Source organism: Platalea leucorodia (assembly GCF_965183815.1).
Source record: "Platalea leucorodia genome assembly, chromosome: 20".
NCBI classification, from domain to species: Eukaryota; Metazoa; Chordata; class Aves; order Pelecaniformes; family Threskiornithidae; genus Platalea; species Platalea leucorodia.
In genome coordinates, this window is record NC_138842.1 from 4,627,898 (window position 1) to 4,698,986 (window position 71,089).

General features: G+C 44.4%; 2 protein-coding genes across 2 annotated transcripts; both read left to right on the top strand.

Annotated features, from left to right (window-relative positions):
* Nucleotides 1–2,725: 2,725 nt before the first annotated feature.
* Nucleotides 2,726–43,191, top strand: CLMP (CXADR like cell adhesion molecule; the record flags this gene model as incomplete). The annotated part of the gene is given in 8 exon segments (XM_082330856.1): nt 2,726–2,832; nt 2,834–2,871; nt 37,172–37,329; nt 38,037–38,238; nt 39,064–39,231; nt 39,609–39,731; nt 41,336–41,477; nt 42,897–43,191. Coding segments are annotated over 8 exon segments (1,233 nt in total).
* A 6,638-nt stretch (nt 43,192–49,829) lies between these two features.
* Nucleotides 49,830–55,208, top strand: HSPA8 (heat shock protein family A (Hsp70) member 8). Its single transcript, XM_082330549.1, has 9 exons — nt 49,830–49,952; nt 50,738–50,947; nt 51,477–51,682; nt 51,776–51,928; nt 52,031–52,586; nt 52,912–53,114; nt 53,428–53,626; nt 53,952–54,184; nt 54,719–55,208. The coding sequence occupies exons 2-9, from the start codon at nt 50,743–50,745 to the stop codon at nt 54,914–54,916; spliced, it is 1,953 nt and encodes a 650-aa protein (XP_082186675.1). The 5' UTR covers nt 49,830–49,952; nt 50,738–50,742; the 3' UTR covers nt 54,917–55,208.
* The last annotated feature ends 15,881 nt before the right edge of the window (nt 55,209–71,089 follow it).

Sequence of the window (71,089 nt, forward strand, 5' to 3'; positions counted from 1 at the left end):
TCCTTATATGTACTTACACCAGCCTTTAACTAGCCTCTCAGTGAAACTGTTACGCAAACAAGTGAGATACCCTTGCCATAATAGGTATGAACAGCAGAGGGAGAATCCCCACTGAACCCCAAAGCAAACTTGCTCTTGAGGAGCTTCCTGAAGGGCTGAATGCAATGTGAGAACAGGCTGTGGAATGGCTTCTCTGAGATGACAGAGGAGATTTTGCATGCATGGCCTCCTCTTTCATTCTCCACATCCTCCTCCGTGTACATCCCTCAAACATCCCAGCTCTCTAGATTTCAGTGGAAGCTGGGCAGCGAGTGCAGGGTGACAACACTTCTCTCTGTCTTGGTTTCTGATGCATTGATTCTATTAAAGCAAAGCAGCATGCTGGGTATTTACAGCATAGCTTGGGATGTCTTCTGTCAGATTCATAATGCAGAGAGACAAGCTCAGGGCTGCTTGGCTTCTAGAGAGCGGGGGAAGGGATTAAATGCACTTTTCTCCATTGATTTATGTCCTGCACTGAAAATCAATGATGTTCTCTCAGATCCACTCAGCTGTTTGAAAACTAGCAGCCTGTTTGGTTAAGTGTGTGGGGAAAAGTTCTGAAGGAATCAGCTCTTATGGTATGGGTAGATGGGACAGATACAGCTGCTCTGTAGGAACTGTTATATTCACCTGATAATGATTGCTTTTGTATTATCAGGCTATATTAGTTGAATATGCTGTGTAAAACACATTGTCTCTGTTACAAAGAGAACAGCTGTTTTGGAGAGGAGGAGCCAAATGCTGCTTTTGTTTCCATCTGAGGCTTGGAGGGGCAAATGGAACTTTAATGAAACAGGATGCAGAAGGATAATTATCTGTGTTATTTCTCTCTGATGGGATCTACCTGAATCTAGGGTCTGATTTTGTCCAGGGTAGCAGTGTTTCCTGTCCTCCAGTAAATGCTTGAAAAGCTTGTACTATAACAAAGAGCTAAGGTACTGAATTCCTGTAGAGCTTCTAAGCATAGTGCCCCTCATTGTGGACTTCACAAAGATTGCTGTATTTGTTTCCATCCCTGAAGAGGGAGAGCAGCATACTATCCCTGATTTTACAAGGGAGGTATAGAGAAACTACATGTAGATGGGGTTACACAGGGAGCTAATGAGAGAGCTTGAAACTGAAGTCTGAGGTCTCAAACCACAGGCTGGCAGCCTTGCATGTGGCCTTCTCTTTCTCTTAGGTCTTAGAAATACTTTCATAAGTGTTCCTAAGGGAAAAGACTTTTGTTCTGTCTTCCAAAGCTTTCCTTCAGCCCCAAGCTGCACAAGATGTGTAATCAGCTGTGTAGGGTGGACATATATGTGTGAGTATGCCTATTTTTTAGAAAAAATGCAGTTGCTGCTTATGTAGATGCACATTAGTAGATTTAAATGAATTGGGGTTCTGGTACATGTATAGCTGTGGCAGCACCCAGATCAGCACAGGATAGCCACCCAAATGCTTGCTCAGCTTCTTGAATGGTTCTACAGCCACTGTAGAGTTTCAGGTAGCCAGTGTTACTCTTCTGTTAATACCCACCCAGGCTAGCTGAAAGCGCTTTGCTTTTTTGAAAAGCCCATGTATCCTAGGCCATATGGATGTAAAGGTGCAAGCATGACCTGTATGTGTGTAAAGTGCAATAGATCAGAACAGTTGTGTATATGCACACTGTTTCCATGGCCTTGCTGTGAGCACCGAGATTTATACATGTTTTACAAAAGAAAGTTCTGTTCTGGCTGGTTCAGGTTAGATGGTCGAAGCCATCTTCTGTGAACTCTACTCCCTGCCACATTTGATCCTTCTTACTGAAGCAAAGAGGTTTGCCTTCACTGCTGTGATGGCAGAAATGGAATAGAGTATCTGAGCTAGTTTTTAAAACTTGCTAACTGGACTGGGGTGAAGCTGAAGATGGGCTGTAAAGGTCTCTCGGGCTGGCTTAAAATGGCCTTTGGAAGCGAGTTATAAGTTGCAGTGCACAGCAGTCACTAAATGTAGACAACTGATGTCTGCTTGATTTGGCTTCTCCTCTTGTCAGTGAAGCACAGATAAAATGCATAATTAAATAGTTAGGAATTTTCTCTCCTAGACACTCAAAGAAAACAATGAGGCAAATGGAGAGTCTTCCAGTAAGACTAAAAACTCTAATTCTGCAATTTACTAGCTACAAAAGAGAATAAAGATAATGTATACATGTGAGTGTGTTTATCATTCTGAAGAGCATGTGTGCTTTTTTTCTGGGAGTCTCTCTCTAGCCCTTGAGTGATGAATCTGATTTTTTTCCGTGCTGGATTTTTACTGCTTCCAAACTTAACTGTTTTGACACTAGAGAAATCCTTGTGTTTCTCCTCCAAATGTAAATATATATATATTATTTCTAGAAATTATCTCTACCTCACCCACATGACTGGTCTTTACTATTAATCCCAGCTGATGGCAGGGAGGGGCTCTTCTGGGAGGCAGCCATGTGGTGAACATTGAGCACAGTGTTTTCCCCTGCTTCTCTCCTTTTCAGACAAGCAGAATTGTTCTATGCTGCTGTAGACGTGAACTCCTTGCTGCACTGCCTCTGTCTCCTCTCTTCCAGAAACTCAAGGGCCTGAATTACCAGCTGCAGAGATCTCGCTGAATCTGGGTGGAATATGGACAAGGAGATGAATAGCAGAAGGGAAGAAAGAGTGAAGTTGGTTATTTTTCTGGCACATGGATGCAATTACACTCAGTGCATTCCAGAGGCGTTCCTTTGAATCCTGTGCAGGTCTGCCTGCGGTTCCTGGGAGAAAGGAAGAAAAAGGGAGGAAAAGTCCCTCTTGCTTGGAGACGGAATGTCTGCACTTTCAATTCTCTTTTTAGGTAGGTTGGCTGTTTGGTTTTGTTAAGTGTTTTTAATCAAACTTCGATGTGCCCTCACTACATGACTGAGATTCATTTCTGATGAGCTAGAGAAAGGCATTTGTAAAGAAAAAACTTTTATGAAAAACTCCAATTTCAGTGTTGTTGGGGTTCTGATGCTTTTCTTGTTGCTTTATTAGCAGATTGAGAGAGATCTCTTAATATCTGGATTCATTTTTTAGAAGTGGTGGTTAAACGGACTCCTTTTGGAATGTATGTTTCTTGTTTAAAGAGAGCAGTGATTTTAAGCGATGAACTAGCGAGGGGCTTGAACCTCTTTGGCAAAACAAGGTGAACAAAATGTCTTTGTTTCGGGCAGAGTGTCAAATTTGTTTAACTCTCTTTTGATTTGCTTAGGCATTTAACATTCAGATTTTAAAATAAAAAGGCATTATTGTTTCTAATTGATGCCTAAGATTAGAAACAGATGTGTTGAAGTGCAAGAGGGAGGAGTTGGGGGGGGGAAGAGGATGGGAGAAGGGAGATAAAGGGGGAAGGCAAGAAATGGGAAGAAAAAAGGCTGTTGAAAGAAGGGAAAGAAAAGAGGTAGAGGTTGACTGTTGAATAGGAGAGGAGCTGAGAATGGGAAAGGAGACATTAAAGGAAGGCGAGAGTGAAGGCAGAACGGCTGAAGAGAACTGTTTGTTAAAGCCATAGCCTATGGAGAAAAAGAGTTTGCAGCCCTGAGGTCTTTGAGGGGGCTTGCCTACAAGACTGCCTCAGAAGCAGCCTGGGTTTCTGCATCTCCAGAGGCTCTGTAATGTGATGAGTGAGCTCCTGTCTCCATTCTGCTCACCAGATTGTGCTGACAAGCAGATAGCTTAGAAACCTGTTGTGGTGAGCAAAGGCTGTGATTCCTGGGTCCTCCTGTCCCCTGGGAACCTGGGTACAGGTGTGAAAAAGTGAGTTGGTCTTTGATTCCCTGGCAAGAGTTGAGCCCCACAGGGTGGTGGACCGATGTGGCTGGGCACAGGTAGAATAGTTTTTGGACAACTATAAAGAAATGTTGCAGGGGACAGCCCTGTCCTTAAGTCTCACAGGTGTGCAACATAGACTAGCTGGATTTCTAGATATTTGAAAGACAGGCAGCACTTGTAGAGCTGCTGAATAAATTGTAGAAAAGGTTTTTGCTCTAGGGATTGCTGTCAGCAAAGGCTTTCTCTGTAGGAGTGTGACAGGGGGCTTGAACATGCTGCAGAGTCTGCATGGGAGTGCAGGCAGCAGTTTGTCCCCCCCCTGCACATCTGCCTTGGCTGTTTGTCTCAATATGGTGGAGATAGTGTTTAAAGAAGACTCCAGGAGATGAGGTAGCAAGGTTAGGATGAACAGCTAGGCTTCTGCCAGAGGTGTCTGGGCTAGGTCAGCCCTGCAGAAATGGCCAGGAAAGTTGTTCTGTGGAAATTAGGAGACAAAGGTAGGTTGCTTACCTCACTGATGGAGACAAATGGAACTGCAGTCTTTGATCCACCAACCCTATTCAGCTGATGAATATTCCTCTCTGTTGAAGGCTTGGAGCAAAAAGAATAAGCTGTTGGCAGAGAATAGGTGCTTTTGGCTGTAATGTAATGACAATTTACCTTTGCATGACTAGTGCTGCTTTTATCTATAAAACACAATGGGCTTTATCATTGTTACTATGTCTTTGGCATCTAGGTATCTCCACTATGCTAGTAACACAAAAAAAAAGACAGTCTGCCCTCAACATCTTATGCCTTCACCCCATGAGTTGAGTTTCTCAGCCTCTCTCAAATTGTCCAGGCACTGGTGAGGGGAGGATAAGTGACTTTCCAGGTTTTGCTGTGAGCTTTGGGATGTTTTGTTTCCTGGTACTACAGTAGGCATTGCCCCTTGTCTTGCCCATGCTTTACCTGTCTTGTCAACAGATAACTTGGTGTTTCTGCTATGTGTCCAGCTTCATTCACCGATATTAGCAGTGTGCTCCAGGGAAAAGTAAGGAAGTATTGTGGTTCCCTGTTCCTAGATTGTCCTGAAAACAAGGAGGCTGGGAAGTCTTATTTCCTAGCCAAAGTCTAATTAGATTTTCTGCAGTAAAAATGTATAGAAGTGCCAATGATGGCTTAGTTTTCTTGGTAATAATGTGAAAGACTAATGTGGAAAAAAGGGTTTAGAGAAGCTAAGCAAACTTGAAAGGAAGGTTGCCTGGTTTGGGTTTTCATTATGTTGCCTTGTTTGGGTTTTCATTAAATATACTAATAGAATGGCTAATATATACAGTCCTTGTCTTTTATGCTGTTTACCTCTCTGGGGCAGTGAACAGCTGTGTGAGGAGACAGGAAACAGGAGCCAATTAGTTTTAAGCAGACTTTTAAAACAAGGCAAGATGAAAAACTTAAGTGTGGGCAAGAGCATGACCATGCTTATTTCCCTAATAAAGGCTAGGTAAATGAAGCAGGAACGAGTGAGGAGCGGAAGATGATGCATGCTAATGTGTGTGCCTACATGTATGTGTATGGAACATCTGAATCTCATCTCAGTCCACAGCTGGTAAAAATTGTTTCAAACTGTGTAACACACTGCACTCTTAATCAAAATGGAAATTTCCAAGGGAAATATCTGTGATTCTTTATTTCTGAGTGTAAAAATTTCATAATAGAATGTTGCATTTCTCAGTTGGTAAAAAAACTAGCAAATGCTTTCATTTAGATGTTTTACTGAATTGGTTTAAATTTTCTCGTGCTGGAAGTCTCCTTTGCCTTCTTTCAGCCCCTCCAAGTCAATTTTGAATATTTTTAATATTCACTGCTATTGGCAGTGAACCTTTACATTAGTGTTAGGTGTTGTTTATCACAATGCACGTTTAGTCTGGCTTACAGTTGTCTGACAAAGATGTGTTCAGTGTGTTATATAGGGGTGGTGTTGCTAGAGGGGCTGCAGCCATAATAGCCAAAGTACCTGACGTAGCTGAGCCTGCCCTCTAAGCTCCGAGGTCCATGACTCTCTTACAGCCCTGTCCCGGGGGTATACTGTTGCTGCATTGAACACCAAGACTCCGATTGTCTCACTGCACTGGGAAAAAGGTTATGGTGCAGATCCTTCCAGTGCCTGTTGGCATGAGCAATTGGGTCTGACAGCATGCATTTGCCTAGGTATTCACCAGACTTCTAGCTTGAAAATCTGTGATGATACGGAAGCAGCTCTGCAGCATTCAGCAGTGGTAGGTCAGCCTGGGGCTGTGCTCTAGTGTGCTGACTCTGGCCTTCTCTCCTGCTTTAAGAGCACAGGCAACCTGCAGTGTGCCCTATCGTATCTCCTTGAGATCCTTCTCCTGAAACCCTTGCAATACTACACTCCAGCAAAGCCAAGAACCACTGCAATGTTATTTAAAAGAAAAAGCACTCCTGCTCCCAGTGAGGTTACTGGCAAGTTTTACATTTTAATGGAATGCTTCTGCCTGGAACTAGTAAAAAGCAAGGGGGACTGTTTTAAGCAACCTGAAAACGTAAGCTGATGGATCTTACGTTTACACTGATTTTTTCCAGGTATTTCCCAAATTTCTCAGTGGCAACTAACAGTATATAATACATTTGCTATTTCCTAGTTTTCTTATGGCTCTTTGCCGCCTTTGCCTGTTTCATGGTGTAATTAAAAGCTTGGTGGAACAAGGATTTTGCCCCATGTTTTTACAGCACTTAAAAACAAAGCCTTGGCTCATGAGTGGAGTACAAAAAAAAAAATCTGTAGCTGTGAAAAGGGGTTTTGTGTGTGATTTTTGCTGTGTGGATTTCACCTTTTCTTTGTGTCATTGGATTCTGAAGGAGTACAGGTAACTTCTTGGTGTTACTTCTTGGTGTAACTTCTTAGCTTGAAAGACTATTCTCCCAAGGACAGCTTCATATAATCAATAAATGACAGCTCATTTCTGTCATGAAAACTCCAAAAGCAGTCAACAAAACATCAACTGTATGCAGGATTCAGCCTGTTACAGTAGTGTGAATTTAGTTCTAGGACAGGGCAGAGGGCTCTTTAATAGAACACTATAGGAGTACCTGAGGAAATGGAGCAGTGTATCCATTTGGCACTCCAGGGGGAACTGAAAGGAGCTAGACATAATCGAGTTGCTATCTGGCAGGGTATCAGGGTTAACACTCCTTGTGAGACACTAAAATATTTCTAAAGCCAGGGATTACTTGCATCAAATGCTTTCTGTCAAGAAACTTGATGAGAAATGGCCTATTTTTATGTAGTAGTGCTTTGTTTTATATTAAATAGTTTGGATTTTTAGCATCTACAAAAAAAAGTTTATTTTGGGGGTTATTTTTATCCTTTGTTTCTTCCATTTTACTGTGAGGAAGAAAAGGGGGGGGAAAGGTAACCTTCCAGAGTGAGGAAAAGCAGCATGCCAAAGTTCAGTTGAAATTCTGAAGATGAATTTACTTTATGGGAAACAGGGCTGGGGCGTGGAGGCAACTTTCTGAATTTCCCATGGAAAACTGGTGTTTTGCCTTTGTGCCCACCCTGGACCTCGTCTCCTCCATGTAGAATTAGTGGTCTGTTTCTGTGGGGTACTCTGGCCCACTTCAGAAGGACACTTTGTGTAAGAGCAGCACAAGCTTCCCAGAAATGTCATTGCACAACTGGCTTGGAGACATCCTGATGTTTATCCTCAGGATCACAACAAACACCCCTGTTTTCCTCAAGGCAAATACAGGGCTTTGTAGGGAACTGAGCAGGTTTGCAATCTGGGATTTGTTTGAGTTTTCAGGAACTGCCTGCAAAGAAATGTAAACAGTCACTCTGACAAAGCCTTGTGTGTATTTGAAAAATGTTCTGTGTTTAAGTGTGCCTGCTACACCATAGTAAATGATTGCAGGTATGTGTCTAGTACCAATGAAGTGGGGTGCTGCAAGCTGCTTTCTATACCTTTTTTCTTCAGAAATAGTCCTCACAGCCTTAGCCAAACTATACCTTAGATTTCTAGCTAAATCAGTCCCCTGTGTTAGCCAAGGCACTAATCATTGCTTGTGTATCTGTAAGGTATTTTATACACTTGCAGAGAAAGCTTGGCTCATGCACACACAATATTGTGCCTATCTCGCATGCACTTGTGTGTTACAAAAGAGGCTACTTTGGGTGCAGTGGGAACTCGGCAGTGCCCTGTCTAAAAGATGAATGGGTCTATTTTTTTCCCCAAAGCTGTTTCTTCATCTGTTTTTAGAAATGGTTAGTTTACAGAAGCAGCCCAGCAAAAAGCCAAGGGTGAAGTCAGGTCATTGAGGTCTGTGAATAGATACTCAAATGACAGGATAGTGGAGGATGCAGAAATGGCTGTGCAGGAAACACAACAATGGAAAATGTGTGAAGTGATGGAAAGTAAAGTCAACAGAAGTGAGGAGGGTGAATTTCTGTCTTGTTTGTCTCTTAGACTCTCAATCTGCTTCTTCAGTATTACTGAGTAGAATAACAACAGCCTACCTCTGCCAGCCAGGGGTTCAAACCTTGCCTAAAACATGCTTTTCCCTGGACAGAATACAGAGAAGGTGTATGCAAGAGTGACTGGGAGCTCTAGCAGTGGGTTAGCAACCCAGAATAAAGCTGGTCTTTTTTCCCCAGAAGCTCACTAAGTAATACAAAAAGCCACTGGCCAATGTGAGGAGGATGGGTACTGCCCTGCCTCAGCAAAGGACTATTGCTAGGCTTTTCTTAATCCACTTTTTTGGTACCTTGGTTTCTTTGTGTGACTCATTAGGTAGCTCTATCTTCGCAACAGGTTGTAAAGAGGACTGAGCAATTGTAAGATCCTTGGAAGGTGGTGAATGTGATAGAAGATCATGAAACAAGTCCCGTCCTCATCTGCTCCATCTCTAGGAAAGCATTTGGCAGTTTAAAAAGGCAAATGTTGTAACTTGGAATTTCTCTTAATGGGCCAGACCCAGATTCATGATGTCAGAACTGCTGTTCTACAAGAATCAATATACATTACAGTGTATTTTCAGCCTGTCTCCTCTTCTGTGTAGCTGACATCCATTTTTGTGGCTGGAAAATGAGTATGAAGCCTTAGTGTATGTGACTTGTTCTGAACTGATGAGGTAGAAAGGTTGAAGTTCAGCTTAGTGCCTGCAGTTTAATTGCCTTTGGTAGGAAAAGGTCAGTGAAAATTTTGTTGTGCTTATAATATGCATTGGCAGAAGAGAGGCTGCTCTGCTGGAAACAGTCTTTTGAAATGGAGCGTGCACAGTTAGAGGCAACTGATGACCATGACTAGGCTGCATTTGCTCTACCGAAATACTGCACTGCTGCTACTTTTGTAGCATGCTTTGTGATAAGTGTCACACTTGTATGAAGTTTTGGGCAACTTATTTAGTGCTGCAGGGCCATATTGGATAGAGAAGTATGTAAAGCCCATCTAACAGAGGAGGAAGCTAAGGCATGCGTGGGTGCATGCTGCCTAAAGGTAAGGTTGCAGTTACATTACATGTCTAGACCACTTGCAGGTCTGACTTAAAGCCATTTTTCTTTTAATGTGTCCTCAAACATGGGTAGAAGTAGTGATGGGCAGATCACTGACAAGCAGCTACAATTTATGAAGCTGAGGTCTGAGCTGCCATTTGGAAGGATGACTTATCTTTGCTTTGTAATAAGATACTTGATAAAATAGTAATAGCTTTTTAGTACCAATGTGCTGAGAAACTCCACTCATGGTGTGAATGACTGCTGTGTTACCAGAAGAACCATCACAGAAAGGAAATTCTGGACTGTGTGTGTCTAGTCTCTGAATTAATTTGTTCTGCCTATGAAAGAGGAAAATCTAGTCTTTCTAGCTAGCATATACGTGTGGAATAATCACTTGTAGTTATGGTGTCCATTGTGCTGAGCTGCTTGGCAGAGCAGAACCTGGAAGCCAGCTATAGTTAATGGTAGGTGAGAGTCCCCTGTCCTTCCCTGTGGCTTTTGATAAAGGCGAATACATGTTGGTCTCAAAGCATGTGCACCAGCATTCACTCAGAATTGAACTGCTCCTTATAATCTCTTAACTAGCAGCAGTTGTATAGTAACTCTAACAATGTTGTGCTGTCAGTGGACATGCCTCTCAAAGGCTGCTTTGTAGAGGAAACAGAATGCTTTGCTGGAGTGTCTGGAGGTAAAACAAAAAGTAACAGCTCAGGAAAGCATTAGGGAGTGGTCAATGCATGGGCTGGGAATCTGGATGCAGTTTCCTGCTCTGCTCTAGATCTTGGCAAGTCTTGTTGGTCCCTCTGTAGCTTTCCCCCCTGTGTTGTTCCTTTTACTCTTCAGCTATTTATGCTGTAAGTTCTTTTGAGCAGAGACTGTCTTTCCCTCTGTGCCTCAATGGCATTTAGTACAAACTGGGCTAGTAATAGAGGCCTTTCCAGAACTGGACTGTGGAAAAAAGAGTGGTTCCATTCCCTTCCCCTCTTTGTGCCTCAGCAAAATATTGGAATTAGGTGGTTTTCCAGTATTTGGAATATTTGAGATGTGTGCTGGCTGAGTCTCATAGCTCAGACTGCTTAGGCTATTTTTTGTTTATTAAAGGCTTGATAAAATTTTAAAGGCCATAGAAATGTTTAATATAGATATGAACCTTTGTCTGTAGGGTAGGGCTGCAGAGTGCCAGGAAATGGTGGGGTGTTTTTGTGTGTGCAGGGGAAAGTCTTACATGTAACACAGCAAGCCTTGAATATTGAACTAAAACAGTCAGGCACTTGTAAAAAAAAAAAAAGTACTGCAGGGTTTTCAACCTTGGAGCAAATCACTTTATGACTTCATTGTTTAAATTTAGGTTTTGTTTTGCGGGGGGATCGTTAGACTTGAAGCAAAAGCCTTATAGCCCAGTGACTGTCACTTCTGATTACTTCCAGTGACACTTCCAATTATTTCCAATCACAATTCCAGGGACAAGAGGAAAAAGGAGCCATGTTCTCCAACATCAGGGCTTTTTTCTGAACAAAGGACCATTTATCAAACCTCTGCAGAAAAAAAGGTACAGAGTCAGATTTGGAACTCTGCTGTGGTAGGGTAATTCCAGAGCAAATCTGCTGAAGTGAGACTTGAGGCCAGTGTCTGGTGGGGTGCTGGGAATCCTGCTGTGGATCCTGCCTTGTTGAGTAATATTAAGGAAATTGCTTCATTTTCCCCAGGCATTAACTGGCACTAGGACTCATTTCAGTGCAGCAACATGCTGCTTAAGCAAGCATCTGCTAAATGCTCTGTGGGTCTTGTAAGATGTGAGCATGTAAAAGTACTGCTCATAGAAAGCAAACAGCTTAGTGTGCTCAAAATGGGAAATGAGTCTGCTGAGGCTACTTGACTGACTTCTAGGTACATGAAGTGAAGAATTTGGTGCAGTCTTTTATCCAGTGGTGAGCCTATGAGCTATTGCATCCTTCAAAAAATGAGGCAACACATGATTGCCAGTGGAAGCCAGAGCACTACCTAACTTTCAGATGTCTCTGGCAGCATTACTTCAGACTGCTCAAGTGTAAAAAGTCTTAAAATGGTGTCACAGCTTTCAATCACACTTAGTGAAGCCTTTCATTTCTTTAGTCATACTGCACTAGGCTGAGTGAAGTTGGGCCTGCTGAGTGTAGGGGTTATTATTAGCAACTGTTTGCTTTATTTGCTTTATAGTAGTTTTTAAAGGCCCCAGCAGTGATCAGGGCTCTGCAAACACTGGGATGACTTTTATATTGGACTAATAGATGATGAGCATCAGACCTGGTCTGACATTAGGAGCCAGCTATTAAGGAACCTGAGTCAATTTACAGTGGGAGTTGCATACTGGACCTGAGCAGATTTTGAAAGCAGAATCAAATGAATGCTGAGCTTCGTGTGGTGACTGAGGATTCATGGCCCTCTACTTTAAAAGTGGGAGTGATGTGTATCAGTGATTTGGCCCAATGAAGTTCTGGTGATTACTTACTAGTGCCATAAAACCCCTGTTGTTGTTCCTCAAGTGGTGGTAGTACTCCTCATTTTCATGTGTTTATTTTGGTCTGCCTGGGGTTGGATGTCACTGAGAGCCACCTGTGTGCCAGCTTCATCTGTTTTCCTGTAATGGAAGACTAGTGTGTCTTTGTAGAATGGATGCTGCTGTAACATATGAACACTGGGCATTATTTGCCACTTGGGCACAAAGCAGACCATATACGTTTTTGTCAGGAAAGTTCAGAAATTCAATTCCAGATGAGCAATTTGGTATTATTCTTGTTTTGAGACCTTCAAAGTATCCCTGGTCATAAGCTCCGTTTTTGGTGCATTTGCTGTTTCGATGACTGGAGTAGGTTGATTCCATTGCAGGCACCCATCACAGAATGTAACTGAGGTGGCACTTGCAGAGAGCTTGGTGCTAATCCCCTAGGAGTCTCAGCATTTCACATAAGGAACTGTTTTACTGAATCCATCCGCTCTGGATGGATGTTTCCACAGTACAGCTTTGTCTTGTTCAAATGTGGTCTGTTGTGGGCAAAACCTCTCTTCATTTCCATTATTTCAAGCTCTTGCTTGGAGACAAAGGGAATTGCAACCAGACAAAGCATAGCTTTTGTGTTGACAAATGCTGTAATTTTTAATTTCTTTTCCAAAGGGGATTTTTAAGCAATTGTGAGTGCTTTCTGGTCAAAGCAGTGTTCAGGATGTCTAGATTCCATCCTTGGTTTGGCCAGTGACTCAGTGATTTAATAATTCAGGCTCCATTTTTAAGTGCCTGTTAGTTTTGAGTGTCTCCATTTCAAGTGTTTTAAAGGGTCAGTCCTTCTGAAGATGCAAGTCTAGGGACGTATGAGCTTGGTCACACCAACTAAGTGCTATCAAGTGTCCTTTAAGCATTCAAAGTTTTTGGGGTGCATTTGGTTTCAACTGCTTTGTGCCTCAGCTGCTGTTGTGCAGAGTAAGTCTAAGAGCACTCACAAATGGAGCAACCTTTCCCTCATGAGCTGTAAAGTGCTTTGAAACCACTGTAGAAACGGAGCTGCAAAAGTCCGAAGTGACAGTCTGTTAAGACATGTCAGGCACTAGTTTAATGGGTGAAGATAGTGTTGCAGTTTAGGAGTGTTCCCATCAGTGCCACTCAGTGTGCCAAATGGATCCCAGCTTATCTGGCTTTGTCAGAGCTCCTTCCATTTAGCCCAAGGCTACTCCTGGAGTAAACAGAAGAGACAATTCTGCAGCTGTTGGTTAATTCAGACCCAGTATGACCTGGTACAAGAAAAGTTCAAAACTCTGAGCTCCTCTGCTCTGGAGCTAATGATCCTGCATTGCACAATACTTTTCCCTCTAATTACTTGAGCCTGCATCTTTTTCCTATTTAGTAATGCCCTGGGCATGTTGCTTCCATTGTGGGGTAGCAATGAATACATGCCCATTAGTAAAAGGCATTGAATGCAGTGGAGGCTGTTGTGTTTCTCTTTCAAGTTGTCAGCAAGCATCTTCCCCTGACCCATATCCTCTTCTCTGAAAGCACCAGAAGCAAGAAGGAAAGCCGAAACCAGAATGTGAGTGGAACAAACTGGGCTGTATTGCACCAGATGGAAGTATTTAGGATAATATTTTCTGAGTTGTAAGTGCTCTGAGGCAGGGACTGTTTCTTTGCCTGTTTGCACTGTTCCATACAACACTGCAGACATGAAGGCTTGCATAGCAATCCAGAATGTCTTAAACCTAGTTTTCTTTCTGCTTGCTGTTTAAACAAGCCAGGCACCAGGTTAGCATCTATTCATGTAATTCTAGAGCATAAATGCATGCAGTGAGAAGGCAGAAAAGTTGGGAACCCAAGAGATTCAGACATCTGAACAATGATTCAGATGGGATGCTGAGGGTGCTCACTTATTGTGGGCTTATGTAAATTGGGCTTGTTCTGGCCAGATCACAAAGCAGTATCTGCTAGCAAGTTTATTGTACTTTGCTAATGGTCCTAACTACTGAGCAGCCCTGTAGTGTGCAGTTAGGGCTATTGGACTTCTCAGCATCTCTGGATTTTAGCACATTAAAGCCACAGAAGAATACGTAACAGAAATCTATCTTACAGGCATATCTGAGAAATCTTTGAGATATCCTAATATACACACAGTGACAGGGATTTTCAAGCAGTCTTGGAGAAGGAACTCTGCCCCTCTTCAAAGGTAAAGTTAGAAGGAAATTGAGGGCAGTGTTGAAGATTGCTAGAGTATATTGGAGGATTTCATCATTGTTATCCTTGCATTCATCTTAATCACCTGAGTAAAATGTCTCTTCCAGAAAGACAGTTAGGCTTGGTTTGAAGGCCTCAGGTGGTAAAAATCTCCCATCAGTTTGTCACCAAGATTATACATCCTCTGAATAACTTCAATATTTCTGGTTTTAGTTCTTATGTCTCTTATTTATCTTTGCCTGAGCTCCTTGTGCTTCTGCTTTTTATTTAATGCTGCTTGACTACCAAGAGATTTACTGTAGCATGGAGCAGACTTGTCATACCTTAGGTGCTGTGCACCACACATTTCTGCCAAGTACTGTGGACTAAATTAGAGTTTTATATGTTAGGCCTTGAACACAGATCCTTCAGAAGCCTTCTGCTACCTGGGCATTTTCAAAAATATCTTTAATCAGTCCTCTCTCATAGAAAGACATCATAAATACTGTTCTTCAGGTATGTTGTTACATTGGTTTTCTCAGCTCCCAGAGCAACTTGTACACTAGTTTTAAAGGTAACAAAAATGCTGCTTAGATTCATTCTCTCCTTATTTGCCCCTCACCTTCTCCTTAGAAACATCTTCAAGCAGAAAGATGGGAAGAGGAGTTGATTATTCATGCATGTAGAAGGAATTTTTTTTACTAGCCAGTTAGACAATATTGGCATTTTGTCATTTGTTTCTCTTATTAGTGGTTGTCTGAGGGCTACTGAAGATGTGGACTGTTCCCTATTCCATTTGTTGTTTCCAGAAACTAATGCACTGATAATTCACACATGCTTAGTTTTATAGAATGTAATCCTGGTGTATGGCACACCCTCCCCCAGCTCAGAAATATGTTAAGTGAACAGTAAAAAAACCCCAAATTTTGCTATAAGTGATTTACTACTGCTGAAACACCTATACTGGGCACTTTCCATATACTTTAAAACTGTCACTTAATGGAGGCTCTGCTGGGCAGAGGCATGTCCTTTATTTTGACAAAGGTTGCCTTCTCGGAGGAGAATCCTTTGAATGCAAATGTGTTTTTTCACTTTGCAATGGCATATGACATGTAAGAACCTTGCCCCTTTGTGTACTGCTCCTGCCTGTCTTCCCTACTTATAGAGCAGAGTTGCAGCCTCTCCCATGGTATGTGGTACAACACTGCGCGCAGCATGCTTTGCTTCTGGCTATAGCTTTCCTTTTAGTTCCTGTCCTCAGGGTTGTCCTCTCAGTATTTCCTTTTCTGCAACCATGTGCATGGAAAACTTAGCTTACCCAGAAAAATAGTAACTTCAATAGCTGCTGGCATCCTTCATTACAATGAGACATGCTTTGGGTATGCTGAAGCTCTTTTAACTCTATATGCATATCTTCTCTTGTGGTTTTGGGCTTCATAAGCCTTTGATGGGGTCTGGGATGTTTGCTGTAAATCTCCAGATTCTGGCAGTGTCCTAGCAGTGGGGTGGAAATTCTCTCCACTGAAAGCACCTGATGTAATCAGTCTGGCACATGAACATCTTTAGCCCTTGGAAGGGAAATTAATTTCCTGGTCCTTCAAGGGAGGAGCTTATTCAGGGAGGAACTGGCACAGCTTTTCCATCCTTGCTGCTGATTTAAATGCTTCATTTTTTATGATGATTTTGTATAAGCAGAATGGAGGAAAAATCCACTAAAAAAGCAAATTCTGTTTTTCTGAAGCATACGTATTGGAACTGAGCTCACTCAATACTCTCTTGAAAAGATCTAGCACCCTTTCAGTGTGGATTTGCCTGGCAGTATGATCTAATTGCCCTCGATTTAGGAGGTTTGTGACATTCTTGGCTTTTATTAAGTATATCCAAGTCTCTTCATACCTTCATGCCTTAATGTCCCTGTCCCAGTTAGTATCATTTCTGTTGTGACACTGGGCCATAAATGCTTTAGTTCATGGAGGGGAGACAGCGTGTGGTCTCCTTGGTACTAAAAATTGATAATCTTATCAACAAGTGAAGAGTGCATGATGGGGTGGAGGCTGTCAAAGGGTCTGTGACTTGCTCTCTCTGGATTTGGTCTATAAGTAGCCAGGTTTAGACTGAGTCTGAGTTATAAGAGGAAAGGACAGTAGCAGCTGTATATTCCTGATCTTGAAGGAACAGCCCTGCTCATTGCTTTAAATCATTCTGGGGTTTTATTTTTCTGTGTCAGCACTGTCAGAGCCTATAATCCTCAACCAAAAGAGGCCATCCTACCCTACCAAGAGAAGGACTTCAAGTGAGGAATCCCCTTTAGCAAGGATGTTGCAAGCAGGCTGACAATGTAAAAGAAAGGGAAAATATCCTGAGCCAATATACATAAAATTAGGGCCTGATTATGATGCAGAATTAAAAACAAAACATGAATTCCCTTAGTACAGGGGCAGCACTTAGTGCCAACTGTGCATTATAACAACAGTAATTGAGCAGGTAATGATTATGCATGCTTTCTAAACACCCACCATCAGTTATGTTCATACTGTGCAGACAGGGAAGACTTGATGTAGCAGATAAATGTTATTTCTGCAGACATTTTAAAGAGCAGTCACTGTTCATATATTCTCTACGTTCCCCTCTGATCCAGAAGTGGTAGGTAATATATGAACATTCAGAGTAGATGCCAGGGAAAATGTCTTAGGCAGCTGTGAGAGATTAAAGATACTGGAATGTTAGACTTGCATCGGTCCTGAGCTGTGCTATGAATGTTGAGACAGGTTGGCCTTATGGGCAGAGGAGCTCTGTTCATTATCTGGCTTTCAGGTCTCCTGGAAGACTGAGCAAGACACTTCCCTTGTGCTTCAGGTGGGGACAGATTTTCTGTAAGGAGTACAGTGTGACTAATGCATGGAGAATGGCATATAGAACTTGGTATATCTTTATAGCAAGAGAGTCAGAATTGTAAGGAGAAGAGTTGGGAAGGCAGAAATCTGTGGGTTTGGTTCCAGTGGTGACTCTAGTCTATGGGAATGAAAACTTTTGACTGGTAAGGTTCAGATCTGTTCAATAACTTCTCATCTCAACTGTAATCCCAGTAGGTGGCTTTACAAGTCCTTTTGGAGCCTTGGTTTCCCCATCTGTAAAAAGGGAAATGTCTCATTATATAATGTGGTTTATTGTCTTCAGACAAAACAATGTGGAGTATTGGTAAATAGTTTGATTATGGTTTTTATTAGCCTGCCCTTTCCAAAGGGCTTATAGCTGCTGTCTGTTTGCATTTGTGTTTTATGCCACTGGGATGTAACCGTGCTCTGACAGAGCCAGCTCTTTCAGCATTTAGGGAAGAAGAGTTTGAAATCTTCAGGAGCCATACAAGTCCTTACTTCAATTCTTTATAAATTTTGTAGGAAATACACTCAGCCATACTTCCTAAAAGAGGAAATGCTTGAGTCCTGTCTCCTGTGTTTAGAATAAACAGAATCCAGATAATTTAATCTAAAATGAAAATGTTCTTTTGAGGATAAACAGCTTGAATAAAATATTTCTGAGTAAACCCATGACAGTGCCCCTCACCATCCCCCCCAAACAGCAGTTTCTATCCCAAAGGATGCCAGAAGCAGCTGGCTGATCAAGGGAACTGGCCTCACCACAAACTAGACTGTAAATCTTAGGATACTCTGTTATGCCTGCTCCACTCATGCTGGTACCTATAATCATCCCAAATGCTCCTTGAGGATCAATTGGGACACTGCAAGTGTCAGCAAGTTATTTGGCTTATTGTGCATAAATGTAAAATATAAGACCCATTAACCTGGCAGACATTCTTTGGTTTTGTTTCTAGATGTTAATGAGGGCCAGATGCAGAGACTTGTGTGGTCTGGGGTTGATGAACTGCTGTTATCTACAGTATGGAGCCATTTGATTTCTTTTTCTTTCTCTACTAGGCAAACATAATAAACTATTTTCAGTGTTATGAAGCTGTTGCAACTTTTCCATTTACTGAGCTGAAGAAACACAGGAGGCAGAGGCTGGGAGGGTAAACTTAGGCTTGAAACAGGGAAATGAGGGCGTTATCTCCTGTCACTCCAGATATGGCAACCAAAGAGCAAATAGGCATGTTAATTGTCAGTGCAAGATCTGCACATTAAAACTGTGTCTTGGACAGAATGCCAGCATCTAATCAGCATGTGTTACAGAATAAGAGGTACGTTAAGGGTTAGGATACCCACTCAGCCTATTGTCTTGTTTCCAGTTATTATTAGGAGCTGGTCTGAGGGAAAGAATACAGGTACAGGGTAAAAAAGGGATTCTTCCCTGGCCAGATTTTTCCTGATGTTTATATTCAGCAAATGGCTAATGTACTTTGAGCCCTACTTCCTGCTGTGGTCCATAGGTTTGCCAGTTATTCATACCCTTGATTCAGTTCTGTGAGCTCTCACAATTGCATCAAGCTCTGACAGATGCCTTGGAAACTCTACAGTAACCCTAATAAGTATTTCAACTTCTCTTACATAGATTCAGCCAGTGAGTCGGACTCCTCCTGCCTGAGAGCAAACATGGGAATAAGGAGTTAGGGATTACTGGACCAGATGAGACTCAGTTTATCTAAATGACTGTTTCACTCCAAAATGGTCCAGTATCAGATGGAGATGGAAGAAAACTCATAACTGGCAGTATGTGGAATCACATGCTTCTATGGGAAATTTATTGCTGAATATTAGGCAGTTAGGGAAAATTATGTATTTATACACTTGAAGTTATAAATCTAAAGTAACTTGTGATTGAGCCTTTTAAATATCTAATGTCTTCCTGAACAGAAGCTAAGCACTTTGAATCTACTTTCTAGTAGCCGGATGCTCCATTTCTTAATGTGCGTTCCTGAGCAAAATGGGTCTTCTGCCTTTGCCAGTCCGTAATATTACAACACTATGTGCTTATCATCATGTCTTCTCACCAAGGGTGAATAGCACTAATGATGCCAGTTTCAGAAATAGTGGTCTCTGCCCTGTGGGAATAGACCTTTCCAGAAGGGAAAGGTGGAAGTCTGTTTAAAGGACTGCAAACTCAAGTCTTGCTTTTGCTGTTCTCACGTTTGGGAAAGGACAATGTGTCAGGTTTTGCTGGTACTGTAGGCATACTGTTGTATTACAAGCCCACTGTGACTACAAGTCTGTCTTCTAATGGATTTTAAGTGCATGGCAGAAGTACTATGTGCACAGAGAAAAAACTGGGATGCTGTTTAGCATATACACATCCTTGACATGATGTACCCAGCTTGCCATGGAAAAGAGGGAATGAATCTATGGAGGAAACTTGCCTAAGGTGTGTTTCAGTGTGAGCTTACTGAGATTTTATTGGAAAACATATTTCATGGCCAGTATCTGAGTGTAAATAAGCACCACAGACACTGGCTGAGTATATAGATCTGAACGGCTGAACTTCAGTGAATCTGAGTTGGTTGTAATTGAGAAATGATCTAGCCTGCCTTCTCTGATTGATAGAGGAGTTGAAACAAAAATAAGCTGGGGAACCTGCTGAGGAATTTGAGCTTTGGCTTTGTGGAGTTTCAGGTAGCCTCAGGCAGTTTTGTGAAGAGCTGGCCTTCCAGATCTCCCTGCAGTCTCACAGCCATGCTCTTTTTCTCTGGCTGGTTCAGGACAGAAGAAATGTGTAAGTAATTGGAATGTGGTGCTTTGTTTAGGAGCTTGTGTCTGGAGAGTCTTGCTTACCCTGGGTCAGGGTAAAGGTGCCTGCAGTAAACCCCTGGCACAAGGCTGCTCTTGAGCTTGTTGAAACAATGCAGCCCAGTGGGGTTTAGCTCAAGGAAGGAATGTGAACTGTTTAAGACTGGGAGATGACTATGGGCTATGCTTGCTGTCAGATGCACACAAAGCTCTGTCAGAATGTGCTGTCTGGCATCTCCTGGTGCCTCATGTTTTACCTGCTTACCTTTTATACTAAAAGTTTTTTTGATGAGCACCAATGTGTCCAGGCAAACACAGACAGAAGGACGACATGATAGACACTTTGCCCAGATCAAGAGGTAGGGTGCTGTGATTGATTCCCTGAAAAGAGGGAGAGAATTAAACTCATCAAGTTATGTAAATCCCACCTTCAGTTCTGAATGAGCCCTGGATCCTAACATCAGCTGACAGCTAGGGCTGGTTCATGCTAAACCTTCCCCCTTCCCAGATGGAGCCCAAGATCAGGGCAGCCTCTGCTGTCTTTACAGAGCCCTCTGAGAACAGTTATCTAATAATCTAGAATACAAGGGTCTTTAAGAGCTGGTAGCTAGAAATTGAACCTTGACAAATGCAGGATAGAAGCTATGATTGAAGGGGAGTTATCAGGGCGTTTAATGTGCCACTGAAGCAGTCTATCAGTGGAGGAAGTAGGGCTATTTCTTGGAAAGAGATGCTAATAGAACTGCAAGCTGTCAAACTGTGCAAACATCATGGTGGTGTTCTGTGGTCTCTGCTGTACTGAAAACTTAGATGATAGAAACTCATCTATTCTGGCTTTGATAATTATTAATAAATGTTGTGCTTCATTCTTACGGTTTATTATTGAGACTTAATTTGGTAACACTGGAACTATGCACTTGAAATGTCCCATGAACTGTTATGGGCTTAAAATATGTGTTCTGAAGTAAAACTGCAGTAGTTCCACAGAGCTGCGTAGTGCATTACCATTAAATGAGGTAGCAAGTGTAAATGTGGGTATACAAGTGTGTATCGATGAGTGGACCAAGTCAGTTCTTAGACTCTAAAAAAGACTGCAGGTATCTTACTCTCCTGTTTTCTTTATTTTCTTTAGTTTGTTTTTTTTCTTATCCATCTAAGTTTTGTATTAGAGCAGAGGCCTGACTTATCCTCAGTCTTATAATTTATTCTAAAGATATGTACAAGGCTTCTTTTGTTGTTTTGAGAAACCCCATGGGGCTTGAGGCTTTGTCAACCTCTCCAGCTATTTAAAAAAAGCTTAACAAACAGAAATTCATGTATCAGTTTCTTCCTGTTGTGTATACCCACAAGTGTTTTTCAGCCTGAATCAAGTCTTTAAAAGCAATTGACTGGATATACAGCAGCTATTTGAATGTTGCATAGAGAGGAGGGTGCTTTAATTGCTTTCCAGAGTAGCAAGCAACAAGCAAGTACTATGTATATGTAGGTATAGAGTATGTTCTTTCATTGTCCCTCTTTCTGTATATGTTCTGTGCTGTTTTTTCCCATCTATCTGCTGCTTCTCAGTCTCTGCCAAAGAGCATATAAAACCAGCGGAATCTGAATTGAAGTACAGGCTTTTAAATTTGCGACATATGAATGGGTTTGAAATTATGTGAGGAGTTAACGTCCCTGTTGCTTTGCAAAAAAATCTTCAGCTGTCCAGTCTTTTCCCAGCCACTTGATATCCTTAACATTTTAAGTCTCAAGTCCTCTTCTGAGTTTCCTCATCAGTCTCAACTTGCCTGTTGTCTCTTCTTTTATACGTAAATTTTAAGATACCCAGAACTGTGACTGTCTTTGTTATTCTCTACTCTGTGCAGCATCTAAACAAAATACATCCTTGTCTGAGGGCTTAACCTAATGTAAATAATATCAAGCCACATGTCTAAGACATCTTCAATTAGCCAAATTATGTAGTAAGAAAAACAGGAGTAGAAGCAAATTTTTTACTAAGTAGTAATTTGGTCCTAAACATGAAAGCCTCAGATGCTCTATTTCTCAACTGCCTTGGCCTTTGAAATAGTCAGATTCACCACATCAAGAGCCTTACAATAGCAGGGAGGCACCAGGCTGCTGCTTGTGTTTGTTGCATTTCTTTTTGATTGTTTATTTGATCTTAAAAGTTCTTTGGGGGAATCTCTTATCAGCTCTAAAATGTGCTTGCACTAGTAAATAAGAAGCAGTGACATTAAAAGTAATTGACATTAAAATGTGATGTTAAAATTAATCATGTTTGATGGATGTTGGAGACTGAATCCGCAAGGCTCCCAGATTCGTGTTTTAGCAAGTTTTGACATTCATTCTCCCCCTCAGTTCCTGCAGCAGTTGGGTAACTGCCTTCCCCACCCGCTGGTCCTAAAACCTTGTGCAGGGAGGGGGTGCTGGTTCAGAAAGGAGAAGGGGTTTTCTTGGAATTAACTGCTTAGTAGCTTGGGGTAAAATGGCTTTTCTATTCTCCATCCAGTGAACTATTGTCAGATTCTCAAAATCAACACAGTACTGGTGATGCTGGTTTCCTAATCAGCAACATAAGGTTGAAAATGGAAGGGACCACCGGGACATTTGCAAGAGAGCTGATGGAGTTCTGGAGTGTTCGTTCCCTGTGCTATGTGGCAGTTCCAGGCAGAAGCAGCCTTGCCAGAAAACTTGGCTCTTGCAGTGTGAATAGGGATTTTTTGGTTGCCATTTTTAGTAAAATAGGAAAATATTTAGGTTTTGTAACAATTGTGCAAGGTTCAGAAGGAAACACTCAGTTGCCAGTTCTGCTCATGTGGCACCAGCACCAAGTGTAAAAGAAACTGACAGTGTTTTTCCTCAGAATCTGGACTTTCTCAAAGAGCTGGAGGGGACGTGGTATAACCTGACACCTGTATTTTACAGCCAAGTTCTTTAGCAGCAGCCAGGAATATGATGAGTGTTAGGAATGGCTGATGGCTGGTCACTATTCCCATGCTTCTTTTGTGAAGCAAGAATCAGGTGAAATCATAGCAGCCTGCTCCTCTTCCTTTGGGTGGCTGAAGCTTACCTAGAGATGTTCCCTCCAGGCAGGGAGCGAGAGGGAGAGATGCAGCATTTCTTGTTTCCAGTATAACGTTTTTCCAACTTCCTTTTTTAGCAATGTGAAGCTTGAAGGGGCCTCAGAAAAATGAACCGATGTATTGGGCAAGAAGCCAGCTACCTCCTTGCAGCATGAGCTCTGTGCTGGCTTCACTTTCTGTCCTATTTGGAAACTAGAAGTAATGAGCTGACATGAGCTGATTTTTTTCCTTTCCCACTGTGGTCTGTGTAGGGTGCCAGTCTTTGTGAAAGTCAGCACAGTGGGCATATAGCCTTTTTCCATAGCCTTTTCTTGGCGCTGTGTGGTAATTTGCATGAGAGTAACTTTTATACGAAGCAAAAAGACTGTGCTGTAAGTTAATTTAGCTGGAGTTAAAGCTTGGCCTGGTGGTTAGGGGCACTGAGAACTCCTGCCTTCTGCAAGCAGCCAGGCAAGAGGTGTTTCCAGTGTGTAGTTTGATTTGGATGGTCCTTGTGAATTGTAGATCTTATTCCCAACTCTGCCACTGATTCCTTGTGACCTTGGTCAGTCTTGTGTCCCTAGTTATCCATGGGTAAACTGTGCTTTCAATATCTGCCTTTTCCTTTGCAAACTGTAAACAATAATACTTGGGAGTGTCACTATGGGGCTGTGAAGAGAACACTGAGATCTTGGCATGGGAGAGTCATGTTTTTTTCCTTTTAATTGTACAATGGGCATAAGTCACACTGTGAGGCACCAATGGGGAAAGATAATGTTAAGGATGCTTTTGCTTATGCAACATGAAACTAGTTAACTGACTGCCACTGGATGAAGTCCATAAGGCTTAAAAAAAAACCCAAGTGATAGACTTTAAAGAAAAGGAAATAGTATATTAAATGCACTTCTCTTTCTCTTTGGTGATATCCAAGTCCCTGAGGAGTAATAGATAGGCTTGGGTGTCCACAATTTATGGATGTGCAAGGTAAAGTACAAACAAGTTACAGTTGAGTTTTTTGATGACTGGTTTGCAGAGGTGCTGAAGACCTGCATCTGTGCATGCCCTTAGTGAAGGGTATGAGGGTGAACAGCAGCTTGGGGAGGCAGAGAAAGACCAGAGTGCTCAGTTTAGTCAGTGTTTTTATCTAGTCTCCCTTCTTAAAGCAGGGGGGAGAAGCTGTGTCAGCTCTGATTAAAGAAAATAGATTTTCCTAGAGAAGCCAAACCAGCAAAAAACCATAAGTACTGCAGAGACTAGCCAGATACTTTGGTGGCTTTTTGTGGCAATTCTGGCTCAAGAACATTGGGAAGTTTTGAAGATGAAATTAACCTATGGGAACATGGAACAGCAATAATATAAAAAGTTGATTTCAACTTGCAGGAAAGCATATTTTGTGGCTTTTGCAGAAAGGGTACCTCCCTGCAAACCTGGGTTTATATGGATTTCCAGGATCACCAAAAGGGTATGGAGACAGAGGAAGCAAACTGGAGTGTTTGAGCTCCCCAGTTCTTGCTTCAATTCCCCACATCAGAGTGTTGCTGGATAATGTAAAGTACTGTGCAAATATTAATGTTTTACCTTAGCAAATTTGCCTTGCCTATTTTTGTGCCACTTTCTGTGGTCAGTTAATGACTTAGTTATTTCTCTGGCACTTTGAAATAAATTTCAGTGCTGCCCAAGTAAATATTGGGGAAAACCCAATGTTAAATAGATATGCCTTTACTTGCAAGTTCAGGCAATCAAGAAACAATATCAGGTGATGTATCTGATCAGTTACAACAGCTTGTTTTTTCCATCATGTGGAGAGAAAAAAAAAAAGCTGGTACTAGAATGAAACTGGAGACAGCTGTGACCTGCTCACAATACTGTCAGCAGAAAAAAAGGCTGAATTCATCAAACTATGTGCTCAGTTATCCCCACAGACCACACATGCTAGGAGAGCTGGGGTTTACTGTAAATGTGGCTGACAGATGGCTGCCAGACATTACAATAGACTTAATCACTGAAGAGCCCACCACCCTGATCTAGCAGCTGTGTACACAGTTTGTGTCATGGCTGCTGAAACCAAACTGTGGCACTTCTCTGTAGTGAATGTAGTGGGAGAGGAGCATTGTATGCTTTTTTCTGGACAGTCTAAAAGTTGCAGTGATGTAGGAAGGCCTATGGCTTAGGGGGTGGTACTTGAGTCTCATGGGTCCCTCCTTGACCTGCTGTAAGACTTAGAGCTTGTCACAGAATAGTATAAACTGGAAGGGATTTCTGGAGGTCTCTGGCTCAAAGCAGGGTCATCTTACATCAGGCTGATCAGGATTTCAGCCAGTCCAGATTTGAATAGTTCCAAGGATGCTGATTCCACAATCTGTGAGCCCATGTTCCAGTGGTTGACTGTTCTCATAGTGAAATTTTTTCCTAATCTCTGACCAGAATTCCCCGTTTTAGAACTTGTCTATTGTCTCTCATCCACTTGTGCACCTCTGAGAAGTCTGGCTCTGATTTCTCTATAATTTTGTTGTTCCTTCTGTAAGTTTTACATATGCATCCCTGAGGCATGCAGATTTTCTTACATAAATTGAAAAGGACAGAAGTGAGGTGCAGAGAAGCTGCAGCTTGTTTAGGAAACCTGACTTCTGCATCAGGGCTTGAGGTCCTTTTCTAGCTTGAGCTTTCTTACCAGGAAGTTTAGGTGAATTTCCTGAGAACTCCCCACTACCAAAGTCTCCCAAATCATTCAGTAGAAATTTTTTCTTCCATCATTTCTCTTCAGACTGTACAGACCCACTGAGATCCTTGTTTCCATGGAATGCCTCTATTCCTGCACTAGCTCTGGAGTCCTTGTATCCTGTAGCTTGTATCATTTTCCCCTTTGCAGATAAAATACCTGGGGTTCTGCAGGACAGCAAGGTGAATGTGAGCCAGCAATGTGCTCTTGTGGCAAAGGTGGCCAACAGCATCCTGGGCTGTATTGGGAAGAGTGCAGGTAGCAGATCAAGGGAGGTGATCCTTCATCTCTACTCAGCACTGGTGAGATCATATGTGAAGAAGCACTGTGCCCAGTTTTGGGCTCCCTAGTGTTGGACAAGTGTACTGGAATGAGCCCAGCTAAGGGCCACAAAGATGATTAAAGGACTGAACTGTCTGCTTGGAGAAGGGCATTGGACTAGATTGTTCCTGGAGGTCCCTTCTGGCCTTTACTACTCTGTGGTTCTGAAGCAGTTCTGTTGAAATAGATATCAGGAGTTTATGGCTGGTGCTACAGATACCATTTGTCTTCAAAGGCAGTTTTAAAAGTAGCTCTGAAAGATAATGCATGCACATGTTGATCACAACAAAATCTAAAATACAGTTGTTCACAAGATGGGAATAATGTGGTGTAGTCTATTTTTTGTTCTAAGACTAGCCTTTTCTTTCAACACTTTACATTATTTCTTCATCTCCTCTATGATAAGTCAGGGCTGTTGATTGAAACATTTCTTGATGTTGAGGGAATCGGTTGGTCAAGCTGTGGTAGGGACCTCAGTCTGAATAAGAACACAGGAAAAGTTCAGTGATGCTTTTAAGTCCGTCAGACCTCTTGGATTAACTGAAAAGGAGGGTGGAAATTCAGAGTCCCAGTAGTGGAGCTGGTCATGTGTGCTACCCATTCCTCCTAGGCTTCCTTCTGTATATTCACCTGACCTTTACAGTATGTTTCTTGAGAAGATGCCTGACCTTTTCACATCCAATTAGCAGATTTGTTCAACTGTTGCCTGAATCCCATTTTTACCCTTCTCCCCCCTCCAAGCCCCTCTTCCTGTTCAGCATCTTGGAAACATTATGCTTGCTCACCAGAGCTCAATGGTGTGCTGTAGCTCTCAGACAGGGCTCTTCTGCTCTTAAAATGCTGATACCCAGTGCTTGTTTTTACAAAGGGCTCTGCCTCTCCATTACTTGGGGCATCCCTCCCTTTAGGAAAGGGACATGTGCCAGAGGAGAACTAGATTGCTCTTTTGAGCAAAGGTCACAGGAATATTTGGCAGGCATGATGCTTGCATGTTCTCATTCAGGGTTTCCCCTAGCAATGGCCCTAGGCTTTTGCAGATTTTGTTGCTTTGCAGAGCCCTTGGTATTTGCAAACATGCAAAATATATGTAACACGCGTTTCAGCTGCTGGCATTGGAGCCCTATGGTGAGTAGAGAAGAAAATCTGCTTCCCCACCAATCTCATCCCTATTGCAGAGGCAGTTTGTTTGACATGACCATTAGAAATGAAGTAGTTCTATCAGAGCTGAACCACACAGATTCTGAGCTGTTTAACTCTGGAATAGTATCCCTCCCTCTTGTCCCCCCAACAGTTTGCAAGTTTTATTTAGTTCAAGTAATACCGAAGCTTTGTTTTAGTCTTTCTACCTGCATGTTTGAAAGCCAGTTAAAATTGGATTTTAAAAGTCAGTACTTTGAGTATGCTTCTGTTTCTGAGGGAATGAAATGGATCTGATTTCTGTTTTAGTCCTTATGCCTTTTCCAAGCATCTTATGTGGTAACTTAATTCATGCTTTGAACTTTTAAAATAAGACTAGGGTTTTGATAAATCTACACTAAGATTAAAAAAGAAACAACACAGGTATATAAGTAAATAAGTAGACAGTTGAAAACCAATAAACAATATGCTTTTCCATATGTTCTTACATGTTCCAAAACTTCCACAGAAGCAAAAAAAAAAAATTTGATAATTCTTCATTTTCTTATGTTGTTTCTTAGGTTGCAGTATTGTCGCTGCACTTCAACTTCATTAATGTAACTTTACTGTATGATCATGTCCTTTTTAGGATTGTTTGCTGTTGTCAAGTGGAATGGATCCAGAAGCTGGAATTTGGCCCTTAGCTCACAAACTACAATCCTGTGGGTAGTGGAATCCTCCTCAGACTTCGCCAGCTCTGGCTATTGTCAGTGCACAAGAATGCCTTAGGTTCAGCTGTGCTCCTGACAGTCACTAAAAATAAAAAATATATATGCAGGAATCTATTATACTTGGTATTTGTGTTAAATAACATTTCCTTATTTCCTGTGTCTGATTCTTCAGTCCTTTTCTTAACTTCAGAATCACTTACAGCAGCTGTGCAGTATTGCTGTTAGTTAAAATAGCTGTTGTGCTCCACTTTGGAAAGCTGGCCCTCTAAAGGGAGAATGCTTTCCAAATTATGCTTGTCTCTTTTAAAGTCAATGCAAGTTCTCACGAGTATAGTATTCAGTCTAGTCTTTGGTTTGTAAATGTTACTGGGAAGAACCTCGGGATCCTTTTGAGCACAGGGCCTCACCAAATGCAAGATCAGACTTTCTTCAGTACAATGTGAACTAATATTCAGTGTGTAGAGATTTAGTGAATTGTCTGCATGATGCCAGCTTCCTAAAATGCAGTTGGTGGATATCTCTTCCAGCATTTACAGTAGGGTTTGCATTCCTTGGTAATCCCTACTTGCTGAATTTGTAGCTCTGATTCAGAAAGTGGGATTTACAGAGCTCCGCCTCTAGTCGTCTGAGACCTTAGTGTACATGTCCAGATGCCATAACTCCTGGTAACAGTGGAAAAAACAGAAAAGATGTATCTGTTCTCAGAGTCTGCTTGCAGCTGGTATGCTGTTGTGCCAAACTCTAGCAAAGACGCAGGGAGGGAGTGGAATCCTAGTGATAAGATAATTAAGAACCTGATCCTCCTTTTTCTTCCTTCTGGTTCATGCTGAAGCCAGTGTAAGGATGAGGATTAAGAGAATGAGGTTTCTTTTTAATTTTCTAACCTCTGATGGGTTCAGTAAATACAAAGTAATGGATCCTAACTACTGTAGCATTGGTGAGAAATAGGGGCTGCAGACAGCTGGGTAGGCAGTATCTGTAACCATAACTCTTCTAGAGTTAAGCTGCTGGTGTTCCTGGTCCTGTGCTCAGACCAGAAGACTGCACCTTGTATTCATCTGAGAAGTGTTGCAGAGTTTAATATATCTCTCTTCCAAGACTTATGGGGGGTGATGGGGAGGAGCTGCTGCTGCTGTTCATTTTCTGCCCTAGGGTAGGCTGTAGCTGAGGATTTGAGATTGAGTGAATATGAAAAGTGACAGAGTGCTAATACATTAGGCATTCATTTTGTATCATATTAGTAGTGCTTGTAGTGGATAAGTGAGATGTCATACCATGTTATGTGCAATTATGAGTATGCAACTGAACATTTCATTGAGGTAATATGGATGTGCTGAACAGGGACTGAAACATGTACCTTAAAACTAGATCAAACTTTGAAAATATCTGTGAGCAAAGGATGCAGAAAGGCATGAAGTTTACTTGTGAATACCTTCCAAGTTTCTTGGTACCTTTTTTAGCAAGCTTAAACCAAGCTGAATTTCTATGATAAAAAGCAGCAGAAAAGCACAATCAGTTCAGTGCTTTCTGGTTAACATCTTACACTTTGATGCTAAGGAAAAAAAAACCACACAGATGGAATCCTCAGTACAAGAATGGTTTCATTGGGAATATCTATCAACCTCTCAAGTCTCCTCTTCTCTTCCTGATTTTCAGAGTTAACTCAGCTGATGCAACCTACTCCTTGGATTTTGAAATTGGTGAAGAAAGATCTGATGGACAAATACTATTTTGAAAACAGTTTTGTTGCTGTCTCTTTTGGTTTGTATTCTGGATTCTGCTTGGTGTCTGCCTTGGGCAGATAACTTCATTTCTGTGTGCCTTCATTTTTATGTCTGTGAACTGACAGCAACAATAGGCTCACTGGAAGACTGAGGCCTAAGCATACTTCTCAGACAGAAGACACCATAGAAATTATTACTGAACCATCTTTCTTCTCATACTTTGAATCCTCATTTGAAACCAGGCAAAAGGAGTGAAATTTCTGATGTTTAGGGGTGGAATGTGTTATTCTTTTGCTTTCATCAATACAAAGCAGCCCAGAGATGCTTGCAGAGAAAGGGTATATCAGCCAGCCATAGGTGCTTCAGCCCCCAAGGAATCTGATATGTACTGACAAGCTCTCTGTACAGATCTAGTCCACACAGCTTGAAATCACCAGCTGCATTACTGAAAGGCTTAGCTGAGCTGTGTTACTGTAAACAGAAGACACCTGGACCATTTTACTGATAAAATTGCCTGGACTAAAGGCTAAGGGACTTCACACATTCCTCTGTACAGACACTCTGTGAACCATTAAATAGGAAGATGCAGTTCTGATGCTTTGTTTTCTGTTCTCTGGTCTCCAGGGATGTAAACCCAGAATCTCCTCCTTGCACTTGATTTTAAAATGCAATGAGGAAAAAGGACAGCCACAGTACATACATAGCTGTTGGCTGCCTGTGAAGATCCTCAGCTAATGGAAAGTTTCAATGTTTTTCCAATATTCCAAAGTCTCTCCAGGCTTTGGATTCAATTATGTGTGGTGGTGCTGAAGGCAAACTTCCTGTTGGCATTTTTAGGGACAGAATTTTACCTCTTGATTCTAGGCATGTATAGGTAAGGTCCTTAGATTGCATGTGGCCACTGGGTGCTGTGGGATCAGTCTTTCATCAGTCTTTTCTGTCTTAAATATACTAGAGAAACCCTGGGTTTTCCCCCATCCTGGCTGCTGGGGTCATTTGCGAGACCCAGACCTGCACTGGGCGGACCTTCTCATTCGTGCCTAGGGGTGGTGTGAAGACATAGTGCATTTAGACACGCACCATGTGCACTGCCACTATGCTGGTAACAGCTATCCCGCAGATCACTTCCCTGGCTCACCCAAGACTGCCCAGGGAAGGATTGGTGGCCAACTGCCTGTGCTTCTGCAGCTGGTGATGTTTCTGTTGGTAGGAGCCTGTGTATCACCAGCCAAATTCTAGCCCCCTCCTGCACTCTTGCTTAGTTGTTGCAAACCTCTAAAAATCAGAGTCTTTGCTTTAAATGTTGCTTTTTCTGTTGTCCTTGGGCCTTCCTAGCTCCTCTGCAGTTTCAATTCCAAATGCTTCACGTCACCTCTTGGAAACTCAGCAACATGCAGGACTCTTCCCCTTTGCTTTCTGTTTTAACAGCCTCTTCAGACCTCAGCCCCAAGCACATGTGGTTCCAATTACAGAACCTCTGCAATGCTGTGTGGATATGGATGGGGATAGGCTGACCTCTTTATTTTAACACAGCTAGCCTGTTCCTGCGGGAGCTGACTGTTAGCTCACATTTTTCTTATTTGAGATGCTTTTGCTTCACAACCAAATTCCTGAAATCAAAGGGAGGCGGAGGGGAGCAGGCTGCAGGCAGCATGCACTGGGGACCAGGTCTTGGTCGCTTGGAGTGCTTGAGCTCTTGGGAGGAGGCAACCTTTGGCCTTTATGTCTCTGCCAGCCAAGGAATACAGAAAGCAGATGTCCCAGAGCACAGCCTTGGCTGAGTTAATTATCCTTAGGAGACTTCGGCTGCCCCCAGCTTCTCCTCCCTTGTGCTAAAGAATGCAAAATAGCTGTCTGTAAGAAGACACTGTTTTATATTTTTGGCCTAAAATGCTGTCAGGGTAACTAACTGTTAGGGCTAGTGTGGTCTGAGGGCGAGCAGGGGGTGTTGACCTTGTGGGTTCTCCTTACAGCTCTGGAACAAACCAACATAGCTATCCACTGTCTTGGTTTATCCACAGCAGAAACTGGGGAAGAGAGTCAAAGGGGAGATAAAAGCCTTAATGTGTGTGTCTGTCATTACTGAACAGTAATACTGTGGGGGAAAATGCTTGGTTTCTCAATGGAGAGCTTAATTTTAAGGCCTACTGAGCCTTAAATACTTAACTGTAGAACTAGTGTCTGTAGTATCTTTAGCACTTAGCTGATTTGAGCTTCCAGGTCACTCAAGCAGCTCTGAAAGTTTTACTCAGGATGTAATTCTTTGGCCATAGAAGTAGCTTCCTATTTAAGCATGTAAAATTCCAGATTTGCTTATTGTAAAATGCTCAGATTTTGCTCCTTACCACTGTAATGACCACTGGACAGAGTGGGGGGCAGGCTTTTGCTTTTCTGTAAAGAAGCTTAGTAAATAATTTCCTACAAGACTGTAGCAAGATCAAACTCTAACAGATGTGAAATGTCTTAAATTCCTGGCATGAAGGAGTGGTTCAAAGTTGCAACATGGTAGGCTGTCCTGGGCTTTTTGTTTGTTAATTCTCAAACATATTATTCTTGTATATATCTAATTTAGACAGATACTCTGTTTTTAAATACTTTCTTGAGTGGGATAAATGTTTTTAGCACAACAACGAGTGAGTCAACTGTGCAGGATTATTCAGCTAGAGAAACATGACAAGCCTGAATAATTCTGTGGATATTTATTTTCTTTGGGCTAATTTAAACTGTTTCAGTAATTTAGATCATTTTGACTAAAATGAAGTACTTACACAAGCAGCTCAGCCTGCAGATCTAGTTGAGACCAGCCATTGCACAGGACTGTCGGATGCACTGAGGCATTTTTTTCCAAAAGCCTACCTGGATTTTGAGAAGAATGTGTGTTATTCAGAGGACTACAGGACCAAAACTTCCTTCTCAGAAGGACCCCATTTTCAGATAGTGGAATCACACAGATATGAAAATAATTCTTTTAAGAGTATCCTAAGAAGGACTCAAAATCAGACCACAAAATTACTGGTTATGCTTGAGAAGTTGTCTGCAGAGGACTGTTCTTTCAGAAAGGATGTGATGTGCCTTGACAACAGTGGCCATTCACTGTTCCTGTCACATTTTCATCCAGGAAACAGTTTGATATTAATGAACAAAAGCAGGTAGAGCACCTATCACAGGTGAAATGGAAATTGTCCAGACAGTGCTATAAACTGTGTGTGTAGATACTATTGGAATTCCTGCTTTTGTGGCTGTATTGAAGAAAGTTTTCCTCTGCAGCAGACTTGAGTCGCTTGCTTCCTGAGTCGCTTCCCTCTTGAGTTGCAGGAAAATTACAGGCTGCATGTCTATCCCTCCACGGACATCAGTATCTCGGAATATTTTTTTGCAGAGGTCATCCTTGTTAAAAAGCCAAAATAAATGATTAAAAAGTGTAGCTGAATAAACTTCACCGAGTTCCTGGAACAACTGAAATTTTTCAAGACTCATTTTGGATATTCACATCTTAAATGAACTTGGTGTAGATATGGTTTGGGACAAATTTACAAAGCATCATTATGGATTTCTTAAATCTCAATTCTCTGAATCTTTTCTCGGCTGTTCCTCCTAATTCCAGCAGTTAGGTGATACAGCACAGTTTATTTTTTTAGAAGTATAATCTATATTTAGCATTATTCCCTAATTCAAGCTGCCTTCTGAACCTAATGAAAGATTTAAATCTGGAAGCTCTTTAGCTTTTAGCACATGAATTTGCCTACAAATAAAGATGTCAGTGAAACATTTTTCACTTTGCTTCTGCTTTATGTTTATGTGCCTTGCAGATAGGTATGTTTGATTTTGTTGAGATATATATATATGTGTATATACATATACTTGTTATTGGATGGGCATGAAAATAAACTGAGCTTCATAATAGCATGTATATGAAAGTACATGTCACTGTGTTAAGGATTCAGACACAAAAACACTACTTTGGTCATACCTGTGATAAGGCCAAATACACAGTCCCAATCTGCTCAGCACTTGCTGTGTTGTACAGGAGATGGTTCCTTCCCTCTAAACCTCTTTTAAAGGGCAAGCATTTCTGAAATTCAAACGTTCTTATAATGTGTGATACATTTAAAATGAGTGGTCCTTAAAGTGTTGAAATGAGTTCTGGGAAATGCTTTAAGACGGACATCTTTGCATGAGAAAGATGCAGGATATTGTCCACACTGTTTTCTTTAAAATCTATTATGCATGTACTGCAGAATGGACTGTTACTGAGAGGGCTAAAAATCCCTTTCCCTAATAAATCTGTTTGTGCTGTTTGGGTACTGTCTGTTTAGGTGTGCTAGCTTTAGTACTGTTTAAAATACTTGTTGCTCTGTAGTTCTTGGATATTTAAAACCTCAGCGAGGGATGAGAGACAATAATCTTTCTCCCTTGTGTGCAGGGTGTTGGGTGAGGTATTGTCTTCTGAACAATAGAGCAAGCATTTAAACATTACAATGGTCTCCTCCTCCCCCAAATACAGAACATTGCATTGCCTGTGGTGTGTCAGAAAGCCTGGCACTGCACCCAGTGCTGCTTTTTTTTTTTTTTTTTCAGGCCTATGGCCAATGCTTTCAAATGCTGCAGTCGCAATAAGTTTAGGGTTCCTGCTCCGCAGGAAAAACAAACTAATGTCCTGCTGATGTCATGGGATGTGGGCTGAGTAAGGTCTGAGTAAAGCTGAAAAGCAATTCCCGAATTGCTCCTTGCAGCAGAAGGAGCCACACACAGGATGTGGAAGGGGAAGAGGGTTTTTTGGGTAAGAACTGCGGAGCCTGCATATATGTGGCATTACTGAGCGAGACGCTTGGATCCGACTTCTGGGAAAATCATCTGTTGTCTTCATCTATTGTCTACCGGAGCCAGCCCTTAAGGCCTTACTCTGCGTGGGCTCTGCCCTCGTGTGGCTGTGAAGCTCTTTAAGGGGAAGGTTATGGAGCCAGCTGCGCATCCACCCAGCAGAGCAAAAGTGCTTGCTAGGAGCGAGCTGATTTTGCAAACTAAGCAATGTATGTCCTGGCCAGTACATGGAGGTGGCTGCTGCTGGAAGAGGTTGTCCATAAAGCAGACACTCTCTTTTAATACTCATTTAAACTGAGGGGTGGGGGAATGGTAAAAGCACTATGAGCGAAATCTCATTTCTTTGACCTGTTCTTGCTAGGTCTCACCTACACAAATACAAGAGAACTTCAGAGGGCATTTATTCTTCATTGAATAATAAAACAACCTAGAGGGGGCTTGGATGTGTTTTCTAGTTCCTTTTTCTTTCTGAGGCGTATGCAGTAAATTCCAGCACATATCTAAAGGTAAATTTCCATTTCATCACTGCTTGCTACAGTGAGACCCTACCCGAACTATTAAAAGGCATGAGGTTTGTTGACATTGAGCGCTCTTTGGATTTTTTTGTGGGTAAATCCCATAACTGGCACCCTATGTTGAGTCCTTTTGGAGCTATGTTTTTGAGCTTCCTTTTGACTGTATACAGGTATAGATGACTGGAAAGAAAATGGTGAGGGTTTTGTCTAGAACACCTGCAAAACTTAGACTTCCTTGTGAGTTTGTGGGTGTTATTCAGGAGATAATAAGGACTAAAGGAACACTTCTTTTTTTTTAATAAAAAAACATGTCACGGAAGAGCATGCAATGTACGTGACAATCTGGTTGTCAGTTCACTCGTGAATCAGCTCCAAGTTATCTCTGATTGCACGATTGAAAAAGCAAAGGGTGCTTTGGAAGTTTGCCGTCACTCTCTCATTGGATGTCTCCCTGTTCCTACGGGCATTTAGAAGATGAGCTGATGGGCACAGGCTCTTTCTTAAATCCAGACCGTGTTTGCTGGTGGCACAAAACCTCAGTGCTCTGCTGGCACAGGACTTTGTAAATGTTGCAAATGTTATGTGAATGCTCACTATTGTGGTGCTTAAATTAAACTTATTGATTGGTCATCTAGTGAGTGTCCGTGTGTTTAATGAGGGCAGCCCGCAGCAATGTGGGCTGTAGGAGAAAGCAGGCGTTCATCTTAGGCAGAAAGTATAATTGTATTTGGCCAGATGGAGCTTTGAGACTAGTGAATCCAGTGATAAACTGGATTAATTTTCCCTTTAAAGAAAGCAGCTAATGTGGCTGAAAAGGAGCTTTCACTCTCATCAATTCATTCAGAGATCCACGTAGAGGAGGAGAACTTAATCCTTTGCAAGACCCCACTTGTCTTAAAATTCTAGGTGTTTTATATATGTGCATGCACACAGTAGATGATACCTTTTATAGAAATGCTTGGCAAGTATTGATTAAATACCAGAAGCTCAGGAGCTGAGGGATGGTCATGCTAACAACTCAGAGGCCCATCTGAGAATGGGAGCAGGAACAGAACGAATTTTCTAAAACCAGAGTTGGTCCTGAAGAAACAGAAAAAGCTGAGAAAGTGTCGTGTTGGATGTAATTTTTCCTTTTTTTTTTTTTTTTCCCTTCACTTAAAGGTAAAGGAAAGGTTAAAGATCCACTCTTTAAATACAAGTATAGGAACAAATTTAGCCTATGTAACTAGAGCTTCTTATGCTCTTGCCAGTAATCTTGCTATGTAATCACAGGATTGTGTGTTCAGTCGCACTTGTGACTTCCTCGTGCTGCCAACTCTCACCGTTTTCATCAGTTTCACAATAATTGGTCTAAGACGCAAGATACTTCATCTCACTTCATTTCACAGGGGAAAAAAATGCTTTTAGGCTTTCTTCTTACACAGCAAAACTTAACACCAACCTAGTTGCACTCTGAAGATTCATACACAAAAGGCAGATGGCATTTGTGCCCCAGAAATCCCCGTGGAAACTTGGTTGGAAAATTTTTTATTTGGTGTCATAGCAGACCTGGGGGTCCCTGACCTAAATGCCTGTAATTTTCCATGCCTCTGATCTGTTGGGTCAGTTTTAATTGAGTTTGAACTTAGCATGGTGAGTCCATGCGTTATCAAAAGTTGGAGATGGGCAAAGCCACGAATCGACCCCTGATTTTGTTCAGTTTTAGCAGGGATGCAGTACAGAAAGAAACTCGGAAAGAAATGGGGAGTTTCACCGTGACTAACGCAGTGCTGCTGGAACATGTTTTTCTGCGGAACGCCGTCTCCTGCTCCAGGTTTTAGGGAGTTAACATGCGGTTTGGGTTCTGCTGGATAACATTTAGAAGGCTCTGCTTCCCTCTAGTGGTTCAGCTTGGCAATTTCTCCCCCATTTTTTTTTTTTTTAAATCCTGACAAACCGTTTTTGACAACTTATGATTTTTTTTGACGTTGCTATTCAAAGACACTTCCCTAGCCTACTTGTACCGTGCCTTTCTGAAGGTTAACCCTCTTGTTCCCAGGCTGCTCTCTTATTTCCAGTGCTGAAATGCACGCAACGAACATCATCCAGTGTTAGGGAAGAGACTCCAAGCCTCGTCAGACTGACATAGGAATAAAGCGATGGGCTCTGAAGGTGGTCTGGGTGGAAACATTGCTTATGAATTAAGGTTGTAAGAGGTGAAGGCAAAACCAAGGAGGTAATCTGAAATTTTGAGTGTATAGAGGATGTGGGTGCGACTTTAGTATTGACAGCTCTGGAGTGTGAAGCCATCTGTTCTTCGTGCTTAAATATTAGTGCGAAACTAGCTGCCTGTGTATGTATAGATGTCCCCTTTAATCAGCTGCAATCTGTCCAGGAAGCCAAGCTGTTGGGTTTTCTTTGATGCTGTGAAGCAAATGAGCAAGGATTCAGTGAAACCTAAGCTAGCAACACTTGTCAGTGCAGAGATGCATCCTTAATCCTGGGATCTGTCTTTCAGCTTCCTGTTCTGTTTGGCTGTCCGAGGCTCAGACTGAATTTAAGAGAGTGGCTGAAGAAAACGTGACTTTGCCTTGTCACCACCGCCTGGGCCTCCTGGAGCAAGGGAGCCTGGATATTGAGTGGCTGCTGCACATTTCTGAAACAGTACAAAAAGCGGTAGGTTCAGCCGTGATTAGCATCTGCTGAGAAAATCGCCTTATTTCTATCTTGACATCAGTAGCAGCCATTCATTTAAAGAGACTTCTGTGATGATATTTGCAAGTTATTCTGATGAAGTAAGCAGTGTTTAGAAAACACAGCTGATTTATTTGGAGAGATTTATAATGTATAGAAGTTACTTGATATTCACGCATGCTGTATTGGAACAGGTTGTGTTACAGTCAAGTTTTCTTTAAACTAATGCTGTTATGTAATGAGTCATCATTGGATAAACTTCAGAATTGCCCTTCAGGTTTTCAAAAATGACCTTGGATTTTGTAGGCCGTTATTGAAACCTTGGTTTTGGGGAAAAATACGGTTGTTTAATACTTACAAAACACAGGTCTGCAGTAACTTAAATTAGCTAGCCAAAACCAGACAAAATTAAAGACTGCTTTTATATATTATGGTATAAGCTGATGTCTATTTTGATGCTAGTATAAATGCTCCAGTATAAATCTCTAGCATAAAAATTTTATGTGTCAGTCTCAGAGTTGAAATCCAGGTTTAATTTTCCACCCTGCCCCAGGCTTCCTGTGTGACCCTTGGCAAGTCACTTAACCACACTGAACCTTAGCCTTCAGTTCCTGAAAATGCTTTGATTCGTTGTTCCATGTGAAAGTAAAATTACAGCTGGCTGATCAGTGACTGTCTTTGCTCCTCAGGTGATCACTTACTCTGGAGGCCGTGTTTATGATGACCTGAATGAGGAACAGAAAGGGCGCGTTTCCTTCACATCCAACTTCCTTGCTGGAGATGCATCTTTACAAATCATATCCCTGCAGTCCAGTGATGCGGGGAAGTACATATGTAAGGTTAAAAATGCTGGGCAGTACGAATGGGCTCGCATCACCCTGAAGGTTGTAGGTAAGGTCATTTTACTGTTCTTCCAAAGAAAAAAAATCACAAGACTCATTTCCTGTAGAGAGATTTATTTCAGCAGGGTATAAATACAAAGACATCTCATGATCAGGTTTCACTGTCCAACTCCATATCTGCCTTTGCATTTTTTGGCAAAGGACAGGACACAGGAAGAGCCTAAATAACTGGTTTGAGGTAAGTATAATCACCTGCAAAATCATATGAACTGTTTTTTCTAAATTATCTCTATGATCTCACCACACAAACTAGACTGATATTCTAGCTTAGCTGGCGAGCACCCTGTCCAGATCTCCTGCTGAGGACTCTGGGTTCATGTCCCAGGACCCCAAACTGATCCAAGTCAGTGGAGCTGCCAGGGTTAGCATTTCTCTTCCCTGATTTCAGTTTATTGGTTGGCTTTTTCACATACACTGTCATCCTGTGGAAGAAGTGCTGTGGCCTACCAGATGCTGTGGGGAGAAAGAAGAAATAGAGAAGTAGGAGGAGGGAAAGGATGTTCTTTAAATAGTACCTAGAAGAGGAACGCAGTGATACAGCTCCACTGATGCAAGCATCCACGAAGCAAATAGCCTGAGTACTATAATGTGTTATTTCTGTGGCTAAGCCAGACAGCTCTACTTCTTAGACTATGAAGTTGCGCACAGTTGCAGCTAAAGTCCCCTGACAAACATCACTGGTGTAATTCCTTAATGCATTCCAGAGAAGGCAGCTCTTAGAAGCTGCTTAAATTACGTACTTTGCCAAAGAAAGAGTTTTCCACCAAGAAAATAGTCTGCTGCATTTGCACGACCTGTCTTCTGTTTCCTCTAGAAAAACCGTCCAAGCCCAAATGCTGGCTAGAAGGGGAGCTGTTGGAAGGAAAGGAACTGTCCTTGCAGTGCCGTTCCGCCTCTGGCACTGCACCCATCTCCTACCGATGGCAGCGCATAAATGAGGAAAACGAGAGAGCTGAACATCTCCCGCCCACATCAAGAGTCAGTAAGTCGGGTCATTTCCTCTTAGAGCTCTCGGTACACTCAAAGCCAGATAACGGCCCGCATGTACACGCACACGTACAGTCACATGCCTTCTTTTTAAACGGGGATTACTTGATGGCAGTGATAGCAACGGTATACCAGTACCTCTCACTACCCCAGCTGGACATTGTGCCGTGCTCCACCCTGAACAAGGAAGTGCATGAGGAATTTGTTTAATGTTTTGCTGAAGGTTGACAAATGATCTTTTATGAGGCATCATTAATCGTTCTGGAACTGATTCAATCTGGGAGTTCAATTTGTGCTTCTGTGTCCTATCCACTGTTAAGGTTCCTTAGTATTGTTTTTCGCTTAATCTCAGTGTTGCTTTTCCTGTTTCAGACATTTCTAATCCCGGGCAAGTCCTACTGAAGAATCTTACACAGATGAGCACAGGGTTATACCAATGCATTGCCACCAACGAGGCTGGACAAGAAAGCTGTGTTGTTCAGGTGACGGTGCAGCGTAAGTATTGGCACATAACTAGTTTTCGCACCACCATGTGAGCAGCGCTGCTTCACAGCTGCCCTGTCTCAACTGGTAAACTCTGTGCCACACCTTTGCCCTTTCATAAGTGAATCACATAAAGTAGTTCTTATTTATTGCGCTTATGGTTTGCGCAGTAGTCCTCTGTATAACCTAAAGTGGCTAATGCATCATGTGAGCTCAGATGTTTTGGTCTGTTAGAAATTTTGATTTTGAGAATGACTAATGAAATACGAGGACAAAAATGGTGAGTTAGAGGTGCCAGAGTCTCCAGCTTTTAGAGGTACTTCTGGGTGGAGTGACTGCATGAGATTACTCTCAAGTATAAAATCTCCGTGTGGGTAGTCCATCATTCCAATTCCAAATTACTTATCTGTTGCACTTGAGACAGTAGACTATCTAAAGGCAGTTGGGAAGGCTGACTTTGACATGAAGTAATGTGCAGAATAAAAAGCAACTTTTGACACAGTTTAGTTTTAATCCAGATTGAATAAATTCTGTCCTGAACACCAGAGATTAAAATCGACCTCCTACCTGATTAACCCCATCAAGGGCGTGTGCATGTCTAGGTATCTCTGTCCTTGCATATACGTGCAAGGAAAAGAGTGGCGTTTAGCACTGAGGACAAATCCAAACAATACAGTTTAGGAGGTTTTTATGTGCAGCTCTCAGGAGAGAACTGCTGTGATAAAAGGCTGCTAATAGTGAAGTCTCTTCTGTGGAGATGCTATAGCTTTGGAATTATTCTGCCCAGCCAGGCCTGAAATAACTGGAATATGGTCATGTAGCAAGGAAAACCTGTTTGCCTCAGGCATTTGAAGTAAAAGCATCCAGGCAGCTTTTATGCCAATTGAAGTGAATTGGTTTAAAACCTCACTTCGGTTTGCTAAATCCTCTGTAGGGACAAGCCTTAAGGAAACAACTTTCAGCCAAACCCAACCTAACCACTCTTATCAAAAGAAATTGTCATAAAGTATCAACTAAGGGCCCATGTACAGTAGGAAGTGTTCTCTCATTAACTTTGTTATTGTGGATGAAAAATTCCTTGCACCTGCACAGCATGGTCTTCCTTTTCTCCTTCCTCTCTATCCCCCTCGGGTCACTTTTTTCCCCAATTGAATAATTCATTCTGCAAGTGGATTGTAATCATTTCAGGGTGAGTTGAAGGGGAAAAAAGTCCCCATGGGTAAACATTCATAGTTCAAACACTGTTCTGCCTCTAGGAAGCTGCTTGGTGCTTTGTTTCGCATGTGGGTTGTCCTGTCTGTCTCTGTACTTTCTGTGGTTCTGTGCCCTTCTAAGAGGATTTTTCCTTCTCTTTTCAATTCTGACCCATAGCTGAAGGCATAGCACTTGTGATCCCACCTTTCCAGAAGTGAATAATTTTTTCACTGTTAGCTCAGGTTTAGAACCAATGCGTGAAGATAAACTGATTCAACTTCTGTGTGGAGGCACGCCTAAATAAGTAGACTCCTACATTCTGTTCTGATTTATACCCAGTGCTGTAAGTTGTAGTGTGGACTAGAATCTGACCATATGACCCTAGTGAGAGTTTACTAACACGTTTGTTTTCTGGACAACAGATGCACAAAATATCGGCATGATTGCTGGAGCGGTTTGTGGCGTGGTGGTGGGACTTTCCCTCCTTTTCCTGGTGGTGAGGCTGACAATAAGGAGGAAAGAAAAGAAGAGATATGAGGAAGAAGAGGCACCAAATGAAATCAGGTAACGCCTTTTATTTAATCCCCCACCTCCCACCCTCCCTTCTTTCAGTTTCACACATCTTTTCACTACAGTTTTAAGTAACCTAGGTATAAGTGTCTTAAAATGTTGTTCTAAAAAGCTTTTAAAGTCTCCCTGGAACATCAGCGACAAATTTCCTGACTGTGAGAATCATCTTTGTTGAAGACTTTCCAGAAAATTAGATAGATTAAAATGTCTTTTTTTTTCCCCCAGGACAAATTAGCGTAAAACTCAACAAAATATTCTCTCTCACACTTGCAATTTCAGCATTTTAAAGCATTTGCATAATCCTCTCCAGTACTAAATCCAACTCAATTGTCCATTGTGGTTCTGAGAGGGTTGGGTTTTTTCTTTTCTCTTTTCAGTTGAAATTTCTGTTGGGAATGCTACAGGCAGGCAGGTTCTCACAGTCTTTCTTGAGCCTTTTGAACAACTGTGCTTCTGGATTTAGCTCAGGGTGAAAAATCCCCTGAGCTCCTGTGTGCAGAGTTGAGAAGCCTCGCCCTGAGCGGGTGTACCAAGAATGCTGACGCATGTTCTTTGAACTCATCTGTTCCATGCGTGTGAGGTCTGCCACTTAACTCCCCTAAGCAGAGATTGGTCTCTAGCCAATCGAGCCTAAACTTCTCGGGAAGGAAAGTGCTGGAAAAAGATATTTCCAGGAATGAGTTTTAGCTGCTCCTGCCCTTGAAGAAACCTCTTGCCTTGTTCCATCCTTATTTCTATTTGTAAAAGACTGCCTGCCCTCATACGTCATCTCTGTAATCCATTCGGCAGCTGATTACTCTGCCTGATGGTCAGGTTGCCAGCAAGAAGGTAGTCTCTGCTGGTTTCTTCCTTTCCCCTTTTTCTGTACTCTTTGCTTTCAAATCTTGTATGCCTTTTTATTTTTAGTTTGAGCGTCAGCCTCTTGTATCCCCTTTTCACACATGACTGTTACCTCCTCTCTCTCTCTCTGGGCCCAGTTCTTGCACTTCTTTCACTACCCATGGTTTTTTTTTTTTTAACTAGAAGAACTGGTCTCAGCTAGTCCTGTCTAGGTCATCTGTCATTATGAGTAAGGATTACAGAGCAGACAGTTCTATCTGAACCGTTTGCACTGACACTTGGCATTCGTTCCACGGACCTCAAAGCTGCACACGAAGAGCCAGTCGTGTGCAGAATGTATTCTAAATCCATTTGACCAATAGCTCCGCAGAGCAATAGGGAGTTCAGTTCACAAAGTTACGTAGGACAGAATTCAGAAAACCCTGTAACTTGCTCAAACGGCTGGACAAACATGCCCTGGTGATTTGCAGCTTCAATAAGCAACTGCTTATTGCAGCAGCAATTCAGTCTGGTAAAATGTATAAGCATTTCTGTTCTCATGGTATTTGAGCCCTGTCATCTGTTTGATTGCAGAGAAGATGCAGAGGCACCCAAGGCCCATCTCGTCAAGCCCAGTTCCTCTTCCTCTGGGTCCAGGAGCTCGCGCTCAGGTTCCTCCTCAACCAGGTCGACAGCCAACAGTGCCTCTCGCAGCCAACGGACTTTGTCAACGGAAGCTACTCCCCATCTAACTCCTCCCCAGTACAGCCAGAGGGAGACAGAAGGAAAAGAAATTGAGCCAAAGAAAGTCGACTACGCTAACTTGATGAAAATGGGAGCAACGCTGGTCATGGTGCCTGCCCAAAGCCGAGCGTTCCAGACCGTGTGACTGCTCACCAGCCGCCTGGAGACTCCTGCTGTCCAGAAACACTTCACACAACACCAGCCACATAGGAATTGTTAGATTAGTTATTTATCTTCCTGGTCAGCTTAATTTTAATCACTTGTGATTGTTCACACCACAAGAAGCCCTCCCACTCAACTCTTTCTTACATCTTCCAGCACTGAGGTTCTGATACAGAATTTTTTTTTTTTTTTTTTGAAGAAAGAAACATTTGAGGGAAAAGGGAACCTTCTTTTTAAATTATCTTTTTTGGAAATGGAACGCTGAGCATTTTAAAACTACAACAGCTAGGCGCTGTACAAATGAAATGAAGCCAAACCTCAGGATTTTTTAAAAGGCATCAACAGAGACATGAAGACACATAATATTCCAGAGAGGTTTTGTGGGGAGGGAAAAGTCTCTTGTACCGGTTTTGGAGAACTTTCTCAAAGATGCATTGTCTTATCTGAAGATTTTGAGGCAGACTCTCTGCTGAGGGTAGTCTGGTGTTCAACCTCAAAGGCAACTGACAGACACTTCACCTTTTCTGCATTCAGTCTTCTAGGGAAGTACTTTTGGAGGCTGTAACTAAAGTGGAAATGAAAGGATCACTCAAAAAGGTCAAGAGATGCAGTATTAAGGCATGTGTCTGAACTAACCTCTGTACTAAAGAGAAAGGACCCTTTATGTCAAGGAAACAGAGGTGCTTTAATTGCCAGAATAAACTTAATGATGCACCCAGAGAGATACGGCCAGGAGCCTGACTCTGCTTTTATGGTCAGCACTGCAAAGCTGCAGTAACTCCACTGGAGTGCTATCTGTGGCAAATGAGCCTTAGTGTGATGAGAACTGGGCGCTGAATCCAGAATAAGGGCAATACCTCAAAAAGTGAGGGCCACTAATCTACCAAAAAGCCTGGACGAAGCATTTGGAAGATATCTTTGCTATCGCCAGGTTGTGAATTCACCAGTTTTGGGGTAAGCTGTGCTGTAGAAGCATTATGGAGAGCTCTTCCCAAGACTGAACGAACAGCATTCTTGAGCTGACCTTCAGGCATCCAGGTAAGACTGAAGGATAGAGTGACAGAGCATGTAGTGAGGAACATACACCACGGATAGGTAAACAAGCACAATGCTGCTTCCATTAGAAAGTATTTGTGTGCAATGTCCCATTTATACACGAAATGCTGGGCCACGTGCTATTGTTGAGGCTTAAACCTTAGCATGACTCGTAAAAAATTGCAAGAATCATAAAAATATTTTCTGTGATTAAATTAGCCAGAATAAACATTTCCAAGGAATATAAAGTCTTACACTTCAAGTTGAAGGCCAATAGGAAACGATGAGAGATAGGGACAGGGCTTCCTCTGGGGGCAGATGCTCGCATAATTCTGTCATTTATATTTTCCTGTGAAGGACTTGGCTCTGAGCACTGCTACACACAAGGCACTGAGCTTGTAGGTTCTAGATTCCTGTATTCCTGGACTGATGATTTTCTATTAAAAAAATGAGGGTGCTTTTTTTTTCCCCCCCAGTTGAGGGAGGGAAGGTTCTCTCCAATTTGTGGAATGAGTCTACAGGAGATGGATCAGCACAGGAGAACCACAAATCTATAATTCTTTCACTCCAGGGACTGTAGTTAATCTCCTTTTCTGACTGAGACCCAGAATTTTAAGTTCTTTGCTTGAGATCTCAGACAATCTGATCAAAGCCAAGCCCTGCTTGAGCTACTTCCTTATGGGAAATAATTTTCAAACTCGCCATATACTATCTGAGAACTTCTCTTCCCAGTCACCCATTTTCATCGCATGTACCAAAACGTCACTTGCTCTCTCTACCCCCGAGTCAATGTAGCCACCCTTGGCAGGACAAAGTACTGATCTGTTGTGCAGGGAAAGCAGTCTTGAGTCGCAGATTTAAACAAAGGAGACATCTGGTATTAGGTGTTTGATAAGCTTCTACTTTTGTGACAGCTCCTGGTGTTGGATACTGTGTCATTTTACCTAGACAGTTTCCCTGGATCCTCCAGAGGCACATTCCTGGATCAGCTGTGTTTTGGTGGATTTGGTAGTGGCTGTCACTGCTTGGAAGCAGCAGCTCTAAGGGTCTGCGATTCCTCTGCAGTTGCTCTTTTCCTGGACCCTGATGGCTTAGGCACTCCAAAGCGCTTACAAGGTACTCCAGAGCTGGGAAAGTCCCAAAGAGCATGAGCAGGACTGCTAAAGTAGGTTGTGGCTTCTTCTGTGGTTGCTTGTTGTGCTTAATGTTACCTGTGTTGCATCTGAGGATACTTATTCTATGCATATAAAAACAGGAATGCTTTTCTCAGTAAAGAATACACGCCTGAGCAACCAGAAGCTTATTACCACAAAATAAGGGTAACAATTCAAACAGTTGAGCTGGCTACAGTCCAAGTACCAAATGCTGTAGGTTAGCTTTGAGTCACAGGCCAGACTTGCAATTAGCAAAGAGGAGGATGCTCTGTCTGCAGCCTAGAGGCCACTTGCTGCCAGCTAGGAGAATTTGTCCAGCCTGCTCCTGACAGCCTTTCCTGGAGGCCTTTGGGAATAGGCTGCAGGACAGATCAGCTGTGGTAGCCCTCTCCTGCTCTCCAACTCCAAAGTCCCTTTTTTGTTATATGAGCTCTCTCTCTTATTGCATAGGATGAAAGGTTGATGGACCTTGGGGAAAAGAAGTTAGTTGGAAGCAATTGCTGAAGCCTGGTGTGTGTGATCATTCTCGGCTGTTCCTAGCCCTGTTGGGAAGCAGGCGGTACGCGTGCCTGCTATCTGTACCCTGTAAACAAACTGTGTCAGAAAAAGCACCGTGGCCGTCTCCTCCCGTGGAACAAAGATGTGTGGCCCTGGTTAGAAAGTGTGGGCACCACGGTGATTTAAAATCACAAAGTCTGAAACGCTATGGTGCTTTTCAGACCACACATCAATGATCTCACAGATGAATATAGAGTCAATTCTGCACTTCAGTTGCTAGCATGAAGCCCAAAGGGAAATGTTCATTACTCAAAGGAAATACGAGAAGGAGATTAATTTCAAAGGGACATTTTCTGAGCTCCAGATAATACTATCAGGAGTTGCACAAGGGAAGCAAATGAACCATAAGCCAAACTCTATTTTGTAAATAGTGTACTTAAAGTGTTTACTGTCATATACCAGTTAGTACTAGTGTGATTAAATGCATACAATGTTACATAGCTTTCTTTTGTTTCTCAACAGCTAAACTAAGCTTACATCTCTTCTACCTGCTATAATTGGTGTACTTGTACTGTGTCTGAACAACTCAGAGGAAAGCAAATATTTATTATTGATTCCTTTGAATCAATGATTTCGTAATTTTTTTTTTGTTTGGTTGTTTTATAAATAAACGTGCTGCAGCTTAAGTGCTACGGCTCAACTAAACTCGTACTAATGCTCCATCTTCTGTGGTATGATGTGTTACATGCCGTCAGGCTGAATCCAAGGAAAAAAGTAGAGAGTCAAAAATACCATTTTAAAGTTAACAAAGACTATGTGAATATTTGCGTAGAAACTGTGGGGAAGCTGGTCTTTTTCCTGGGTATTTTTTTTAGTCTAAATTATGTGACATGGTATGAAATATGTGAAACCTTGGGTGTATTGAAGTAAATGGTGTTTTGACTTCCATGCAGCTATTTTGCCTGAGATATTTTGGCTGAGGATGTAGATGCTTCACTCTAATATGATAAATAGTGCCAGCACAGACACAGCACAGATAGAAACCTCCGGTGACATTGCCCTCCCACTCCCGCATCTGCAACCTTACTTCTGAACCACCCGGTGCGTTTCAGTTCATCTCCTGAACCAGGCGTGAGATGACAATGAAACCTTGAACAACTAAGAGGTGCGTTCAGACAGTTTAGATCTTCTCTGCAGATAAACATTTTGAACTAGCTAACAGGAATCTCCTGTCAGGGAGATGTAGGTGGAATTGAGGGTAACTAAACATAACTGTGGTTGACTTCTCTTGCAGTGCTTCAGCCTTCTTTCCCTGAGGGTGTTTTGCGCAGAGGTCTCCCAACATCGGCAATCTTCTTTACTGAAATCTGGGAGTAAAAATTGCAACATAATTACACAGTATTTAAAACAAAACACAGTGACAACACAGTGGTCTCATAGGTGTGTCCTTCTGTCTATCCCTGATTCATGAGGAAATGCTATTACTGGCTCCCTCCTGAGTTGATGACATCCAAAATCCTGATTAGGCGATACACATTTTGAGAGGGGTTGTGCAATTGCATACGTTTGTACAGTATCAGGAATCTTGGGTTATTTTTAACCTGGATCAGTTTGTACTGACACACCAAAGGGGAAGAACACAGTGGGAAAGGGAAGGGACTGCCTTGGAAATGCGCCTTGGAAATCTTCAACTGGGGCGTGCAGATGCAAGTGTGGTATAAATAACAAATGCTGCTGTTGTGAATAGGAAGTGTGCCTTTGATAATCTCCACTCTCGTCCAGATTTGGCTTTAAATGCTTAAAGGAGAAGCAGTGCTTCATCTCTAATGTACTAAATTAGCTTCAAAAATAATGTTGGAATTCACCATTTAAAAAAACTCCATGCAGAATACTTGTCAACATCTAGCCTGCTGGGCCTTCATTTTTCTGATCTACAGTAAATGAGTTACTTTTGTCCAGCACGTTAACAGCCTTTAATTTCTCATGTAATGAGTCATTTGCCAAACTGCCCTCCTCCCTGCACTGACTCACTGTTGGTTTAGGCTGCCTTCACTTGCTATCAGTCTGCTGTGCAAAGTACGGTTGCACATCTAAATGTCAGTATTTAATTTCAAGATGCAGGTAGTGCTATTCTTAGGTCTTACTGAAATTCTGCCTGTGATTTAAAAAAACAAAACCAAAAAAAAAAAAGCAAAGGCAATCCCTTGCTAACAGCACAGCTCCCGTGAGACTTGGTGCTGCGCCGTGTATTCAGTACAAGTTAGCACTGCGTGCCTGAGGAGCATCTCCCCTGTAGCAGCCTGTACTCTGCACAGGGTGGAGCGCGCTTTGCCTGCTGTCCCTGGTCAGGTACGGGGTGATGGTTTGTATTGACCGCCCTTATCTTTAGAGGCATGGGAGAGTGACAGCTAGCGCTCTATGATACGGGGCCCCTTTCCTTTTCCCACTGCACCTCCTGTCCCTAACCTTGTCCACCCAAGTTCCGACTCAAGACTATGCCTTCTGTCGTCACCCAAAGGTCCCGATTCAAGTTCCAGCCCTGTGCATGGCAGAGCAAGGACAGGAGCCACAAACTGTTCCTTGACGCGAGGGGCTTCCCGTGGGTCAGCACGCCCGCCGCGTCTGGTGGCACCAGAAATGCTTCTTCATGCAGACCCCCAACTGCAGAAGTTCCTTTGCCCCTTTTCCCACCGCACAGGGTCACAGAGGCTGGCCAGGACACGGGTTGCGCGTAGCCCTCCTCCTAGCAACTCCCTCTGACTTTTCCACTCAGCATTTTATGCCATGTAAACATTTGATGCAATTCACAGCGCTCCTGCCTGGGGCCTGGCCGTACGTGATTTATGACCTCTGGTCAGCTTCCAGCCTAAGGCACCGACCCCAGCTGAACGGTCGCGGTCGTCCATCTGCTCCCTCCATCCCCAAGGACGCTGAACAGCCGCAGTTTTCCACCCTTCAGAGCCTCCATTTACTTTCTGCTTTAGTACGTGATGCTGAGAGCATGCCGTGAGCAGCGCTGACGTGCGAATGTCACGTTGTCCCTTAGCTCGGTTTGGTGCGTTAGCCCTGATTACGGACGAGAAAAACTTAGGATGGATTACAAAGCAGGACTGGAGATGCTGCAAAGGCCGGGCTCTGCTCTGAGGAGAAACCGGTGTCGTCCTAAAACACCACAGAGAACGTGGTTGTCTCTGCCCGGGTGAGAATGAGGGTGCGGAGAGAAATCAGGCCTTGTTAGACAGAACATGGAGGATGAGAGCAGGGATGCGCTGCTGGCACAGATGATCGCACTGAGCGAGATGTACTGAAGGAAATGCTGTAGGAAGCCTTTGGGGAGCGTTAGGCAACGAGCTGCGAGCGTCCAAACGAGAAAGGCCGCCATTCCCCCCGGGGCAGAGGGCGATCTCCCAGGGCCGTGCCCCGGGGCAGGGCCCTCCGCGCCTCCGGCTGCCCCGCACGGCGCCGCCATTTTGTGCCCCCCTGCCCGCCGCCCTCCATGAAAACGAAGCCGCCGGCCCCGCCATCTGATTGGTCGTTCTCACCCCAAGGCGCGCGAAATATGCAAACGAGCCTCCGGACGCCGCGTTGCGATTGGCTGCCCGTTCGCTCCCTGGCGCTCTTTCGCTGCCCCCGCCCCCTCTTTCAACCTACGCTCGTCGGTGTCGTCACCCGCATGCGGCCGTTGGAGGGCTCTCATTGGCTCCCGCGCAGGCGAAGCCCCACCCCCCCGTCCGTTGCGGGCGGGGGCGAGCGGTGGGCGGTTGGGGTGGGGGAGAGGGGAAAGCGCATGAAGGTTCGAGAATACCGGCCGGCCGGCGGGCACGCCCCCTTCCTGCGCGTCACCACGGGCGCGGGTTCCGGCCGGCGGCCATTGGCGGGAAGGGCGGCGGAGTGCGCCTGGGGATTGGCTGGAGCGGGGAGAGGAGGCGGGCGCTTCTGGAAGGTTCTGAGCCGGTATATAAAGGCGGCGGGGCGGGCGCCCACCGGTCTCATTGAGCAGCAGCCTTCGCCCAGTAGCTTCCCTTCTGCGCTGTCCCGGCCTGACCGCGCCGCCCAGGTAACGGGGCCCGCCGGCCCTGGGGGGGGGGGAAGCCAGCCAGCCGACCAAGGTGCCCTTGCGGCGGGAGAGGCCGTTGCGCTGCGGGGGGTCGGGGGGTGGAGGCCCTTTTGCCGCTGCGGCGTGGGTTTTTTCCCTTTCCATGTGGTGCGGCGGCGGCTCTGCAGAACCGTTTTCTCCTAAATCCGACCTAAGGGCTATTTTTTCCGATTTCTATCCCTTTGTCCTCCTGAAACAGTCGTGGGGGGGAGAGGAGGGAGAAAGGACACTTGGCGCCCATGTTCCCTCCCGCCGGGAACGCCTGGGGATGGGGGGGGGGGGAGAGGTGGAGCTGTGTCCGTGGGGCGGGCGGGCATGATGGGGTTCGTACCGCGTCTGTGGGGCGGGCGGGCGTGCTGGGGTTTGTAGTCCCCGGAGGCGCGGGGTGGGGGGAAGGAGCGGGCTTGCGGGACCGCCGTGTGGCGGGCGGGCTCTGCGTCTCCCCGGTGGGTCGGGGTGGCAGCGGGCCCGGGGCCGCGCCAGGCCGCGGGGGCGGAGCGGGGACTCCATTTCCCAGCAGCCACGGTGTCCGCTTCCGGCCGCGTGACCCGGGAGGGGGGAGGGGCATGACGGGAGATGGAGTCCCGGGCCACGTGCTCCGCCACGTGGTCGGCCGCCAAGCGGTGGCGCTTTTAAATGCGCTGAAGAGCAGCTGCTGGTAAAGCGTGGGATAACAGCAACGAAACGTCTTGGTTCGAGTTCAATTTCACAGCTCACGCTTATTTATTTTTGTTGTTTTTCCTCAGACAAGATGTCGAAGGGACCAGCTGTCGGAATCGATCTTGGCACCACCTATTCCTGTGTTGGTGTGTTCCAACACGGGAAGGTGGAAATCATTGCCAATGACCAGGGTAACCGGACCACGCCAAGCTACGTTGCCTTCACAGATACAGAGAGGTTGATCGGCGATGCTGCAAAGAACCAAGTTGCGATGAATCCAACCAATACAGTTTTTGGTAAGGCTGCGAGATTTCCATAGTTCGTGTACAGAAGCCTAGCATGGTGATGGCAGATGTTCCTGGTTATAAGAATTACTGACTGATAGCCGGGTTAAAGCTTCCTCTTGGAAATCGAAACTCCTAATTTGTTTTTAGCCTGAATAATATAATTGCATTACTAACAGTTACATTTTTATTATGTCCTGGGGAAGTATGTGCCTTATAGTAAAAAATTACTCTTGCTGAGGGTTGTTCTGGGCAATTAGTGGCTGTGACTAAGTGTCTCGGTCTAATTCCCAGACTGCGCTGTGGCTTGCGGGGCAGCAGCTGTAGCTTCATTGCTGCGGTGGCTGTGAGGTGACACTGATGAATTTGTGCATATCCCAGAGGTGAAACTTAGCAGTGCCTGCAGCTAGGTCTTGACAAGGCAGTAATAATTACAGTTTAAGTATAACGTTCTAGGCGTTTGTGCATTGTTTTTTAGGAAGAGCTTCATGATCTTTCTTGTGAATGAACATATTTAATATGGCCAACTATTCTTTTCCAGATGCAAAACGGTTGATTGGGCGTAGATTTGATGATTCTGTTGTCCAGTCTGACATGAAGCACTGGCCCTTCACTGTGGTGAATGATGCTGGCAGACCAAAAGTCCAGGTGGAGTACAAAGGCGAGACAAAGAGCTTCTACCCAGAAGAAATTTCTTCCATGGTTTTAACCAAAATGAAGGAAATTGCAGAAGCATATCTTGGGAAGGTGAGCTTTAGGACTTCAGTGAAATGTAATGAATAAATCTGTATGCGTGAGTAGTTAAAGTATGTAACTGACTTCTTTGCTTGGTTTTTGCAGACTGTTACCAATGCTGTAGTGACTGTACCAGCCTATTTCAATGACTCTCAGCGTCAGGCTACAAAAGATGCTGGAACCATTGCAGGGCTCAACGTACTGCGAATCATCAATGAGCCGACAGCTGCTGCGATAGCCTATGGTCTGGACAAAAAGGTATGCTAAGGAGTTAATCCCGTCTCTGATGTCTAGGTAGTAAACCTGCTAAGCTAGCAGTAGAAAACAAATAGCATTATGAAAATTGATCTCTTCTTCCAGGTTGGTGCTGAAAGGAACGTTCTTATCTTTGACCTGGGAGGTGGCACCTTTGATGTGTCAATTCTGACTATTGAAGATGGCATCTTTGAGGTGAAATCCACTGCAGGTGACACTCACTTGGGTGGAGAAGACTTTGACAACCGCATGGTCAACCACTTCATCGCTGAATTCAAGCGCAAGCACAAGAAAGACATCAGCGAGAACAAGAGAGCAGTTCGTCGCCTCCGCACTGCATGCGAGCGTGCAAAGCGTACTCTGTCTTCGAGCACGCAGGCCAGTATTGAAATTGATTCTCTCTATGAGGGTATTGACTTCTACACATCCATTACCAGAGCTCGCTTTGAAGAGCTGAACGCTGATCTGTTCCGTGGCACCCTGGATCCTGTGGAAAAGGCCCTGCGAGATGCCAAACTCGACAAATCGCAGATCCATGACATCGTGCTGGTTGGTGGGTCTACTCGTATCCCAAAGATTCAGAAACTGCTGCAGGATTTCTTCAATGGCAAAGAGCTGAACAAGAGCATCAATCCTGATGAAGCTGTGGCTTATGGTGCAGGTAATGACAAAAACTAACACTTTCTGCATGCTACGACTGTTGGGTGGTGGTGTTGGCGAACTCTGTACTATCTGAACTACAGTCTCAGAGCAGTACTGGTGTAGCCCCTAGGTCTTCCACCTGAATCGGTAAACTTTTTCAAAGCAGTAAGAAGCTAGCTGTGACTTGCAATGATGAATCAGATTCCAAAGCCATTCGTAGTTTCCACCAGAAGTCTACTAATGATGGCCAAAACCTTCCTTGGATGTCTGAGCGAGCCATGAGCTTAACTGTAGTGTGCAGTGTATCTGTTGCAGGGCTCTTAATGGTTTTTCTCTTCCCCTAGCTGTTCAGGCTGCTATTCTGTCTGGAGACAAGTCTGAGAACGTACAGGATCTGCTGCTGTTGGATGTGACTCCTCTGTCTCTTGGTATTGAGACCGCTGGAGGTGTCATGACGGTCCTGATCAAACGCAACACCACCATCCCCACCAAGCAGACTCAGACATTCACTACTTACTCCGACAACCAGCCTGGCGTGCTGATCCAGGTAGGCAGCACTGGGGTGAACTGATGACGCACTCGCATAACTGTAAGACCCATGTGTTAATACTTGACACAAACCTTAGGCCGGAGGGGTTGTGTTCTTGCTGTTGGCAAGCGATGCTAGTAAATAGCTGGTTGCTGTGATGAAAGTGATTCCAAAGCCATTCGTAGTTTCCACCAGAAGTCGAAAGACTTGTGTTGGTCCAAGTACCTTCCTTGGATGTCTGAGCGACCATGTCACTTCAGGATAATAACCCATTATGATTTAATAACGTGAGGTCAAATTTATGACTTAATTTGCTGTTTTTTCTTCCTAGGTGTACGAAGGAGAGCGTGCTATGACTAAGGACAACAACTTGCTGGGCAAGTTTGAGCTGACCGGTATTCCCCCTGCTCCCAGAGGTGTACCTCAGATTGAAGTAACCTTTGATATTGATGCCAATGGCATCCTGAATGTGTCTGCTGTGGACAAGAGCACTGGCAAGGAGAACAAGATCACAATCACAAATGACAAGGGTAAGGATCACCTGTTTCTGAGGGTGGAAGACTGGCTAGCTCCTTCAGTTTGGCTTGTCAGACTCTGCCTTCTGTCTTTATCAGAACTTTGCTATAATGTGTATGCACCCTGATTTACAACCACGAGCCTTGTTTTTTAGTGGAGTAACCTGGGAGTTTCTAACAGCCCATGAAGTGGTTTTAACATGAGGGCACTGAGTAGTTTATGGGCCTCTCTTATTGCCTGCCTGCCCAAAAGTCTAGATTTTGTCATTTGTGGTTATAATCCCCTACTAAAAACGGGTGTCTAGAAAACCATGATCTGAAACGCTGCTGTGTTCTGCAGGCCGGCTGAGCAAGGAAGACATTGAGCGGATGGTTCAGGAAGCAGAGAAATACAAAGCAGAAGATGAGAAGCAGCGTGATAAAGTGTCTTCTAAGAACTCCCTGGAGTCTTATGCATTCAACATGAAAGCTACTGTTGAAGATGAGAAGCTCCAGGGCAAGATCTCTGATGAGGACAAGCAGAAAATCCTGGACAAATGCAATGAAATCATCAACTGGCTGGACAAGAATCAGGTATGTCATATTCCATGTTTGGTTAGTGTTTACTTCTACTGTCTCACTGAGCTACGAAGAAAGCTCCAGTGGATGGAGGAGAGCTACTGGTTGCTGTGATGAAAGTGATTCCAAAGCCATTCGTAGTTTCCACCAGAAGTCGAAAGACTTGTGTTGGTCCAAGTACCTTCCTTGGATGTCTGAGCGACCACAGCTTGCAAGTGTATAGCTTTGAATTCCTCGTAATTCACACTGGCTAGCTTACAAGTATGATCCTTTCTAACCTTAAATGAGACCCTGTTGCTCTGGGAGCACTCTAGGCTCTAGGTGTAATTTGAGGGAGTCCTAAGTCAGTGGGTTGGTTTTGTTGGAGCTAGAGCAAGCAGAAATACTCATGGCATCAGCCTAATGCATGTCTGACTTGGTGGGGCTGAAGACAGGCTGTAAATCATAGCCCCTACTCTTGAAATACATAAGCCAGGTTAGGGCAGTTGGATTAACCTCTGGACTGTGCTCAGTGTAAGCAGCAGGTACTGAGCTTTTGTCCTTTTTCAGACTGCTGAGAAGGAGGAGTTCGAGCACCAGCAGAAGGAGCTGGAGAAGGTGTGCAACCCCATTATCACCAAGCTGTACCAGAGCGCAGGAGGGATGCCTGGTGGGATGCCTGGCGGGATGCCTGGTGGATTCCCTGGTGGTGGAGCTCCTCCATCTGGTGGGGCTTCTTCTGGACCAACCATCGAGGAGGTGGACTAAAGACATGGGGAAATGCATTCCACTAGCAGTTAGTATTGGAGGATCCCCAGGTGGGGGTTAGATTGAAGGACCCAAACCTGTAGGCACATCTGGGTATATTTTGCCAGATTAAAACTCTCCATAACTGAGCTGCTGTAAAAATAATTAAAAAAAAAAAAAAAACATTTTCTGGGCATTTTAAATACTTGAACATGTGCACAGGAGGGCAGATGAGAATACCATTGCACTTTACAGTACTGTAAACAAGTGGAAATGCAATTCATGTCCTAAAGAATAAAAACTATTTAATGGGCATTACAGTGTTTCTGTCGTCTTTGTACATACAGGCCCGGGTGAAAAACAATGTGAAAATAAACTTAGTGGTAAATGAAGATTATATACACTAGCGCAGTGTGTTCTAACTGCAGCAATGAACGCAGGCCCCAGGTGAAGCAGCCTCAAGAGAGGTTTCCAGTTAAAAAAGGGGCTTCCTGTGCTGTTTCTGAAGACAAGTTGCCTGTTAAGCCTTGTCTTCTAGAGGACGAGGCTGTTGGTGATACAGGAGCATCACATTTATAGGCAGCATAGGCTAAGCTTCACTTTTTGTCCAAGATGAGGTTCTGAAAATCTGGGCTGAAGAACCAAGAACTTAAAATTTAATAAGAGTTCTGGCCTAGAGCCACAGCAGCTTTACCCACATTCTTTCTCAGCCCTTCCCTTAATTAGACACCAAATAGTAATTGCCAGTCTAAAGCTGATGCGGTTTGCAGCTAGGTGCTGCCTGGGCAGTGTCTGGGTGTACACCGTGCAGGATGCAAAATAAAAAGCAGTAAGCCTGCATCAAGGAAGTGGTAGGTGAAGTTGGGTGACCTCACTCTTCAAAAAGTCCGGTGGCGTTGTCAGAGGAGAACTTAGAGAGCTAGTTAGCGTTAACCCATGGCAGGAAAGAGCATCTTTAAAATATGATCTAAAAATAGAAAGTGGATGATCATCCTTTGGGCCTGGAAGCATTTATCAGTGCAAGGATCCCCCGCCTTGCAGGAAAGCGACTTCAGAGGTGGCTCTTCGTTGGGAGGTGGCTTTGGGCAGCCTCTTCAGCAGTTGTAAGCAATTATTGCGTTGCTTATTATATATTATATATAGTACTTTATTGGTATATCTATTAGTATATACATAATATGTTACATATAGTACCAGCAGTACTGCTCCCAGTGAAGCCTGGTGCGGTGGAGTGGCAATTTTCATTAAGTTGTGACTTAAGACCATAAAAACCATCACAATTATTTAATGCTTATTGTATATAGAGGGATTATTCAGAATAACCAGCAATTCAGTGCTGCTTATTTTTAATCTGGGAACTTCATGAATAAAACCACTTTTCTCTCTTCCCAAGTAACTTCCTTCTCAACATTGGAGAAGAATTGAGGGATGTTTATTTTTTTTCCCAACAGCAATGCTTAACCAAAGGGGAAAAATGCTGCTTAACGCTCGCATTGCTGCCCCTGAAGCGCATGTTCCCTGGTTGGAGGGACCGATTTACCGGGCTGCCTGCTGAAATGCAAACAGGGGAGCAGCTGAGAGCATTAAAACGCTTTCCATATCATTACAGCACGACAGTCCTGCTTACGTACAGGTATTTCGGATCCTTTTTGGGATCAGTGGGATGGCAAAAGGGAGATTGCGCATGCTACCTCCGTCCTGCAGGACATCGGGGGAAAAAAATGTGTCTTGATGCAGCGATGTGGGAGCTGCAGGAGCCTTGGTGCCACACCTTTCCTTATCGCCTCTTGCTTTCCTGCCTCTAGCACCAGCAGTGCTGCTCCCGGGGAAGCCTGGCACAGCGGAGCGGCAATTTTCATTGTCGTGACTGCAGTGCATGAAAATCAGCACTGGAATAGACTATTCCAGTTGGAAGGGACTCGGAACAATTACCTAGTCTAACTGCCTGGCCGTGTAATTAAGCGCATTATTAAGGGCATTGTCCAAATGTCTCAACACACTGACAGGCGTGGGCCATCAGCCACCTCTCCAGGAAGCCTGGTCCGGGCTTTGGGCACCCGCTTGGTAAAGAAATGCTTCCTCGTGTCCAGTCTAAACCTCCCGTGGCGCGGCTTTGAGCCGTTCCCGTGTGTCCATCCCTGGATCCTGGGGAGAAGAGCTCAGCACCCCCCTCTCCACGTCCCCTCAGCCTCCTGTTCTCCAAACCAGACGAACCCAGAGTCCTCAAGCCCTCCAGCCCTGTCACCAGCTCTGTTGCCCTGCCCTGGACGCATTCTGGCACCCACGCGTCCTTTTGAAGTTGTGGGGCCCAGAACTGCACACAGCACTTGAGGCGAGGCCACGCCAACGCTGAATACAGCGGGGTAATCACCTCTTCTGACCATCTGGTTACCGGCACCCCGGATCCCTTTCTGCGGGGCTGCTCTCCAGCTACTCCTCTCCCAATTTAGACTTGTGCCCAGCATTGCTCCATCCCGGGTGCAGACTCCGGCACTTGTTCAGTTTTGTGCCATTAATGATTGCCCAGTGCTCCAATCTCTCTATATCCCTCTGCAAGGCCTCCTGGCCCTTGAGAGAGTCCACGGCATCTCCCGGTATAGCAGCATCAGCACGCTTAGGATGTACTCACCTCTTGCCTCCAGATAACTGGTACAAATATTGATCAGAACTGGCCTGAGAATGGAGCCCTGAGGAACACTGCTGGTGACCGGTCACCAGCCAGATGTTGTCCCTTTCACTACAATCCCTTGAGCCCTGCCATTTGGCCGGTTCTTCACCCAGGGCACTGTGTACCTGCTTATCTCACAGCTGGACAACTTGTCCAGAAGGACACTACGAGGGATGGCACCAAAAGCCTTTCTAAAATCCAGAAAAACTACATCCATTGCCTTCCCTTCATCTGCTAGGCGGGTGTTGTGGTTGAACCCTGGCCGGCAGCTCAGCCCCACACAACTGGTGGGATGGGGGAGAGAATCGGAAGGGTAAAAGAGAAACCTCGTGGGTTGAGATAGAGAGACTTTAATAGGTAAAGCAAAAGCTGCATGTGTAAGCAAAGCAAACCAAGGAATTCATTCCCTCCTTCCCCTCGGCAGGCAGGGGTTCAGCCATCCCCAGGAAAGCAGGGCTCCGTCACGCGTAACAGTGACTTGGGAAGACAAATGCCATCACTCTGAACGTCTGTGTGTCCTGTCCTCCCCCCCCCCCCCCCCCCCTTTTCTTCCCCCAGCTTTATATACTGAGCATGACGCCATACGGTATGGAATATCCCTGTGGTCAGTTGGGGTCAGCCATCCCAGCCGTGTCCCCTCCCAGCCTCTTGTGCCCCCCCGGCCTCCTCGCCGGTGGGGTGCAGCGAGAAGCAGAAAAGGCCCTGACTCTGTGTAAGCACTGCTCAGCAATGACTAACACCTCCCTGTGTTATCAACGCTGGTTTCATCACAAACCCTGAACACAGCCCCATAGAAGCCACTGTGAAGACATTTAAGTCTATCCCAGCCAAAACCAGTGCAGGGGGTGACCTTAGCGTAGGACGGTGACTTGGGCAGGGCTGTCCCTTTGCCACCCCACCTTGTGGGGGCCTGCTGATCGCAATGTCATTTGCATTGCCAGGAGGGTATTACAATTTCCTGATAATAACTGGGGAATAAGTGAAACATTAATTACACATTCTCACAAAACGGGGGGAAGAAAAGCACCATGCTGTCGGATTAGTATTATGCTCCAGCGTTTAAATGCATTTTAGCTTGGGCACGGGGGGGGCCGGAGCAGCCTGCCTGCACTGGCGGCGTTTGGCCACCAGATGGCAGCATGTGACCACAGAATGGCAACGAGGCACTTTGTTTTGCTTGCCCCCCCCAGGTTTTGAATTAAATCCCCCCCCAAATGTTTATAGCATTTAATTTCATCCGTAGAAGCACCACCCATTAATAGTGTGTAATGCCTTTATTGCCACAGGGGACACTAAATGAAAATGGTTTTTGTCAAGTGATATTTTAGGGTATTGTAGAAACAGTGGCTGGAGCCAGCACAGTTTTCACAGCAGGGCATTCCTGGGCATTGTCAGAGCTATGATTTAAAATTACCAGTTTTGTCAGGCTAAGGGATGAGGTTTCACAGTACAAATTATGAATTTTTTCACAGGTACAGGCTGAAGGTCAGGCCCAGAGGGGTTGTGAGACCGAGAGGGGGAGAGAAGGGGCTGCTGCGGGGGTTCACAGTCACACCGGCACTTGCACGAGGGCATAGGCAGTTTTAGTGAAGTAAATGAATGAAAACAGTGTAAAACTTGTGAGTCTTTACATTCATGACAACAAAGAAGCCTGAAGAGTTGTGTGCAAAACAGGGTAACTGTTTTTTAGGTTAATGTATGGCTATTTCGAGAAGTTCTTGAATTCAAGTTCTTTCTTTTTCTTTTCTTTAAAAACTTGAATTCATTTTTTTCCTTTTTTCTTTGTTAAAAAACTTAAATTCAAGATTTTTCTTTTCCTGTCACAAGTGTTCCTCAGTTAGGTGCAGATTGGGTAATAGGTTGGAATGTGCCCAGCCGTCGCGGGCGTCAAGGGCAATCACCTGTGTAGCTGTCACGGTTCTCTGGTGGGTGCTGGTGATGCTGCTGCTCCGGGGGCAGGAACGGAGGCAAAGAAACAAATGCGGGTAACACCTACACAACTTTATTTTGTGTATCTTTTGAGGATCTTGTTTTCTTCCAAAGTGACAGAGTATTCAGCTTTATTTTCTTTACAAATGAGCAAGATCTGTCTCTGTAGGGGTAAAGAGAAGTGGCAATGCTGCATCTGACAGTGACAGGAGAGCTCTGCAGGAGGCAAACTCCCCATTCAGGTTCCCAGCTTTCCTGACTAGCAAGTTTTGCAGCCGAGCAGCTATTGCAATGGCTTGATCTTGGGCTGCTCAGCTCCTGTGCCCTGTGATACAACTATTTCTTTCTTGTAAGCTCTGCCCAATTATTCCCCTGCTCTAAGGGCTATGCACGGGCTGGCTGCATGCATCAGCTCCTTTGGTTACTGCCTTGCTGGAAAGGAGAAAGTTAATTCATAGTTTGTTTAGGGGGCCTCGGAAGGTACCGGGGTTTCATCTCCCTGGAAAATCTCATGTGGGTTGCTTGTCCTGAAGCTGTTAGGTTGCATTAGTCCGGTAACAGTAATATTGTGAAGGAAAGACCATTCGTTTTGAATTTAACATTGCAGCTTCCCACTGGAGCCTCAGTGGTGAGCAGAGGACCTTTTCCAAGTCTCTCTGCTTGGTATTGAAATGCTGGGGGAATAGTTTTCCTGCATGGTTTCATACTGAAGTGCAGGGGGGTCTGAAATGCTGATGTCCAGGGGCAGCTACTCTCAAACGCTTTAGAGACTAAAGAATAGTCAGTGGAGTAAAGTCCAGTAAAACTGAGATCTATCAGTGACTGGTGTTGCCTGTCTTAGGGGAAGGCATGAAAAATGTTTTAGTAAATAGGCTTAAGGGAGGGTTTTTAATTGATATTTCACCAGAAGAGGCTGAATTCGGCTCTGCTGAGGAGGAACCCTTGATTCCCTTGCAGGTAACACAAACATGCTGTATAGCCTGCTCACAAGGCAGGAATTAGCTTAAGGGTTTGTTTTACAAGCTCAGAAGTCTGCTTGGACACTGCTGATGGCTTTCTGTGTGTCTTCACCAAGGTGAATTAAGTCTTTTTTCCTTTTCAAAGTGTTTTGGTGTCTGTTTTCAGAGACAAAGAGCACTGTGGCTGTTTTGTAGAACAGGCAAGGAGTATGTTACTGGCTTGCCCCTGTAAAAGCTCCTGCTTTGGGGTATTACCAAATTTCCCTGTGTGTTTGTGAGACAGAGTGCATTTATTTTTTGATAAAGCTGGGACAGAGGTATGCAGCCTAAGTTTGGGCTTGAAGGAGATTCCTGCTGGAGTCAGTGACCCAGCTGGGGCAGAGCTTCATTCTTGCTAACCGGTGGGAAGCTGAAGCTGGGGTAGAGTCAGGCTGATTTTCCAAGCGGCCCTGTTCAAGCACCCAATCCAGCTTCTTGGAAAACCACAGCCTAAGAGTTACACCAGGAGTCCAGGAGCTGAGGTAAGAAAAAAACTCTGGGTTCCTTGTACAGCTTTATTATAAAACATTAAGTACTCTGCTATTGAGGGAGGGAAACCTGTGTTTGCTCTGGGAGTCAGACTTGTTTTATTTCTTACACATACTGCAAAATGCAGAGAAAGGGAGCTTTGAGAGAGCTTTCACAGTTTCTTGAAGAAGAAAGCAGTATTGAAAGACAGTTTTGGGGGGTTAAACACTCATGTTTTTCAAGTAAACCCAGGTTTATAATCTGCAGTAGCCTAAAGGATGATTAACCAAGCTGTGCTTGACTTTCCTACCTTGGAGAAGAGGGAACTCCCTAACCCCCCAAAACTGCAAAGGTGCTGTTAACTCTTTCAAATAATCCTTAGGAACCCCCACAAAACTAACCAGAAAATAATAAAAACAGCTCAGGAAAAGTGAGAGCTGGGTGTTCAGTGGTGGGTGGCAACAGCCGGTTGTAAGGAAAGGGCATGAATCAAAGTTGTGATTTAAAATTGCCATTATAGGAGGGCTTGCTGTAAAGGCAAAATGCAGCTAAACCAGGAGACCAAGCAGCCTCCTCGCTGCTCAGCCTCAGTACTTGTCTCCTCTCTCTGGTCAAGTGCCTGTTTTTTCATCACAAGATTGACTCCGTGGCTGTTTTGTTCAGGCTGAAAGCCAGGAACGCTTGCTGGAGGAGGTAGTCAATGCAGAGGTCCTGGGGCCTTGAAAAAGCGAGGATTAATAGGTTTGCTGCCTTTGAGCTGCGCACCCAAGTCAGCATTGAATAAAGGCTTTCGCTAGCAGTTAGGCAGCCAGGCTGCAAAGCCAGGGCTGCCCAGCCCCTCTGGGGTGCCTGGCCGGGGAGCGGGGTCGAGAGGGGTGGAGGACTGGCCGCTCAGGTGGGAACCCCCGGGTCCCGCCGTGCAAAGGGGCCGGTAGCCCACGCTCCCTGAGCAGCGGCTGTGGGCAAGCTGGTGGGGCCCCCCAGTTCCTGCCCCCAGTGCACGTTCTGGGGGTCAGCCTGCAGCCCTGCGGCGGGGCGGGCTGCTCTGCCACTGCTTGCCCCACTCTTCCTCAGGTCAGTTGACGCCTTCAGTTTTCAAGGCCCTTTCCACCAGCTCGAAAGGACAATACAACCTGCGGCAGGGGAATGCAAAGGCATATATGTTATGGGCTGGTTTATGAGATTCGGCAGAAAATAAAGCAAACCTCTGTGCATATCTGCCTGCGTTTCATGTATCGTGTGGGATTTTTTGACATTTAAAAGCAGCAACAGTGCACCTAAGCCTGGTATCTGGGAGCAAGGTACATACAATCACCTGATTTGCAATCTCTGCCCCGTCACTGGATTTATTAGTAACACTGCCTTTAGTTAGCAGACAGGTGGGTACTCAGCAGCCTCTGCTCAGCCCTCCTTCTCCCCTCATGCTTTTTCTGCTCTTATTCCACTATCCCACATCATCATCCCTTTTCTGTCGATTTTCCAACAATGCCTAATTCTATTATTCGGAATGATTTCCCACCGGGCGGTAGTTTATTTCTGTCATCAAATCTCTGATGAAATCTTTAGACATGAAATATTTAGCCCGATACCAACAAATCGCACATAGTGTTAACGTGTCACAAGCTGCCTGGAGACAGCATTAGGCTGTAATTTGAAAGCGAGTGAAGTGATAATGCCATGCGCACTGCTTTTGTGAGCATGCATTAATGCATCTTTTGCCAGGGCTAGTCATTGACAGCAAATCGACTCCCACTAATAGTATGCGGGAGGGTGGCAAAATTGGGGGTGATGCAGAAAATAAAGCATATTGACCAGCCAACTGCAGCGTCTCAGTAGCCTTTAATCTATTATTGCCCTTGATGGGGATGTTTTAATGCAACTTTACTGTCAATCGCATTTATAGTCGCACACTCTGCCTGCTGGGGAGCACTGTGAAAATGGCAGAACTTGGATCATGCTGTTGCTTAGAGCTCATAGTTATTGATTGTGGCCGGGCTCAGGAGTCTGAGTTATAATTATTTCATTAAACCATTTAATGGTTATCATATATGAACCCTTCTACCATTCCATTTAGGAAATGCAGCGAGCTTTAAGTTTTATTGCTAATCCATGTTGATCTTATTTTTCTTAAATTGTCCGATGCTCCCAAGTGGTCGCTGTCCCCCTGCCAGGGCTCTCTGCGTATTGATCCCGGGAGAGCCGCTCTCAGCGACGCTGGCCTCTCGCGTGGCGCAGGGAGATGGGATTACATGCGAGTGAGCCTGCGTTAACAGATCATCCCAAATAATAACTGGATGCCCCGGTCCCCTCTCTGACTTGTTTTTGCCATGGTGGAGTCACTCCCCGTTTACTGGTAGGAAAGCAAGAAAAGCTAGAAAATCTGCTTTATACTGCCAGCCCTGCCTGGGGCGAGAAGCCTCTCAATCTCTTCCCTTATAGAAGATGTTCCATGCCTCAGTTTCCCCGTGCCTCAGTTTCCCATTTGACCAATGGAGTTACTTGCCTTTTTTCCCCCTCATTTGGGGTTCAGGGATGAAAAGGGCCCATTATTACAACCAAAATCCTCCCCTTATTCAAAGACAGGCTGTTCATGCCTGTAAAGGAGGGAGGAAATTCCCCTTCCAAAGTGTGTTCTTGATTTTTTTTATGAGAATGAAAACAATTATGTTGTTTTTCTCATATAACCAGAGTATGGCTGCATCCCACTTGGTCCCAAATGTTTGAGGCAGCCTTAAAAGCATGGTAGACAAAACACAGTCTGTCGCTGCATCCCTGACACTGAGCATTTGCCTCTCTTCCCCGGGTGTGTTATCCTCAGTGTGGCAGCTTAGAGCACCTTGTGCCAGTGTAACGGGATTGCACGGGGTCATGGCAGAAACAAGGTGATTTTGGGGAGCTCCTCTTGGTTCCTGAACCTCTAGAGGTGCAAGGGCTCTTCCTGGCACTACCGCTGTGGGCTTTGGGCTTGTTTTTCTATGAAAGTCAGCCAAGTCCTCTGAATTCCTCTTCATTTCACTTTTCCTCCTTGTGAGTGGCAGATTAAGCCAAGGTTTAATTCCTGTAACTGGAAAGCCCCATAGGAATCAAAGGAACTGTAGAAATCCCAGGGACTCTCATCAGCTGCCCCGGGGCACGCTCCTGCCCTCTCTGACACCCAAGTGCCTTTCAAAGTCACACGGAGCTCATGATTAAAATGTGGAAACACTGCGTGAACCCAGGTCCGGGGGGATAGGAAGGCTTTGAGGAAGTATCTCGGTGTGCATTTGTATTCTGGATCCATTGAAAGCCTGTATTTGTTGGCACCTTTTCATTAAAACCCTGGATGCTCTGGAAAAGCTATAACTTAATTTGAACAAACTGATTCCTTTTTTCTGTGGGCAGGCGATACAGTTTCTGCAGAGTCCTTTATCAGTATTCTGTGCTGCCTTCTGGCAGCTGCTCATTTTATGTTGCCTCAACCTATGCTGACCTCATTTTCTATCACAGAGCAGTGAAGGATTTAGTAAAAATTAGTTATATTAGTAGCTCCCGATACAGCCAGTTTATTTGTGATATGACAAATATTTCAGCCATTAGGATCTTTCCATCTCTTAGCAGCTTAAATGCACTCACTTATATTCCAAATCACTGCTTAATTTAAAAGCCTATTTGTCTAGATTGTTGCAGGCATGAAAAAAAATGCAGAACACTTACCCTTTCAAATAGGCCTGTAGCACAACTGGAGTTGTGCCTGTGATTGGATCTCCCGCTCCATAACTTTACACTCAGCGAAGCCACAGACTAATCACTTAGTGCACGGCAGAAGCACATCAATTCCACGGAGGAAGGGTGGGCGAGGCGCCGAAGATGCGGAGGCTGGATTGCTGCCTTCTCCCCGCTGCGCGGTGATTCACCGGCCGTGCCTCAGTTTCCCCACCTGCCCTGATGGGATGTGGAAGGCATTTGCCGGCTTTCTGGAGCCGCTCAGTTGCCCACCAGTTTGGGAATACTACGTGTGCAAGTGCAAGAAAGTCGCTGCGGGGTTGGGGAAGGGCTACAAAGCCACCCCTGACAGTCAGTCAGGGTGTTTTAGTGCCTGTTAAAGCTGTCTCTGAAGCGTGCCAGCTCCTGGCTGCTGGAAAAGAGGCTTCAGCTCCACGGGGGCAAGCAGGCAGGAGATATGTGCTGGTTTGATACTTTGGGGGGGGCTTTCATGTGTCCTGTGACCCGAACACTTCTGTAATGTAAATAAACTCATGGCAATGCCTAATGTCTTCAGCCTTGCTGGCCTCTTTGCTCAATCCTACGGTTTGGGGAGGGAGGGGAGAGTGGAACCGCAGGGAAGATGCTGGGATGCCCCATCCCCGGTGCTGTGCCTCCTTGAATGCCTCCTAGCATTCAGCCAGGCCATTTCTCCAGGCTTTTTTCCACACCCAGGAGGCCTGAATGCTCCTTTTAGAGACTTGCACATTTTTATTTGTTCGAGATGACATCAGGATGTAACTCCAGGGTTGCTTTAAGGAAAGCACTGTCTCTTGCAGAGGTCACAGTGAAATCCCGGGAATGCCGACACTCCTGCTGCATGAAGGTGGCCAGCTCTGCTGGGCAAGCCAGGCTGCCCTTGCTCTCCCCCTCTGGGTGTTCCCCTTTGACATTTTTCTTCCACCCAAAGCCGGAGAGCAAACCCATGCTTCTCGCCCTGCCCTGAGTGTCTGCCTGGCCAGTGAAAGTCATTACAGGACCAGAGTTTTCTCTGCCAGCTCCTTCCCCCAGCTACGAGAGGAGCTTTCTGCCTGTGTACTGCATCGCCTTTCTCCACTGAGCAGCCTCCAGCTCTGGTACTGGTTCCTCTGTTGGTCTCTAATGGACACGTTTAAATTCATGGGCTGTAGCTGTTTAAAGCTAGCGAAAGGGAGCACCCTCAAAGACTTAGTTGTTTTTGTCAAAGGGATGAGCTTTCGTTTGACTGGCTGTGAAGAATCCACAGGTAGGTTGTGTGATGCATTTGCTGCTTTTTCTGCCACCCCTGTTTTACCCTCCCTGCGGGGCTGCAAGCCTTCCTCCCCCTCCAGGAGCTCTGCCTGCCCCGGGATCTCAGCTGTCCCTGTTGGGATTAGACACACTAGACATTGCCCTCCGGCTTTTAGGAGATGAGACTCAAAGACCGAAGTTTATTTGAGAGTTAGAAAGGGCCCACAGGTTAACCCAGTTAATGTCTGCCTGCAGGGCTCCACAGAGGGAGCCAATTCCAAACCTTTACCTGGGGACGGTGTGTTATTCCTTCCCCTGGTTTTCCCTAGCCTTCTCCCAGTTAGGTAGCTGCTGTTTCTGGGTCACACCTTGCAGCTTTGCAGGGCAGATAGCGCTAGATTTGATGAAGTACAGAGCAATGGGAAGCGAAGGAATTCACCAGCTCTGAAAGGCAATTGCTGAAAGTCTCACCTGCTTTTGAGGGAAGGTTTTTTTGCTTGTGGCATCAGTCCCTTGGGCTCACAGACATTGCCTGCTGCTCACAATTTTGCAGAGCATCCTTTATGGTTGTGAAGAAGTAAGAAAAGGAATTTAAAAGTAAAATCCTGCTCACATGCAATTACTGCTTTTGATTGTGTCAGCTGGGATGTTTGACAGCTTCTCTAAAGGTAAATTGTCTCTAAAAATGTATGGTATTTTATAGTAGGTTATGGTAGAGGATTCTGACTAAAAATAGTTATCCTAAGGTAATTCAATCTTGATAAATTCTCCTGCACCTTTCACAATTAAGGAGTTATGATGGAGACATATTTAATTGCTAGAAAAAGCCACACAAAACCAGAGCAAACTGTAATTCTTGCTTAGTTTCACTATTCAACTTGCAAGACTCTAGGAGTTCAAATGCTGATGGAAGTGTATCGATTTTCCCCTATATTGAATGCTTCCAAAAAAAAATCTCAACAAAAAAACCCAACCCACCTCCCGTGATGCAAGTCCCATGGTTCCAATTAAAATCACCTGTTAACTTAAAAAGGTCTCTTTTTAAAAAGGGTTTAAAAGATTTTCATTTAATTGATTCAATGTAAAATGCCTTTTACAATTACCACTATAAACTACTTGTTTCCCACTGAGTAAGACCCAATTTGAGATGTTTATCAAGACTTTGCACTCTTTCCACTCTTCATACTGAGTTCTTAAATTCCTTATTGACAGCTTGCATCTGTCAGCAATGGATATTTTTAGTTTGTTGCAAGAAAGCTTTTAAAAGGTTGTAATGGCTGGATTTTGTCTCTGTGGTCTCAAGCGATAAATCAGCTCTGAATGGCCTCATAAGTGTGGGCAGTGCTGGGTGCCCTTTATTTCAGAACAGTAAAATGACATGATTTAACAAATTTCTTCTTTCCTTCCTCGGAGTATTTCCATACAGGCAGTGCTGTTTAGTGCAAAGATCACACCCCTCGTTTTTCTTTACTTTTTTGCGTCTTACAATAAACTTCTTCACAACTAATAAACATTGTGGCACTGATTGGTTTCTGCTGGAGCCTCTGTGGCTTTGATTGTGGGGCATATATAGAAATTTGTCCTCAGAAGACTGACACTTCCCCCCCCCCCAATTTAATTGAGAGAGTGCACTTTTATTAGAAGACAATAATTTGTTATTTGAACACATTTGCTATCTCACTGTGCATACAGACCATGGACACTTTATTTTTTTCAGCTGGGTAAGGTGAGACAGGCAGAATAGCACTGGGCACTGGGTTTGCAGTGCAGAGTTCATAAGTGTCCCCTCATTGTATTTTAGCTCCCAAAGTCTATCAGGGAGAGCTTATCCGTCTAGAAAGCCACCAAGTTTTTGTGGCTGTGAGCTGGATGGTTTTACAGGCAAGTCATCCCCCACTGCCCCATATTCTGAGAAGGGGACCCAGACCCCAAAGCGCATCGCTTAACATAAGGCTGAAAGGCCACGGAAATTCTCCGACCACCCAGGGAGGAAGAGCAACTGATGGCAGAGAGAAAGAAAAGGGTTGTAATAAAGGATTCAGAAATCAAAGCCCACCTTGTTGGGTGTTTTGAGGAGGCAAGGGAGCCTTGGTGTTTTTTAGTCTGGGAGCCTTCATCTGGGGAAAGGCAGTTTTCCCCTTGGGGTGAGGACTTGCAGCACCCTGAGAAATCAAGTCATTCCTGTAAACACAGCTCTCTGGGCCTGTGAAATACTAACATTTTAGCCATAAAACCCCCTACTTTGTAGTTTTACACCACGGGACCCTTTGAGCCCTCAGGTTTCTTGCAGAGACAGGCACCAGGGAAGGGTCTTTCTGCAGAGCTGAGCTGGGGATATCCAGCTCAGCTGTGCTGCGCGTCTCCAGGTGGCTGCTGGCAACTGGTTTTCCCCAGAAAAACCAGCAGCTCCTCTGGGCTTGTGAATCCTTCGGGCACCAGAGGCAAAGAAATTTTTCTCCTTTGCAGTCAGCATGGTTTGAATTTAGCAAATACCAGTCCTGCTTCTGAGGGGTGCCCTAAACTCACAGCCTTCACGCTGTTAAGCCAAGCCTGCAAAGCTGCAGTTTCTCAGCCCCGGGGTGCCAAGCCCTCACCCTGCACCATGCATCCCGGTGAGTGCAGCAAAGCGCAGCCGGGGGAGGCTTTTTCCCCGTAAACCCATTCGTGTCTCCATTAAAGCGGGCGCTCTCAGCTGAAGGAAAGCCCTTCCATGCGGCACCATGAGCACTTGCAACTTGTACGTTTTCCCCCTGCACAGAACACCCTGGCAGTGAAAATACAACCACATCTCCCCTCCTCAAAATGGGGGCTGGTGTTTTATGCAGTTTGCTCTGGCTGGATTTCAGCCTTTTCCCAGCTTTTTTGGGCTGTTTTGATCTAGCTTTTCCACCCAAATATTATTCTGAGTTAGCGTGTGGATGTGAGGCGTTTCTTTTCTTTTTATTACCCCCTTGTTACAGAAAAAGAAAAGCTGAAATAACATATTCTCAGCCCCAGGGAGCTGCAGGTAGACAGCAGTGCCTGAGCTCTGTTCTGCTTAGTCTGACAGTGCTTTAAGGCAAGAGGAGATTAAGAACAGGGTAAAAGTTGGAAAAACTGGAACTGGCCCTGCTCTGAAATGTGTGCCCATGTCCAGCTACGCACCTTAAACACCCTCTCTTGCCTTTGGAGGACAGGAATGAGTATGTGGGTTTGCTCGGGGTGTGCCCGCCTTTCCTGACCCAACCTGCGCATTCCCAACCCAAGGATGAAGGCAAACGCTTGCTGCGTACATCAGGAGCGAGGAGAGACCTGCCGGCCGCTGCACGGAGAGCGGGGCACCCCGGAGTGGCTGTAAGCACCATGTTTTTCCTTTCCTCTGGGCAGGCTGTGCTTTTTTGGGGCTCACCTGGCAGGGCGGCAGCTCGGTGTCGGTGCAGTGCGGGCTCACCCTTGCTGCAGATAGCCGGAGGGCTGAGGGGGTGCCAGGTAGATGGGGCAAAGTGGGGTGAAGCAGGAATGCTGTGTGGATGATGCCTCAACCCCCTGAAACACTGGCCTGTCTCCTTTCTACAGGTGGGGAAACTGAGGCAAGAGGAGATTTTTTTTTTCACCCCCAAATGCAAGCAGTGACTTGCTAAGGCTCTGAGAGCGGGTCAGCCAGAAGCCCAGGCATTGATCTGAGATCAAACTCTGCCTCCTCTCTCTCCTCCAAAAAGTCCATGTTTGTGCTGCTCAGCAGTAATGCTGCGATTTCTCTTTAATAAAATACACTTAGTCACCTAGCGTGCTAAAACCCAGCCCAGCTCTCTAACCTAGGTTTGCTGCTAATAAAAAAGCCTCATAAATTACCCCAATTACAGTTTCACAAACAGAGAGTTTGTTTCCACACTTTCAATCAAAACTCTAGCCGGACTGGGGGAGAGAAGATGTTAGCTTACAGCCCCCGATGCAGACATGCTAATTACAAACCACAACAGGTTAAAGTGTCCAGCACAAAGGTGGTAAGTATGGGTGTAATTATGGGTTATTGTAGGAGCTTAATTAGGATAGCTGTAATTAGCCTATTTTTCCTGATCTTCATTTAGCAGCTAACAAAATCAAATGGAAAATATTTTAATTTAAAAGGCCTTCTCGGCATAGGGTTACTAGAAGAGACTTAATTGCTAATTGATAACTATGAGGTGGAGAAATCACTTCTTTTGTGCCAGTAGTAACATAAAGCAAGGCTGTTAGCCAAAAAATAATACCCAGCAGGTTTAACCCTGGAATTTAGGTTTCAGTCCATGTAAAAATCTGGGAGTTCTCACCTCCGGTTTAGTGAGGCTTAACTTGCAAACTGGCATCTAAACCTCCAGGGAAAGGTCTCATTTCTCTTTTCTGGGCTCGGGGGAGGCTGACCACCCTCGAGAAGAGCCTGGGGTCCCAGTGCACCCCAGCTTTCCTGCCCAACGGGCACCTCCATCTGCTCGGTGGTCAGAGGCTGCTTCAGGGACATCTGAGCAGGTTTAAACACCAGGGCTTGAAGCTGGGTTTCCCTTTTCCTAGCAGATTTACAAAGGAAAAATGGAGAGAATTGGCACGTTTTAAGCGGGAGGTTTCTGGGTGTGGGTTTAGCAGTAAAGGGGCATAGAGAGGAGCAGTTTTTAATTCAGGTGCCCAGGGTCCAATTAAGTCATTCTTCTTTTCGTACTTGAAATATTTGTGTCGTCAGAGCCTCCTTAAAGCTCTGAAAGTGCCTTGGTGCAAGTGGCAGGCTGGTGTGCCGATGGCAGCATGAAAAGCCCTCTCGCTGTCTTGTGTGGGATCTCCAGCCTCTGGACAAGGAAAAACTGGAAATGCTCACGTTCCTTAAGGTTAAATAAAATAACCAGCTCCCCGATCACTGCTGGTGTTGTGGGAACAGGGCACGACTCATATTCAACATATCAGGGTTTTGGGGCGTTGTTTTTTTTAAAGAAACCCCTCCTGCTAACATCCCTGTGGATTAGATTGCTCATTTACTGGGCTTGAAAACATTTTCCTGTTCACAAGCTAAACAGATGAGACTCTAAGATTCCTCTCTTTCTTGTTCATTTAGGGGTGAAAAATTGCCAGCAAGAATTCAATTAGCATCATATCTGCTTAGCCCGGACTGCGCTGAGGGCCTTCCTATACCCATACTTTCACTGCATCGTCTTCACAATAGCAGCATCTGCTTTA

Excerpts from the sequence above, each read along its gene's own strand:
- HSPA8 (XM_082330549.1), top strand. The coding sequence starts at position 50,743 with ATGTCGAAGGGACCAGCTGTCGGAATCGATCTTGGCACCACCTATTCC. Across the intron at positions 51,683-51,775 it reads CAGAAGCATATCTTGGGAAG|ACTGTTACCAATGCTGTAGT; the intron begins GTGAGCTTTAGG and ends TGGTTTTTGCAG. Across the intron at positions 54,185-54,718 it reads ACTGGCTGGACAAGAATCAG|ACTGCTGAGAAGGAGGAGTT; the intron begins GTATGTCATATT and ends GTCCTTTTTCAG.